General features: G+C 40.9%; 3 protein-coding genes across 6 annotated transcripts; 1 reads left to right on the forward strand and 2 right to left on the reverse strand.

Moving 5' to 3' along the window:
• The first annotated feature begins 1,072 nt into the window (after window positions 1-1,072).
• Window positions 1,073-7,352, forward strand: LOC146646360 (uncharacterized). Of its 2 annotated transcripts, XM_085391915.1 has the most exons (3): window positions 1,073-1,240; window positions 1,333-4,332; window positions 5,873-7,352. In XM_085391915.1, the coding sequence occupies exon 2, from the start codon at window positions 2,592-2,594 to the stop codon at window positions 3,996-3,998; it is 1,407 nt and encodes a 468-aa protein (XP_085248041.1). In that variant the 5' UTR covers window positions 1,073-1,240; window positions 1,333-2,591; the 3' UTR covers window positions 3,999-4,332; window positions 5,873-7,352. The 2 variants fall into 2 exon arrangements, with proteins under 2 accessions (XP_085248041.1, XP_085248040.1); XM_085391914.1 differs by having other exon boundaries at window positions 1,073-4,332.
• A 14,871-nt stretch (window positions 7,353-22,223) lies between these two features.
• LOC146646361 (uncharacterized) lies at window positions 22,224-25,799 on the reverse strand. Of its 3 annotated transcripts, none has more exons than XM_085391614.1 (3): window positions 25,577-25,683; window positions 23,942-24,097; window positions 22,224-23,516 (listed from the first exon to the last, which is right to left on the reverse strand). In XM_085391614.1, exons 2-3 carry the CDS (start codon window positions 24,065-24,067, stop codon window positions 23,283-23,285), a joined length of 360 nt encoding a protein of 119 aa, XP_085247740.1. In that variant the 5' UTR covers window positions 24,068-24,097; window positions 25,577-25,683; the 3' UTR covers window positions 22,224-23,282. The 3 variants fall into 3 exon arrangements, with proteins under 3 accessions (XP_085247740.1, XP_085247739.1, XP_085247738.1); XM_085391613.1 differs by lacking the exon at window positions 25,577-25,683 and adding an exon at window positions 24,780-24,860 and having other exon boundaries at window positions 22,225-23,516; XM_085391612.1 differs by having other exon boundaries at window positions 22,228-23,516; window positions 25,668-25,799.
• Window positions 25,800-47,101: 21,302 nt separating this feature from the next.
• pax1a (paired box 1a) lies at window positions 47,102-51,668 on the reverse strand. Its single transcript, XM_085391176.1, has 5 exons — window positions 51,349-51,668; window positions 50,095-50,724; window positions 48,892-49,025; window positions 48,207-48,420; window positions 47,102-47,724 (listed from the first exon to the last, which is right to left on the reverse strand). The coding sequence occupies exons 1-5, from the start codon at window positions 51,350-51,352 to the stop codon at window positions 47,621-47,623; spliced, it is 1,086 nt and encodes a 361-aa protein (XP_085247302.1). The 5' UTR covers window positions 51,353-51,668; the 3' UTR covers window positions 47,102-47,620.
• Window positions 51,669-72,089: the final 20,421 nt, after the last annotated feature.

Raw genomic sequence — 72,089 nt, forward strand, 5'->3', positions numbered from 1 at the left:
TGCTCGTCTGCCAGGCGAGCTGTTTATGGGGACGAAGAGACCCATGGAGTCAACCACGACACAGGAGTGGGTGAGGAGACATCATGAGCGCTTGAGGCTGGCATACCAGATGGTGGAAAAGAGCAGCCAGAAGGCTGCAGGCCGGATGAAGGACGGGTATGATGTTGGGGCTAGGGCAGCACCATTGCTCCCAGGGGAAAGGGTTCTAGTCCATACGACAAGAAGGGACGGACAGGGTAAACTGGCAGCACACTGGGAGGAAGAGATCCAAATTGTAGTTGGCCAGCCAAACCCTATGAACCCAGTCTACAGAGTTCGGCCAGAAGGTAAAGATGGGCCTGTTAGAGTGGTCCATCGTAATCGCCTGCGCATATGTACTTTCTTGCCTTCCGTCAATGATAAAACAGGAGGTGGCGCCTTAGAACCAGGAACGGCAGCTGCGCATGATATAGCGACAGCCTCAGACCAGTGGTTACTTCTATGGAGTATGGCACAGCAGATGCCAGGGCCAGGTCACTATCCGTCCTCCAACAAGTCCGCCCCTGCAACTCAGGAGGGTTTAAGGAGATCTGCCCGTGAAAATCTCGGGAAGCCCCCACCTCGATATACTTAGTAGAGTGCCCGAGGACGGGCTAGGAAAAAGTTGGGGTGGGTGTTACGGAGTATAGCATGGTGGGAAAGGACGGAGAGAAACCCCCCCCCCTAAGTTTTGTTGGTTTTGTTTTTGAGTTTGTTTTGGATTAATTGCATGTTTTTGTGTTTATTTACGGTTGTTGCACCTGTGTGGGAGGGGAGATTTTACTCTAGCCCAGCTGCCAGTGAGGCGGAGTTGAATACAGGGAGCGGCTGATTGGAGTTCCTCTTTATAAAGGGGAGAGGAAGCAGGAAGTGTTGTTGTTGTTTTTAGTAGGACCTCGGTGAAGCAGGAGAGCCCCGGAGATCCAGGACAAAGTGTGCGCATTTTTAATAGAAAGGATTTTTTTTTAGCCTGGCCTGGTTTTTGCTTTTAACGAAACGGAGGACGTGGAAAGGAGGACGTATTCCTATGGAGCTGTGAGAGGACATGCTGGAAAAGAGAGGACGTGCTGGAAAAAAAGGGACGTGTTGGAAAAGAGGAAAACGAGCACTAGACTGGAGACCTCCTGCGCCCCGATAAGAAGAACTGGACCAGCTCGGGGAAGTTTAACTGCCGGGAGGTAATGTGGAGACCCAGCCTCGAACAAAGTTAAAGCCTGAAAAGGTGGGTGGCAAACCTGTTTTAGGGAGCTGCAGGATTGATACGTGTTGGTTGCGTGTTCGTGCAGTGACCCTCTCTCCCCTGTTTGTAACTAGGCGAAGAACTCGGACCGCGGTGGTCTTTGGGCTTTGGATCCCTGGCCGGGGTTGTCTTCAGCCGGTAGTTTGCCTAGAGGAAGAACAAATAAATTTTGTGTAACCCATTGCAGTGTGTGCGTGGTGGTTTGTTGCTGGTCCCTACTAGAATTCCTATTCTTTTTGCACGGAGGCTCTCTTAACAGACCTCCCGTAACATTTGGCGTTTGTCGACAGGATTTGTGACCAGTATACAAACCTACCTGCCTTAGACTGATTAATATGGCGGATGAGTTATCTGAAACCAGGAATATGGCGTCACCATTTTTTATCGGTGCGCCCTGGGTACCAAAATTTTGTGGGCTTAATACGAATTATGAAGATTGGGAGAGTCAAATTAGCGCAATGCTCCGTGCTCAAAAGTGGTCGATAGAACAGCAATGTGATTTTGTATTGAGTGCATTAGGAGGAGAATCACGACGTGAAATTCTTATTCTGGAACAAGCGGAGCGGGATACGCCAGATAAAATCTTTCTTCAGCTTAAAGAACTGTATGGGGACAAAACAGCCGTGGGTACCCTGCGTGCCATGTTTTATGAATGTAGACAAAGGACAGAAGAGCCTATTAGAAAGTTCACGTTACGCTTAAGGGAGTTGGGCCATCGCCTGCAGACAAAAGAGCCACAAGGGTTTCGGCGGGCTGACCTGCACCTGCGTGATCAGTTTGTCTTGGGTCTTAGGGAGGGTGAGATACAGCGTGATCTGCGGCGTTTATTAAGGCACGATCCTGACCTCTCATTTGAACAGGTGCGTAAAGAGGCTCTGCAATTGGAAGCGGATGCGCTGTATGGCGTACATGAGGACTCCGCTTGTGCTGTAGTAAGAGGGGATTTAAAGTGGCAGGATACTCTGAATTGGAGAGATAAGTTTAAAGTGGAGATCCTTGCAGAAATGAAGGAGCAAATTATGGATCTCAAAAATACTCTTCAGGAGGAGCTGAGGGAATTTGTCCGACCAGCACCAATGCCACGGACGTTTTCAGCTCCTAGAGGTGAGCGAGAAAGGTGGAACCTTAGTTCTCCTCAATATAGGGGAGGTGTTGAAGTGTCCGAGCCACCCCCGGTGACAAAGCAAACCCCACGGTTAGTGGAGCGACCACGGCACAAGTGGGATGAGCATGGGCAGCCTATTTGTAGTAGGTGTGGAGTTAGTGGACACATGGCAAGAGAGTGTCGGGGCACTTCATCTCAGATGGCTTTAAACGAGTAAATCCAGTCGCTATGGGCCAGGTGATTGGAAAGGATGATAGTGGTCCAACTCAGTTAAACCACCCTCAATTTTTAGGGGCATGCCGTCAAGTAGAAGTATTCATTGATGGTAAAGAAGTGACATTTTTGCTGGATACTGGGTCTAATGTAACATTAATGCCACAAGCCTGTTTTAGGAGATTGTTTGGTGAACAGGAGCCGGGGAAAGAGAGTGATCTTAATTGGCTAAAGCTGAAGGCCGCGAATGGATTGGCTATTCCTTACGTGGGCTATGTGTTAGCTGAAGTACAGGTGGGAGACATTACCCTGAAAGATATGGGAATTGTGATTTCAAAGGACGACCCCAATAATTCTAATGCATTACCTATATTAGGTATGAACATCATCGTTCCATGTTGGGATGTGTTTTTTTTGAAACCTCAGACGCAGACCCAGACCTGGCCTGTTGGCTCGACTGTAGACGCTCAACAAGCGTGGGCATCTGCTTTTCAGGACTGTCAAAGAATTCAGGCAGCTGTCCCCGTACCACAAGTAGGGACCCTGCGACCCGCTTACCGCCACCCGGTGAAGATCCCTGAGCACAGTGAGCAGGTGATTTGGGCTAGGGCCCCACAGACACTGAGGAAAGGACAATGTATCTTGGTGGAGCCATTGGAAGGGCCTAGTACAGTTGCCGTTGCTCGATCGCTAGGAACTGTCTATAGAGGCCGGGTCCCCATCAAAGTAAGGAATCTCAATCCTTTTCCTATTACGTTACGACGTTATGAGGCCCTGGCTACATTCTCCACGGAAAATGTCGACATTCAGGAACCTTTTGAAGTCACGTTTGAGCAAACCAGGCCAGGCATCGTTGAAGTGGGCGTATCCCAGGTGAGCTCGGAACCATCTGGTAAAGCTCCTCACATTGAAGTTATGACACAAGGGCGGTCGAATCTATCTATGGAGGAGCAGGAAAAGTTAAATGGTCTCTTGAGGAAGTGGGGCGATGTGTTTGCTGCCGACGAAGAGGATTATGGCCACACAGATGTAATTACGCACTCTATTCCGACAGGTATGGCACCTCCTATTAGAGAGCGGTATAGGCCAATCCCCCCTAAAATGTATCAGGAAGTGCGAGAATTGCTGAATAATATGATTCGATCAGGGGTGGTGCGAGAGAGTACAAGTCCCTGGGCAGCACCCATTGTCCTGGTAAGGAAAAAGAATGGGGAATTGAGATTTTGTGTGGATTACCGCAAGTTGAATGCAGTGACACATAAAGACGCCCATCCATTACCTAGAATTGAAGAGACCTTGACGATGCTGACTAAATCAAAATACTACTCCACCCTTGATCTAGCAAGTGGGTATTGGCAAGTGAAAGTTTCTGAAGCTGACAGGGAAAAAAACTGCATTTTGTACTCCTTTTGGCTTGTATGAGTTTGAAAGAATGCCTTTTGGATTGTGTAATGCTCCAGCAACATTTCAAAGGTTGATGCAGAGTTGTTTGGGAAGTCAAATCACAGAGTCCGCTTTTGTCTATCTGGATGATGTGATAGTATATTCACCGGATTTTGACAGCCACCTAGAACATCTGCAGGCAGTGTTTGCAAGATTGAAGAGCTATGGGCTGAAGTTGCGACCTGATAAATGTGTTCTTTTCCAGCAACAGGTGAAGTTCCTGGGTCACCTGATGAACAGTGAGGGTGTGGCTCCGGACCCTGATAAGATTGCCGCTGTACAGAAGTGGCCGGCCCCGCAGACTATTCATCAGGTGCGTTCCTTCTTGGGCTTTGCCGGTTATTATCGGCGGTTCATTGCAGGGTTTGCGGGTGTTACTAGGCCTCTTAACTCGCTGCTAGTGGGAGTACCGAAGAATAAAAAACAGAATATCCCCATAAATTGGGATGAGGATTGTCAGCAGTCCTTTGATCTTCTGAAGCAGAAATTGCTCGAGGCTCCTATTTTAGCTTTTGCTGATTTCAGATTACCCTTCCGGCTTTATACGGATGCCAGTAAAGTGGGCCTTGGTGCAGTACTGTCTCAAGTACAAGATGGGAAGGAATGTGTGATAGCCTATGCTAGCAGAAGCTTAGCACCCGCCGAAAGGGATGATGCAAACTATAGCTCCTTTAAACTGGAGCTGCTCGCTTTGAAGTGGGCGGTGACTGAGAAATTTAAAGATTATCTATGGGGGTCTCTGTTCACAGTTTATACTGATAATAATCCATTGGTCCATTTATCGACTGCAAAAGTGGGCGCAGTGGAACAACGGTGGGTAGCCCAGCTCGCAAATTATCAATTTGATATTAAGTATCGGCCTGGCCAGGAAAATGTGAATGCTGATGTTCTGTCTAGAATGCCATTGCAGGTGCAACCCCAGGATTTGGTGCCTCCACAGAGGGTGGACGAAAAAGCATGGGTTCAGGCTGTGAACATCGATTGGGATCCAGGATGCTGGCAAGGCTTACAAGAGCAGGACCCCACGCTGCATAGAGTGAGATACTACATGGCCCGAGGAAAGATGCCATCTGGGGAGGAAAGACGCCAGGAGCCTACTGCAGTCTTAAACTACATGAAACAATGGTCACGGCTGGAGTTGTTGGAGGGTGTTCTGGTCCGCAGGGGGGTGGATTCCAACACCTGTGAGGCGTACTACCAAATCCTTGTTCCTTTGGAGGAACAGCAACCAACATGGAAGGCTTTCCATGAAAGGAATGGTCATTTGGGGGTGGCAAAGACACTTTCGATGCTGCGCCGTAGTTTTTATTGGCTTCAAATGGAGAAGAGAGTGCGGGACTGGACAACATCCTGTGAACGGTGTGTACGTCATAAAGGTCGTGGTGACGGTCAGGCCCCACTTAGTCCTGTTCTTACACACGCACCTCTCCAAACCGTGGCAGTTGATTTCCTGACATTAGGTAGACCGGCAGACTCATACCAGTACATTTTGGTCGCCACTGATTTGTTTACAAAGTATGCTTGGGCAATACCTACCAGGGACCAGACCGCTGCAACTACAGCGAAGATGTTGTTGAAACATATTATTCAGCCAATTGGATGCCCAGAACAACTGCACTCGGATCAAGGTGCTAATTTCGAGTCCGCCCTCATAAAGGAGCTCTGTCAGTATTATAATTGTCGGAAAAGTCGAACTACTGCCTATCATCCTCAGGGAAATGGGGCCTGTGAACGTTTCAATCAGACATTAATAAATATGCTGTCCACCCTAGAGGAAGAGAGGCGGACTCGGTGGGTACAATGTTTGCCCGAACTGCTCCAGGCTTATAATAACTCTGTCCATGCGTCTACAGGTTACACCCCCCATTACCTGATGTTTGGATGGAATGCTCGTCTGCCAGGCGAGCTGTTTATGGGGACGAAGAGACCCATGGAGTCAACCACGACACAGGAGTGGGTGAGGAGACATCATGAGCGCTTGAGGCTGGCATACCAGATGGTGGAAAAGAGCAGCCAGAAGGCTGCAGGCCGGATGAAGGACGGGTATGATGTTGGGGCTAGGGCAGCACCATTGCTCCCAGGGGAAAGGGTTCTAGTCCATACGACAAGAAGGGACGGACAGGGTAAACTGGCAGCACACTGGGAGGAAGAGATCCAAATTGTAGTTGGCCAGCCAAACCCTATGAACCCAGTCTACAGAGTTCGGCCAGAAGGTAAAGATGGGCCTGTTAGAGTGGTCCATCGTAATCGCCTGCGCATATGTACTTTCTTGCCTTCCGTCAATGATAAAACAGGAGGTGGCGCCTTAGAACCAGGAACGGCAGCTGCGCATGATATAGCGACAGCCTCAGACCAGTGGTTACTTCTATGGAGTATGGCACAGCAGATGCCAGGGCCAGGTCACTATCCGTCCTCCAACAAGTCCGCCCCTGCAACTCAGGAGGGTTTAAGGAGATCTGCCCGTGAAAATCTCGGGAAGCCCCCACCTCGATATACTTAGTAGAGTGCCCGAGGACAGGCTAGGAAAAAGTTGGGGTGGGTGTTACGGAGTATAGCATGGTGGGAAAGGACGGAGAGAACCCCCCCCCCCCCCCCCCTAAGTTTTGTTGGTTTTGTTTTTGAGTTTGTTTTGGATTAATTGCATGTTTTTGTGTTTATTTACGGTTGTTGCACCTGTGTGGGAGGGGAGATTTTACTCTAGCCCAGCTGCCAGTGAGGCGGAGTTGAATACAGGGAGCGGCTGATTGGAGTTCCTCTTTATAAAGGGGAGAGGAAGCAGGAAGTGTTGTTGTTGTTTTTAGTAGGACCTCGGTGAAGCAGGAGAGCCCCGGAGATCCAGGACAAAGTGTGCGCATTTTTAATAGAAAGGATTTTTTTTTAGCCTGGCCTGGTTTTTGCTTTTAACGAAACGGAGGACGTGGAAAGGAGGACGCATTCCTATGGAGCTGTGAGAGGACGTGCTGGAAAAGAGAGGACGTGCTGGAAAAAAAGGGACGTGTTGGAAAAGAGGAAAACGAGCACTAGACTGGAGACCTCCTGCGCCCCGATAAGAAGAACTGGACCAGCTCGGGGAAGTTTAACTGCCGGGAGGTAATGTGGAGACCCAGCCTCGAACAAAGTTAAAGCCTGAAAAGGTGGGTGGCAAACCTGTTTTAGGGAGCTGCAGGATTGATACGTGTTGGTTGCGTGTTCGTGCAGTGACCCTCTCTCCCCTGTTTGTAACTAGGCGAAGAACTCGGACCGCGGTGGTCTTTGGGCTTTGGATCCCTGGCCGGGGTTGTCTTCAGCCGGTAGTTTGCCTAGAGGAAGAACAAATAAATTTTGTGTAACCCATTGCAGTGTGTGCGTGGTGGTTTGTTGCTGGTCCCTACTAGAATTCCTATTCTTTTTGCACGGAGGCTCTCTTAACAGACCTCCCGTATGCATATGCATATGTATCTTTAGACAAAAAGGTTCTGAATGACAATTTGTTCAGTTGCAGTTCTCCTAAACTGATTATTAAAAGCCAAAAATATAGTGTGCCAAAATGTAATAAAGTTTGGATATTACTGCACTGCTAAATACACACTGTAGTGCAATAAAGCAGCATTCTTGCCAGAGCAAGTCAATTAAACCAAATCAAGCTAAGAATTTCCTGAACTTTAAATATTTATTGGATTATTTGGATCCTGCTCTTCTACCAAATCCTATTTGTGTGTTTGCCTTCAGCAAGCAGGGTCACCCTCAGTTGATCTGACCACGCTGTATAATTCTAACAACAGCTGGCCAAAGTCAGTGGCCCGCAGCCCACCACTCCCTCCCTTTGTGGGTTAGCAATGGCAAGCATACTCCCTGTGGTAGGGCACATATACTGTACATGCACAAATACAATACAGAGTACAGTATATACTACCCCTACAATCAAATACTGCATGGAAAATATGGAACATGGGAATATAATAATTGTATTATTGATGCCTATACACTGAATTATAAATTAGAATCAGACTTATAAGTGGATTATACTGGCAGCTTTAAATTTAACACAAATAACACAGGGTGTTGAGGGACTTTGGCACTGAGCAAACTGCTGAGCTGATGGAATATATTTCCTGATGCTCAAATATACAGTAATTGTGTGTATTTAGCTACAGAGATTGCTGACCTGACGCTGGTGAGGTTATGCACTCAGGTGAAGCCAGGCGCCAGTCGAAGTGACACAGTCTCACCTCTGAAGACGTCTTTTATCGTGGGGAAATGTGGCCATTCATGGCCAGCCGAGCGTTTCAATGAGCCACATTAGCTGTTGCACCATTGTTTTTCAAAAAGGCAGCTCTGAACTTGCTTTGATGGCGGGGTAGCGGGCCCGTGTTTCACTTTGTCATTCTGATGAGTGTCTCGTCATTCGGATCTGCTGAGTCTTGCAACCTTCATGATATTGTAAGATGAACCAGGACAGGATGTGATTACTCAGTTTTAGTGAAGGTGTTTTAATTGGCTTTAGCTGAAGGCTGCTGTAAATGATCTTTAAGCTTATAAGAATCAGTTGCAAAGAAAACACATGATTAATGTATAAAACTGAGTTTTTAAAAACATACTCCAGTGGTAGGGGATGCCAGTGCATGTGCTTTTATCTCCCTTTGAGCAACATTTATACTCCACAAAGAGACTGTTGGACTTCTCTCATGTCCTCCGTCACTCATTCACAGCAAGCCATTTGTAAGTCACACTTTGGCTTTGAAGGGAGTCAGGCACACACCAGAGAGGAATTCCCTCTGAGGGTAAAATCCTCTGGAAGAGACCTGTGATTATATCTATATTAATGGTTCAGCAAGTCTAGAAAGTCTGCTAGAAGCAGCAAATTGTGTTTTTCACAAAGAAGAGGGTCATCTTAAACTGATTAGGTTGCAGAAATATTATGTTCTTCTTGAAAGTTTGTGCTGTGCCTTTGGTCTTGTTGCACAGACCCTGATGCCAGATGCAGTAAATTATTAGTCTAAATCAGAACAGAATGCCAGCTTTACATCAGGATTGTGATCCATGTCAAGGAAAAGAAACGTTATGTTTGAAGCAAAGCAGCGCCCCAGTGTCAGGGTCTATCCCAGCTAAGTCCAAAGCTATTATTCACTATTTTATATCTCACATGGATTTGGGCTGTTCCTGAAAGAGCATTGCACAATTGAGCTTTGTGGGGACTTGTGTGATTTAGCGTGCTTTATGCCTTAGCAAAAACACAGGACTGGCCAAGCAACTCCTGAAATAAATACACTAGTGGTTAATAAATCACACAGTCAAGTGTGCGTGTGTGTGTGTGTGTGCGTGTGTGTGTGTGTGTGCGTGTGTGTGCGCGCGCGTGTGTGTGTGCGTGTGTGTGAAATGGAAAAAAAAAACTGGTAAGCTGCATTGTAAGATGAAAAAACTGAAAAGTCTCAGAAGGAAACATTTAAGTTATTCTCACAAAGATTACAAATAAATGTCACTGTTTGATTATATTATTTGGACAAAGATGAAGCGCTTCACTGCCAAGATATCTTCTATTTACTATAATCATATGGGATTCCAGGACCTTATCTAAAGCCCTGTCATCATCAATACATTGCAGAGCATTTTCCACAGCTGGAGTGGGAAGACCCTTTGTAAGATTCACATTCTGCTTTCCTTACAAAATCTATTAAAACCCTTTGGTTTGCAGTTTTTTTTATTAAGCTTGTACCAGCTGATCAAACCTTTAAAAGCACTCTAAGCCAAATAACGAAATGATTTCATCACAGTGCTAAACCATACTGTGTGTGCATGTACTGTACATTTTGAGACTGACGTGTCTGCTCAATGTGTGTTAATGTGTAATGTGTGTCTAACATTACTGCTACGCCAGCTTGTCTTTGTAACAAAATACAGTCGTGCTGGCTCGTGTCTCGGGCACCACGCCTCTTTCATTACTGAGTCAAACAGCTCATTACAGTTCAGTGACAAGACACCACCACTTCCTTCTCTCGAACCATGAGTGACTAAATAGGAGGCCTATACAAACTCACTTCAAACTGGGTGTCATCTCAACGAGCAGCATGCGAAACACAGCAGCTTAGTGCTTCCTGGATGTACCCATGAGCCCCATGGGAGCTGTCAGAGGTCAGTGAGGACCAGGCAGGGAATATATGAACAAGATTTCCAATAAAATAAGGTAACCCCGACCGGCATTCAAGCTGCAAAATCAAAACCAGGTGGGCTGCCTATGTTCAAAACTATCAAATGAACACCAGATCATGATGTCATTAGGGTGTTTGTCTTCCTCTCGCTGTGCTACTAAAAAGACACAGAAGTGATGGGCTGTATTAAACAAACACCCTGCCTTGTAAGGATATGTGAACATGGGCACAGTGTCCTCTCTCTCAAGCAAAGCAGTGAAAATGCTCAGAGCTACACTTATTATTTATTCTAAAACAATATATCATGTTAAGCTTCTGGCCTTCAGACATTTCTGGACATTTGAGTTGTGCGGGTATCACTTGTCCCTGTCAGGAAAAATGTGATTTGAGTAAAGTGAGGTGAACAGTTTAAGTGATCGTGCATTTGCCATGAAATATGTCCTCATTAAGGATGAAAGATCGGGTTACCATTTTGCGTCGGGAAAATTTCTGCCAGGACTGTAATGCAATTTTCTGCACTCTGAAGGGCACGCTGAGAAACAAGCCTGAAGACATGCAGAAAGGTACACACAGAAAGTCTTTGCTCCCGGTCAGGAAGGAAGTACCTTGCCACTGAAACGTAGGTTTGGAGTAACAGAAAATACAAAAACACTAAAAAGAAATCTATACGTGAGAGAAGCAGGGAACTGTGGGAGGCTCGAACACTGTGACTGTTTTTTATAAACCACGCTTATTTGGAGACAAGGTATTTAAGAAAGTGAAACTATCATCAGTCTGAAGTAATGATGAAATCTTCTAAAGTACTAAGAGAGAAGAAGAAGCTGAAGGAGTAGCGTTCGTGGCAATGGCAGCGGTGCTGACAGCTTTTATTAATCTTGCCAGCTAGAAAATTATTTAGTTAAAGAAAAAAAAAATGCTCAGAGTATCCTGGGAGAGGCAACAACCTCTGCAGCATAAACGGAGGGTTTTATGGAAGGTTATTGTTACGAGTACTCGGCGGCCTAACTTGTGTAAGGAATTATAATTGGTTTATGGTAGGAAGTGGTCTGTGGTGCAAAAAAGAATCAAAAAAGAGATGACTGACAGACTCAAAAGTGGGACACACTTAGCTACTGTGTATCATCACACTTCTAACAAACTCACACTGAATTAGCTCTACTGCAAATTTTAGCCACATCCAGTGAATATTTATAGCCTTGGTTACATGTACTTCACGTTTACTACTCTTTTCAACTTTTTGATTTTCTTTCATTGTACCTTTGTCTTTAAATAGCGAGTACGCTGTAATACTAACAAAACAGACAGTTACTTCTTGCTACGGCTAAAAGAAGAGTAAACATTGGTCCCACAATCATCAGACTCCTCTGTGTGCTATATGTGAAGTACATATATCTCTGTTTGCTTTCACGTGTTTGCTTACTTTGTTTTTTGACATTTCAAAAACAGTTTTTGCTGAACTGTTGATTCGCCGTTGTAAGATTTTATGTAGTAGTTAGTTCTGTTGTTTTTGACATGCTAACACCCTTGTTTACGTTGGAATATAGCCTGTGTAAAGATCACTTACACAATTTACTGACTGATCAAGGCATCACCTAGTGTAACCTAACCTGTGTGTGCATTGTATAGTAGGAATGTATTTGTATATTGAATTGCTTTCTTACAGGATGTAGGAGAGATGCCCTAGAGCAAGGTGAAAAAAGAACAATCAAATTAGGATGTGGTGACATCATCACAAAAACCGCTTTCTCATGGTTATTACCACGCTGAGCGACACAAAGCGTTTGAGTCAAGGACATGAAAGGCCTGCGACAGCATTTTCTCATTTGAAGTAACTTAAGCTAAACTTTCACCTCTCGCTTGTGCTATCGCCTCTTCACAAATACCTGTTGTGAGAAGTCTGGCACGGTCTGTTAGTGTTTAAGTCGGCCATGAGTCCCCCTGAGGCATTTTCATGTATTTCCCTCACACTTCTGTCAAAGTTCATAATATGTGACAGATTATACCTCCAAAGAAGGCCAGGAAGTACAACTGAACCACATGTTGCGGTGTGTATGTGTACTCCCTCCCACCATTATTAGTATCAGTAATGTACAGTTTGTCACTGACCTGGTAAGATCATTGCTGAGAAAGTAGGTTCAAAAATAATAATTAAATGAGTTGATAAATAAATAGAAAATGAAAGCTCCTGCCTGGATTTTTAACACCTTCTCCTTTCCATTCAGACTTTGTTTTAGATTTTTTTAATCAATGACAGTTTCAGATCTTAAAGTATTGGTTAAACTAAACAAATCACTGAAATAAATGACACAATAATTATGTCGACTACTATTAATACTCTGACCCACATGTTGGCTCCAAACTAAAATATGCAAGCAACTGGGTAGTTTATATAAATACAGCTAAATGGCTGATTATCCCAGTAGCAGCAGCAATCCCACTAATTACTGGAGCCCTCAATTAACTTTGCAATAATAATCTTCAGCTTCTGGTTGTCCGAAAAAATTTTTTTTTCCTAGATCTGAAGTATTCCTTTCAAAAGTCGCCTTTTAGGTTCTCTACTTAAGTATGATCGCTGTGTTTAATGTCCTGAAGCTTTTGCCCGCTATTCATAGTCAGGATAACGATTGGATAAAACTTGTGGCAATGGTCAAGCTGTTTGTTTACAAGTCAGAAGATGTTGTGGTTTTTGGTTTGCGTTCTACTTTCAACTAGAAAAAGTTTCCCTTTGCACTTGAAGTCAAAAGACATTAAATTGCAGCAGCTGCTATAGACACTTTAGCATAAATAACGCTGTCGATGAAACCATTCACAGGTGTTCCCAGTGCAAAAAAAAGAGTAAAAACACAGCATGGCTACAACTGACCTGCACACGTAAATTCCCACTTTATCATTTCAGGCAGCTGCTCACCATCGGAATAATAATTAGTCCTATTGAGATAGATCCACCTCAGCATTTTTTGTTGATTTAAGATAGCAAATTGGCTGCAGTGTTTGTTTGCTCCAGTAGTGTCTAACTACTGAAGAAATAGCTGCTGTCCCAGTCCAGCGCAATCAGGGTGTATTCTGTTTGGCATGCTTGAGTGCTCCTGAAGTCCACTGGGTGAAGGGGAACTACACTGGATGTCAGCCCAGCTGGAAAACTGTCCTGTGAACAGCTCTTCAGCTGTGAAATAGACAGCGTGCTTTTGATACAAGAAAACGTACGAGGGTGGTGAAAAATGACGAGACGGTAAAAGAAAATGTGAAGTAAACTTCTAAAACCCTTACAAATGCAGAATAAAGCAACAAAGCTTCGTTCCACTGATAGCGTTTTTGTTTACAGAGTGATCAACTGGTTGCAAGAGTAGAGTCAACTATAAATTATGTGCGAGCACGAGTGCTTACCACTCACACTCAGCTGGTTTTGATGCAGGGATGGGATCATGGGACAACTCTTGGATGGCTGTGAAAGGGCTGTGGACTCTGGCGGTCTGTTGCAATGCGCTGTGGGTGGGAACACATGTCAGTGTCCTCAGCAACCCAAAAGCAGCACTACAGTACTGGAATAAGTAGGCCCGACCCCATGGCCCACAACCCAGTGGGCCAACGGCGCCTGTCGGCCGAGCCCAAAACACCATTTCTACACCAGATGTATCCCTAAGATTTGGTAGTGCAACAACTTCAAAGTCCACTTGATTGTTTTTGATTGTATGATTATTCAATACTCTGGACTTTTTCTTTATTTCTGGGGGGAAAAGATATTATCATTCAACCACACTTATTTAATTGCAGCAATTGGAGCCACTCTAATTGGGCTTTGCCTTTCATCTGTAATGGTAATGATTATGAGATTGTGTTTGTGCTGAGCAGTCCAGTCTGATGAGTAAGAGTGGGATGATATAACATTTTTAGCTGAGAATTCTTGTTTTTTGAATAACGTCTTTTAGCCTCCTGTCCAGTAAACCCTTCTGTGATTTAAGTGATTTCTTTTCCGTGTTTGTAAAAACATGAAACAAATCCTACGTGCTCTCACATTGTTTTTCATCTTGATGTTTGTAGCTGATTTGATCTTTGTAATGGAGGCCTTGAATAAGTAAACAGTGAATGCCTGTTCAAAATGTCAGCATGCTTTGTCAGAGCTACGCAGACATTTAAAGAGCATCTTATCATGTTGATTTAAGCAATTAAACATGAAGTTGCCCTCTGCAAGCTCCTAGTGACTGTATCATCTTAATTATTATCTACAGAACCTCAAAGCATTTTCTTTGGCTTGATAAAGGGGACTTATCACGGTCATTACGTGGTTAAATGTCTGGCTACTCGAAAAAAGTTTGTGGAAATGTGAGGTGCAGTACAACCTAGCCCTTAATGTGTTTAGGTATATAGTGGTTTCGAAATGCTTTCAGGCTGCACGCATGTTAAACAAAGTAATTAATCCTTAAATGATTCCTTGTTCTCGAAAACCTTCGTGTGACAAGCATCCCTCGATTAAAGCGGTGTAAACAGACTTCGCTTTGACCCAGGGAATTGTTAGTAGGGTCTGAAACGCTATTAAATAGGCAGATTACTTTTATCTTTTGGAAACCCGGTCTAGAGTTCACATCAATACACTGCTAACACCAAGTCAGAGGTTAGAAGGTTTCCCGCTTCAGTTTTATTCGTGTGCAATTGGAATATTTGTTTTCAGTCTTAAGACTAAAGAACAGACTCTATGCATTTACTTACTAGTATACATCCCATGTAACTGCATTCTTTTGCTCCTAAGTCAACCACAAACAGATCGTGATCTAATCAAGTGTGACAAAGCTTTGCAGGGAGAGATGGGCAGCGATCTGGACTCTGCCCATGCCAGTATAGGAGATGTTTTGACAAGGATTATCACTTTCATCACCAGGTAATTTATAACAACCCCCAGCTTCCACAGACCTCATATCTCTGGTAAAGAACTGTGCTTACAAATATGAGAGCAATGCTGGTAGCTCGGTTTCTCACCTTCTGCTGAAGTAGGAGAGGGAAAAAACAAAACATTCAAACATCATGTTATCTTTGGCCCATATTGCAGGCTGACTCTTGCACAGAAGCCCTCGCCGTGAGTGTCTTGGCAGAACAATCACCTGCATAGTGATGCAAAAGCCAAGGAATTTATCCAGAAGTCTTCATAAATCATCCACTTTATGTTAAAATAAACATGTGGTGCACTGATAGGAAGCAGATCGATTGTGCGAAATTACACAACCCTGATCTTGTCTAATTGTGTTTGTGGAAGTCAGTTTGTGACATATTCGCAAAATTAGTCACACATCTTTACTGCTGAGTCTTGACAGTGAAATACAGCAGACAGCACTAGCTATTTTAACTGAATAAAGCAGAGTCTTTAAATTTTGTAGTAGAAGCTGAATGATACCGTCTGTGATGGCAGTCACTACAGCTTTTGGCCTCCGTTCATGCAAGAATCAGCATTGTACCAGTGGATTAAAACTAGCTGTAAACCCAGACTTGGATACGAAGCACAAGCACCCGTGATCTGAAAAGCTGAATAGCTTAAAATACATGTTTTACTGAACAAAGAACTCCAAACGTGACTATTTATATCATTTATCCTCTAAAAAGTTGAGTATGCACACATGTCAGTGCATAGATTGAAATTAGATCGTATTAATTGTTGTTTTCTATTTCTTAATAGATGACTAACATTTGTAAGTCCAATGGATCTGTTGTAGGAATGCAAGTTAGCGTGTCATACACCAAAATTAAAGACAGGAAGACAACCAGAGTAACCATCCACAAATGCTCTACCAATCGGTCTGCCTGCTTTGATGAAACATCACTGGAGAGATATTGTGCTCATAAGGGATATCACACATGTTTGTTATGCATCAAATAGAAGTTTGCCACACAGAATTTGCAAAGAGAGAAAGAAAGCAAGAGGAACGAAAGCCAAAAATGTGGCAGCACAACATTTTCCTCATTGCCTTTTTATGAACTATAGTTCCACAGAGCCACCCACACCTCACCACTTTGGGAGAAACTCGTCTCAAATTGGCACCTATTTATGGATTGGCTCCTGCCAGAGAGAAATTCCTCCTACAGTAAAAAAAGGAAAAAAAAGAAATCCCACTGAATGTGTGCTCATCCATCATTCCAAAGCCATTGGCTTTAAAACAGAAGCAGTAAGGCTATGATTTGGTAACACACTGTGCTTTGATTGGTTTCCCCACTTATGCTTTTGACTTCCCTTTTAAGTGTTTTTCTTCAAATAAAATCCTTCCCCACTGCAGTATATGAACATTTTCATTAGGAGAAGCACAGTCTGCATCTCTGCTGCCTCCCTCTATGTCAGAGTTTATGACCTTTAAAAATGTGCAGTATGTGCATGCTGAGGTTCGTCCTATGTTGTGTGCAGTCCTGACTGGTGTGACAGGCTGACGTCATGAACTCCATTTCACCTGCGCTGCCCGCTGCTCGCACAAAGAATAATGTGGCGGGCCCTGCCATACCTGCTTTGATGCCAATTAACTAATCTTCCCACCGGTTTCTTCAAGTATGCAAACACTGTCACACTATCTGTGTGAAAATCAGTACAATAGTCAAAATGACGTCTATTCAGCACGCTCAAAACCAAAACACAAGAAACATTCCTCTCTGTGTCAGTGTGGGCCTTGAATGCCAGTGTGAGATCCATTAATGTTGTTATTAACAACCTATTGAACCAGTCATGGTAGCTAGAGTTGCGCGGTGTGAATAAGCACAGTTTTACTTTGGCAGCTGTGTTGTTGTTATAGTCATTTATCCAATTGCAATCAAACTTGTGCTGCTAAAGTTGTCCTGGAAGCATTTGTTGTTTATTAGAGTCATAAAAAGGATAATGGCAGTCTGAACTGAACACGATTGTTTAAATATAACATCTGTTTTTAAAACAGACCTGCTGGCTGTTGCTCTGAAAAGCATTTCTGTGAAGGGCTGCGTGTCATGTTCTCATTTTTGCTAACGACAACAATGGCTAGGCCTTGATGCAAACCTTAGTGTGCAGGAAATAATGTACACGAATGAAAAGATTTAACACCTGTGGGTTCTGCAAGGGCTCTTTGCATTGTTGTATATCCCAGAGATCACGTCAGTCAAACAAGGTGGCCAGTGTGCTCTCAACTGCAGAGATGGCAAGAGACAAAGCAACTAGTACTTATTCATGTCATAGTGTCTCTGAGAGATAAGGTGCAACAGATGGCGGAGATGCTGCTGATATGGAAACAAAAGAAAGTTGAGCAGAGTTTAGAGCTGAAGGTGCAGCAGTGCACTGTTTGTTCCCATCCATCCATTCGCTTCCGCTTATCCTTTTCAGGGTCGCGGGGGGCGCTGGAGCCTATCCCAGCTGTCATTGGGCGAGAGGCAGGGTACACCCTGGACAGGTCGCCAGTCTGTCGCAGGGCCAACACACAGGGACAGACAACCATTCGCACTCATATTCACACCTAGTGACAATTTGGATTATCCAATTAGCCTATCCCCACAAGCTGCATGTCTTTGGACGGTGGGAGGAAGCCGGAGTACCCGGAGGGAACCCACGCAAACACGGGGAGAACACGCAAACTCCACACAGAAAGACCCCGGCCTGATGGTGGAATTGAACTCAGGACCTTCTTGCTGTGCGGCACCAGTGCTAACCACCATGCCACCGTGCTGCCTGTTCCCAATGCTTTGGAAATAAATTCCCACCTATAGATCACGATGTTGCGAAATTAACAGCAGAAGAAAGTTTGTGCACGTCCTCCAGTGAAAGTATTTTCATGCTTTATGATTTTAGTAGTTGCTTTTTTTTAATAATTCATTTTATATTTTGTCTGCTTGTTATTCAGTTTCTTTTTTGTGCATTGGAAAAACTGCTGTTTTGAATGCTAAAGAAGGTCTTTTTTAACATCTCCCTTAGTGAAATCAGTGAGCTACACCTGCTACACCCGAGAGCTGACAGAACAGATGACATACTGGGAAAGACGGAGGGTGTAATGTCTGGCAGAGCTGAGCACCCAGTAGGTGTGCTGTGTGAATGGGTTATGGTAAGGAGACCACTGGACCTATACAGCGGTTGGTGGTCTGGATTTTGTAAAGTTCCTCCAGTCTTTATCTACCTGCCAAAAATATGAATATATTGTTACTTATGTAGGGCACAGATACTATTTCAAAGGCGCATCTACAAATAAAAGTTACTTGCGGCTGCTGTCTTATTTCCCAAGAGATCATCACGGTGGATGGATCATAATATTTGATTTGGCACATATTTTTACATCATATATCTTTTTTTGGCACAACCCTGCCATCCATCGGGTCTTGAGACCGGCACCATTAGCACACTAGCTTGTCGGGATTTTGTTTGCTCCCTGTCTCAAACTGGGATCTTTCATATTTAAGGCAAATGTGTTAACCACAGTACCATGGGTTTTAAAGCAGTTGTCCTTGTTTTGAGTTGTTTTAGATTTTATATTGTCTTCCTTTCTACTTTATTTGGTAACGTGCAACCTCTAACAGTTGCGCATTTCCAGATAAAAATGCCCTGAAGTGACAGCAGTTACAAAACATTTTTTCCTTATTGTTCTTTACTGGTGCTGTACATTGTTCAGGAAACGGTCAATTTAAAATCAAAATGTGATAGAATACCCACACGCATGACTGACCTGTACAAACATTTATAATATGAAACTGGGTTAAAAAAAATCAATTAGAAGTTGCTGCCTTAATCATCAAGTCTACATCAATACTTATAATGCATGTCTGTACAAAAATCATTATATCTATATATGTCTATATGTACCTACCTTGCATTTTCTGTGTGTGTGTGTGTGTGTGTGTACTTAAATATGTGACGAAATGTGAAATATGGTCACACTCTCCCCTTTTTTTTTTCCTGAGATGTTGAATAATGTACAGAAAGGCACCTGCACAGTGAAGTTGACCTTTGACCTTTTGGATATAAAATATGTCAACACTTTGTTCTAAGTCATTTCTGTGAAATTTAGTCACAACATATGAAGACGCAGGTTATCCTTGAGACCCAGATGTTTGTGCCAGATGTAAGGATGATTCACCGACTCGTCGCTGAAATATTACGTTTACACAAGAACGGGATGAACATAGAAGTCAACGTGCAAGGTCACTTTGTCCTAATCTATTCTTCCTTCAGTCAAATAAACTTTTGTGCCTAATAAAGACCCCTGGCCTTCATCACAGGAACAAAGAGGCAATCAACTCCTGTATCGCAACAGGAAAAAAATGACACAAACGAAACAGTTGGGCATTTAAGATTGAGAAAGCAAGAGTATTATCTGCCAGGGTCAGTAAGCGTGGTGAGGCTGGAGCCTGTTGAAACAGCAGGGTTTCTTTCCTCCAGTTTGCTGCTTTAACAAGTCTGATTTTGAGTGACCTGGGGAAACAGTTTAATGACTGTTTCTTGACTGTGTTTCAACACTGTGTGGGTGGGTGGTCTTGAACGGCCGGGCAGGGACGGTATTCTGATGTACAGTACAGTAAATGGATGTTTCAGCAGAACAACAAACACTTTTCTTTTCACCAGCCCAGGAAAGCGCCAGATTAGGTCCTGTTGTGTATTTATACAATAGTCCTAAATAGTTTGTTTTCTGAAAGCATTTAGTTCGGTGATTTCCCACAGAAAATATTTTGGGTTACGAGACATCTGTGAGATTTTTGATACCTGTATTTTTATGTGGCAGCTTTGAAGTAACAACATTTCTTTCATTTCTGACGATAGTGACCCAGCGATGTAAGGACACCCACTCCGTATTTTGCCAATCTGCAGGATTTCCTCTAAAACGAATGTAAAACCGTCACTGACCTTGTCTTAATAACCACCGCAGACTTTTATAAGAGGCTAGGCGCCACATCCTCTCATCAGCTGTTCCCTTTGAGAACGTTTCCTCGAAGCCCATCGTTCAAGTGTCATTTCTTTCATCTGCAATTAATCAGCCATCATGTTTGTAAGGTTTTACCCTCCTATGCCTCCCCACACAACTCCTGCTAGGTTTATGGTCAACACAGAGCCGACGCCAGGATTTAAGAGTGTTCTGCATGCTTTTCAAGTTTTTATGCCCGTGTAACACTCTATAAATAGATGACTGAGTAAAACAACATGCAATTTTTGTACATTAAGGTTGAGTCAAATTAATTTCCAGTAAATAGTTGCAATCAGTCCATAAATATATATAACATGTACCCATCCATCTATTAAGAAAATAACACTTTTCTTTAGATGTATCATTTTAAAATGTATACCAATCGATGTAAAGTAACAATACTGATACAGTTGTGTAATGTCACTTCTGTAGCGAGTCTTAGCTCCATCTATGGTTTCAGTTTATTTGTCAGTATTTTTGTCACATGACAGAGGGTGGTACAATACCATACAGTCTATTACCATTATATTAAATCCACTATTGGACAGAAATCTGACTCAGAACGCAGAATTTTGACAGCGAAGTTTACGAGTATGTGCTCCACATCCACTTAAATGAATAAAAAATTTGTTGTAGCCCCAAGACACAGTTTAGGTTTCAGGTTTGAGCTTAAAGTACTGATTCTGTAGCTTCACGATCAGCTTCGTGCTTTTTAAGGCATTATGAGCTTTAATCCCCACCTGTTTTTTTTTTTTCCAAGGAGGAAAAAACATGTGTAGTTACACGTCAGCTTCTCAAGTAAAGCCATGTTAATTTATTTTTACTTCCCTAATGGAAAAATATTCCCCTAATTACAGTAAACAGAAAGTTGCTATTTCATATGGAATCATTCATGTTTGATGCCTGGCTCTGATAAGACACTTTTGAAGTTCCATTGTATATGTTGTAAATTGTTTCTTTGAGCTTGCTCAAGTACCAAAATCACCCCTTCTTTACCCATGGGAATTGAGAGCAGAGTGGGTACCACTCCAGCACTTGGAATCTGGGCCAAGAGTTTCCAAACATCTTTTCCTGGTGCCTAAAATTAGCAGCATAATGAGGTAGTGGCTTCCTTTTCTCTGAACTAATACCCCATCCCAGTGGGACAGCATGATCTGGACTAACACTCAAGATCAACAGAAAAATCTCGCACCAACACTTAAGGTCCCAGAACAGAACATTTAAAATTGCAAAGAAAGAATTTAACTGTACCGCCTTTGATTTACAGAGTGCTGTAGTTCAAATTTTATCTGTGCTTCTGTAATTCACGGTCGCAAACAGAATCTAGAGCAGTCAAAATATCCTCTGCAGTCTCCTTTTCCACTGTTTCACTTGTAACCGTTCTTAAAAAGAGCTTTTATTAGGACCCCATGATGGTAGGGGAAAATAGAAAAGACATGCTTAGGTAGACTCCACTGCATTATTAAACCTATAGGTCACATTTAATTGCACTTGCATTAATCTGTTTTATTTCAGCTAATGAGTGCTGCCATAAATTTAACTGAAGGTGAGGAATTTTTAAGACCTTCAGCAAACTTTTGATCAGGGGGAAAAGAGTTGGAAAAAGAGTTACTGTGTACAGTACAGTGTCCAGTTACACACCAGAATGATTTTCAGCTCTCATTAAGAATTCACACTCACACTTAATGATCTCTTTGAGGGTCAGTTTTAGCAGGGACAGGTAATCCGGACAGATTTGTACCAGAATACCTTTATAATGTTCACTAATCAGGCCGAGGTTTGTACGTTTATTTGCACATGCTTGATTTACTGCAAAGATTCGGACATTGAAGGCACCGTGAAGCCCCAAAGAAATAAGAAACACAAGTACAGACTAACATAACAATCTGCTCTTTTTAAATGAATGAGGATTTAATCGAGTAGTCACGTTTTTATATTTATTTTCAGGAAAGCAGAGATGCATTTACGGCGCGTACGTTATTAAAAATGATAGCATCTGTGTCATACCTCATGGGGGCTCATGTACTGTTTGTTTTATTCTTTAGACACTTGGCACGGCTTCTGGTGCAAAAACGTGTACATACATACTGTATGTCTCTGCACTGAAAAAAATAATCAGTGGGATAAACATAAAAAAATTATTGTAAGCGGTTGCACGAAATTAAGTTATGTTTGGTTAACCTTAGTTTTTTATGTTATACCTGCACACATTTTTCTGGTAACACGAACATGACTTTTTTATGTTGTTGTTATGTTTTTCATTCCGGTCAAATATTTATAGAAACCACTTGTTTATCAGACATGAACTTTTTGTGTTAATTGTATTGGACTACTATGTGTTATATTGACAAGATTATTTTATGGTAAGCTTATTTTATTTTATAACAAATTTCTAATATATAATATATAATCTAATATATAATTGAGTGTTCAATAAATAAAACTAAATTAAGGCTGATCTTACTGTATGTACTGTACACTTTCTCTCAATCAAAGAAATAAGCAAAACATTTTTGAACAATGACCTGTATTTTTGAAAATACTACACAGTTGTAAAAATGGACTTTCAATTCAGGCTTCCAAAATATACATGAGTCATATTTGTACAATGCATCTCTTGAAAAACATTCCACAACATTCCTCAAAGTTATCTGCTGGAACCTGAATTCAACATTGTGGGGCCTTGTGACATCGCACTTATGTAAAAAATAGTTTTTTAAATGTAAGAACCATAAGGTAAGGTAATATGGCAACAGGGGTGTAATTATTAAAATGACACAAAGAAGAGACTTAAAACAACATTATAACCCACAGGCACACAACCAAGAGACCTAAACTGATTAGTATTGGCTTGCTTCTATCACTAAACATCACAATCACTAATACTACACGATGCAATCTGTTTGTAGTGGTGCACCTTGGGAAAAAAATTGCAAATTGGTGAAATTGGTGCAAGGCGCCATTTCCATTGAGAAAAATGGACATTCAAAGTTTGAATTTAAAAAAAAAAACAAAACCATGGCTTGAAAAGTGAAAACTGCAGTAATAAAGGCCCCAAGTTGAAAAGTGCCAGAAAAATAAGTTTCACTATGTACTGCAACTTTACCAGTGCTGGCTTAAAAGAAAGGATGGTACATATTCGAAGAGGTAAACATGTTGTTCCCACATCATAACTGGAAAACTGTTCAATCGTACAGTCTGGTCCTGAGAACCTGGGCCTTCTTTGAAAGGCTGTTCCTTTTGAGCTCCATAACCAGTTTCTATAATACCTCGAAGGTATACTTTTCCAGTGGGTAGGTGAGGTTCAAAGTGTACATTAGTCCAAACAGCATTGCAGCTGCTAGGGTATAGTTATCCAAATCCTGCCAGACTCTCTGGCCTTCAAGGACTATCCCGATGTCCTCAGGGCTGCCATTGGCATCTCTTGACTTTATGATGTAAATTCCCATGGTTGTTTCCTTATTAGATCGTTGGATAATGGCTTCATCTGTGGCCTAGAAAATGCAGAATTCCAAAATTTAATTAAACAGAACACTGGTCAAAGAACATTATACCAAATCTTATTTTAATCTGTGTCACTATTCCAAAAAATGTTAACATTAACACATTAGGTGAACAAAAATGGATTCATTACAGCATGTGATTTGAGTCCTCAGAATGCTTAAAAAGGTAATGCATGAAGTGAAATCTCCATGCAAAGAAGCAGAATACTGTCAGAGCATAGAGAGGTGTTCAACTATGAACTCCACACATCGTTCTGATGCAGGTAAAAGAAAAAACAAAAACAAAAAACGCACCCATGGTAAATTGTGAAAATCCCAGGTGATTTTCAACATACTCCTGGCATAGAGTGACAAGCAGCATTTTGTTAAAATTATTATTTTCCCTAAAGTGTATACACAAATTATTTTTTTCTTACCTGGGCCGTGGGCTCCAGAATGTTCTGCAGTCTTCTTCCTATTTGTCCTCCTCGCCTTTTGAAGACCTTTATGAGTTTGTCAGATAGCACATCTATCTGCGAGAGTAATCTGGACTGCAGTGGCATGGTGGTAATGCGCTTAAACTCTGCATTTATCTAAAAAGACAAGTTGTCACATAAAAATGCTGTCAAAATCTCAAATCTCACAAGGTTACATCCACACAAAGTTGTTATTTTTTGTCATGTTACTATTTATTAGCTATGGGTCCCATGTTGCTGAGCAGTTCCATAGTTGCCCTTACTTCCATACCACCCAAAGCCTGTTTGCAATCACAGCAGTTGCCTCCTTCTGGCCATTTTGCAGTTCTGCCAAATGACCCAGAAACTACATCTATTATTGTCATATACACATCAAGGTCTTTCATTAATACTTAGTTAAATTAGTTAATTTGACCTTTCCAGAAAATTTACCTTACAGAATGTGAGATAACATATGCAAATCTTCACCCCCCCCCCCCCAACAGAGCCCACCCCATGGCAAACTAGCTTATTTAACTGTTTAACTAAAACATTTTAGGTACAACCAGTTAACTAAATGGACACGAGTTTGTTAGTCTGTATTCACTGAGAAAAAACAAGCGAATGTGACTGGGCACACACTGAAAAAAAGCTAATGCACATAATATTGTCCTGCAGCTTAAGCTAGCATTATCGTTAGTTAACTTAAGGAATGACTTGTTTTTTCCATTATGTTGCTCAACAGGAATTCATGAGAAAAACTTCCCCATATAATGGATGTTCTCTTCGTTTCCTCTCAAACATGTAGTTTTCAGTTTACCTCGACAAAGTAAAGCTCAGCACCAAACGTAAACGAAGCAACGACAAAAAATGGCGGACCGCCACAGTGAATTTTCCCTCGCAGAACACGCCCGGGGGGGTGGAGTTTCAACAGAAAACACAACTATTTTCTGTTATTTTGATATGACTGGTTTTAAAAGACTGAACATCCTTCTAAAACAAGTGAAAGGCGTGAGACTTAATTATGTTTAGACCAAAAATATAACTGATTCATGTTGGATATATTTACTGTATTTTTACTAATTTAACAACGTCATCATTGCATTAGTCGCTTTATGCTATAGCATTACGCTTACATTAGCTTGAAGCTCAAGGTCGTCATTTTATTTAATTTCTTTTTCTGGGCTTACAAACAGGACACACAACATTTAGATAACCGTTACACTGAATCTTGGGTCTGTGTTGAGTCTTCCAGCTGCTGACTACAGAAGCTAGATTGACCTTTCAGCATGTTTATAGCGGCTGTGGCTATGTGCTGGTAATGTTACCGTGTGTGAGCAGTCACATTGGCAGCAGACATGTTTCAACAAACTAGTCATATCCCGGCCCTACATTAGCTTGTTTAATGGTTAAGACACTGCAGGTACCACCACTTACTACAGACACCGATGCAAGTTTGTAATAGTCTGTTAATTTAGACTGAAAGAATATACAAACAATATTAACTCACATTATATATGTTAATTACTAATTTGCTTATCGCATAATTTCGGTTACCATTAGCTAACTGGAGCCTAACATTGGCCTTTCATGGTTTTCGATAAACAGCCCACATACCTGTAAAATAACAACACCCCAGTAAAAGTCCACATATATAAAGGGTCTACACTCTTTCTCACTGGTGTGTTAGCTTTAAAATCCTATTTACCTTCAAGTGTAAAACTCCAGATGGTAGTAGATTTTCCAAAGCGAGAGACAAAAATGGCGGACAGTGCAGCCGATTTTTCCTTTCCAGGGGGCGGAGCTTGAGGATAAAACACGACTAACTTGTTTCTTTTCAACATGATTTGTTCTAAAAGAATGAATATTCTTAAAGAATATGTGAAAATTAAAAGACAAAAATATGTTTAGATGTGAAATTTAAATTAGTCATGCTGGATATATGAAGTAATTCTATGCAGATTCAACAACCACCCTATTGCATTTTTTTCAGTGTGTGTAAACAGAAGTAAACATTGTTTTTCTGGAAACTGATAAGCATCTTTAAACCTGCACTAACTGGAAATTAACACAACGCTGACACATCAACACCTCACCTTAAAATTATTGTGGAAAATAAGTGAGTAACAAGTTGTTCCACATGTACAGATTAACACTGATTTATTTAAGTATCTGGTGACATGGTGAATGTACCGTAAATCTCCTTTATTCCTCACTTTTAGTTTTCACCAGTTCTTGGGAAGCAAAAATCGGTTCAATCTTGGTGTGGTACTTAAATAATTGATTGCTCCTCTATAAAAGGAGAAGTTTTGGTATTTTGCTGGTCTTGAGCATTCAGGTCATAGTTAACATCGTAGAATTTCCAGCAAGTTCATGCACTCTCGGATCCGTAGTGCTCAAATCCATATCCATAAGTCAGGTTTGCTAAACTGCATCTGAACAAACCACAAGACTTTGGTAGATGTGACCAAATCGAGATGTCTGTCCATAATGCACAGCAGCACATTTGGAGAAAACCAAACCCAGCACATCAGCACAAACACCTCATACCAACTGCCAGCATGGTGGTGGAGGGCTGGTGATTAGGCCTTGTTTTGCAGCTATAGAACTGGGCAACTTGCAGTCGCTGACCTAAACACTGAGTCCTCTCTATAGCAAAGTATTTTAGAGTAAAATGTGAGGCCATCTGTCCAACAGGACAATGATCCCAAGCACAGCAGTAAATGTACAAAAGGCTGAAAAGGAAAAGAATCAAGGTGCTGCAATGATCCAGCCAAAGTCCAGACCTCAGCCCGACTGAAATGCTCTGGTGGAACCATAAGAAAGCTGTAAATAGACAAACACCCCGCAAACCTCACCCTGCAAGCCACAAAGAAGGCTGGGCCAAAATTCCTCCCCAGCGATGTGAAGAACTGATAAAGTCACACAGAAAACGATTACTTCAAGTTACTGCGAATAAAGGTGATTCTACAAGCCACTGAATCATTGGGTGTACTTATTTTTCCACAGAGCTGTGTGAAAACTTTCTTTCCACATGACTGGAAGTCTAATTTGCTGCTGCTGAGGTTGCATCCAATAAATCTGTCAGACATTTTTGGTACAATCAGCCGCTTGTAGCTGCTAGAAGCTGCCACTGTTGAAGTGCACCTAACACATTGTTCATTTAAAAAATACTGTTAAAGCAACTTTAAGCTTTGGATTTAAATCTGCTGTGTTACATAATTCCTGAAGTCTTTCTGTTCCGTGAACTTGTAAACCTAGCTCAGATAAAAGCAGTTGCCTTTGCCATTTACAGACAAGACAAAAATGTCAAGAACAAACAAATAAATGGCAGCAAAAGTACAAATATTTTGCATGTCTGCTACATGAATTTGTCATCCTATCAGCCATGTTACTAACTAATGCCCAGACACACGGGAACCTAGAGTTCCTCCAGCCCGCTGACTCCAGGACACCTTTACAAGAACCAAGCATGTTCTCAAAAACAAACAGAACAACCTGTACAGGAGTCCAGACCCAGACCTAAAGAGCCAGACACTGGGATTGCTTCTGACAGCTGTTTCCTGTTATGTAACTACACACAGCTGCTATTTCTAAGAGAAGGCATCTTGGTGTTGTAGACATTTCCAAGGGTCAGGAGGAAGAAAAATAATGCAGCTTTAATAGTGACCATCAATGGACCACCAAGGTTTCCTCCTTCTGCGTGCAACGTTCTGAGTCACCAGACATGTCAAGCATCTTCCCAAAATACTGGTTTATTTTTATTATTATTATTTTTTTTTATCAGGCTGTGGTTCGTTGTAGTTATGATATGGAAACATGATTTTTCTTTCTTTACATTGTTGAAAAAATTCCTGGTAACTATTCCTACAGCTGCTAAAGCCACAACATGGTTAATTACATCCATATTATTTTCTCTCTTAGATTAAAATTGCATATCTTAGATTTAAAAAAATGATATTTTTAATGTGTAGCAGAAACATTTGATAAATGTTTTCTGTCACTGGGATAAAGGCACAACTATATCGTCTCACACATATGACATTAAAGGCATCATATAGTATTTATACATGGCTCTGCATTCTGGTATGTTAGGCTTTAAAGGAGTTTAACATAATCTTCAGCCTATTCCTATTTATCTTCTTAGCAGTAGCAGTGAAGTGGTATTAACTCTTGCAGAACATCCACGTAACTGTATACATAATGTATGCTCAGAGAGGCCAATGCATCAGGGAAACTATTTTTTAAGTGACTATGTGAACTCCTTAAAAATAATACAGAGAAAATATTATAGTGTCCTTAAGGCTTCAGATGCATTAGTCTTCTTGTCTACGATTTGCTTAAGAGAGTAGAAGATAAATGAGGGAGCAGTAATGTCTGGGAAAAAAGGCAGAATATTTGGCTGCCATTCTCTCTGCAAATATTGGTTCAGTTTGTTTGAGGTCCCTTCGCAAAATAAACATTTTACATATTGAACAGATTATCCTACTTATCCAACCTGGACACTTTACGATAGCATGCGAACATGCATGGCCAACAAAGATGGACCACCCTTAGAAGGAGGGGGGTGGAAGTCACTTAACGTGGAAGTTTGTGTCCTTTGAAATGCACCATTTGTGATTATCAGATGGAGCTCAGTGAACATCGGAATCCATCCTTTATTAAGGATGTCCCATTTACTTTGTCGTACGTGTAGATACCCGATACTTAAATAATTCCTAAGGACCCTAATGTAATAATAATTTAGTGTCATGATTTACCCCAACACTAGAGCAAGTGAGCAAGTTCATGCAAAATCCAGCCTCACGTTGACAGCAGACAAAAGAGCATCATCTGAGTCAGACACCGACATGGAAACGGCACATTTCATAGCAGCAGCCCCACATTCAAAGCCAATGGAAAACTGAAGACGTGTTGCAATAAATCACAAGAGGACATGTAAATCTTGCCTTACAGATGTTTGTGGAAAGATTAGAATGGCAAGGCGATAGGTCATAACTTAGGAGCAGACCTTGTAACAAGAGGCAGATTGTAGCAACTCTCACACAGCTCCCACGGGAGCTGGCAGTGTGTGTAAGCTAAGCTGTTACGGTACCCGGTGAGTTTTTAAAGCATTGTTGTTTCTCCAATGATCTCTCAAATGCAGGCTTTATACATCTATGCTGTAAACCTTTAGGTTTGGTCAGGTGTTGGCCAGCTAGACAAGCCAGTCTAGCATGCTGCAAAAAAGGCCTCCGTCACACGCTGGAATGTCTCCATGGGTCATGGATATTTATTGATGGCATCTGTTCCAGGTTAAAGGGCCACAGAAGGTACAAGTACATATGGAAGTCTCTTTTCTCTTTAGAGAGGCCTTTCCCTCAATCAGTGCGGATGTCCAGAGAATATGTCCCTTCTCCAGCCTTTGACTGTACACATGTAAACTGACAGCCATCCGCTGAGATTTATCAGGACAAGATTTATGTTTTTAGCAGCCAGTTCTCGCTTCTTAGTAGCCGCGCTCACTGCGGGCAGTGTTTTTCTTCCTGCACATTCTTATTAGTTTAGTTTATTACAGCAGCACGTCTGGTGAGGTCATTTATGGCCAACCATGGTGGTAAGACAAACTCATTTATAACGATGAGCCTTCAACACCTTGGATGAGCTCACTTGTACCTTCCTCTCGCTATCCCTTGTTGCCCAGACATCAAGCTCCAGAGCTAATGAAATCATCTGTTTGTCTGTATATTTGTGCCGGGATATGACGGGCTAGGGATCACTGTTGTTGGTGTTGAATTGCTAGCTCGGGGGACATTTCACGTGCTGGTGAATTTCTTCTCCCACAGTTATTAAACACTATTGAGATCATATGATAGAGGCAGCAGGCTGGGGCCACATGCCGCCAGTGCAGTCCTCAAAAAAAACAAGACTGGAAAAAATTTTTTTTTTGAGCTCCTGTACTAAAAATTGATGACACGTGCTTGCATCACATTTTCTTTTTGCTTCATTGTTTTACCTTTGAGCAACAAACTAACAAATGACAGACGTTTTTACTTCAAATTTGTATCACAACAATTTTTCATTTGCATGCAACAGATTTTTTTGTTCATCTCTTATATCTAGAAGTAGAAAAACAATCACATGTGTGTTAGAAGAGGCTGAAAAGATGTTGAAAGACAATTAGCAGCTAAATGCCATGTGTTTGTACTAGCACAGGTTCCCCGCTGGTATTGAACTTATGACCCTGATCCCTGAGGGAGATGTTCGGACAAAGATAGAGGGCAGTAGAGAGATTTAGACATGCTTATGGATCCTGTGTGGTCTCCAGATATGCAATGTGCAGTCCAACACACACATTCAAGCCTTGGCTGAAACTTAGCCTTGATTCATACTGAGTATCCATCTGGTAGAATACCCAGCAGCGTTGTACCCAGCCCTCTGCAGTTCCCATTTCAGAAGAGAAAGCACACTGACAGAAAGAAGCACAAAGGAATAAAGATTAAGATGCCACATTGAAAAGAAAGCGCTTGAACAATAAATGTGTGTATAAATACACTTTCAAAATGAAAAATTACAGTAAAACGGTTGCATTATAAGACTGGATTTTTCTGTTTTTTAGATTATTAGAAATAAATTTGTTCGGCTGAAAATAAAACTCACAGATTGTGTCCCTGTCATATATGTGCAGTAGATAAATATTTGTCATTCATTCAAATTGTTTGTGCTAAAAATATGATAATTGGCTAATTATATTTTTGAAGCTGCCACATTTCCTCTGGAATGAGTTCCCTGTCTCAAAATGCAACACATCATACACGTGTGTTAGAAACAACTTTAATATTTCTTATCAAGAGAGGGATATTACATTGCATTCTGTGCGTGCATTTTGAAGGACACTGAAAATTCTGCTATTGTAAAAGTGGAGATGATGAGTTTTTCCCCAGGAGGACTGCACAGCCAACGCTGCTCTCCTTTGGTCACACAATAACGAGAGTCACATCTGTGGCAACAACTTCTCACAGTGCAGCATGGAGTGCAAGCGACAAAAAGGAAATGTTACTCATCATTTCATAAAGGCAGATCATACCCAGACTCTTAACAGATATTTATGTTTTATGAAAACCAGTCTTGCAATTTCACCAACAGAGTGAGAGCCGGAGCTTCTTTTACCCACTCTGAATGAAGGCAGCTGAAGTGGATTAGGCTAAATGTCCTTGGAAAAAGGGGCTCACCACAAGAGTAAAGGAAAATTTTTACAGCACAACACTGACCGCTCGGTGTGTTCCAACAAATATAAGTACTAAGTCTGTTCATTGCATCCAGCACTACAGAGTGAAAACTTTCTTTATAAGAGTTTGAAGGTGTAAGCAAAGCTGTATAAGTTGATGTTAATTGAAGATAAACTCAGGACGAGTTGCAGTTATACTGTAATTCTGACAATATTGCAGTGTCATAGCAGATTGGTGCCATCTACCTAAAAACACTTTCACTGACTTTATTATGTATAAGCTTGCATGTAATGAGGTATTCTGCAAGTGACTTTCAAAATTGCTCACTTTTTTTTATTTGCAACACGTAGAACTGGTCCAATCATGATTTATCAGGATATGTATCTTAAAAATAATCATTGGATTGAGTAGAGATGATGATATCGGGTAAAGAGATGTGCAAAAAAGCCTCCTCAATCAGCTGTGGCAGCCAGCTGTTAGAATCATACACTTCAGCCTGGTTGCAGGGCAGTGGATGATAACAGACAAACGTTGTGCTTCTCCATGGAGACAGTTGACAAAGACAGTATTAATGTCTAGTTGAGTTCAACTTGGGCAGCAACAGTGCTTGGTAGATTGAAAGAATAAAAGAAAATGTTAAGATACAGCCTTTGAAAACATTAACTGCATCTTAGAATGCAAACTTATCTACTTCATGCTTCCTCTCCATTTTCTTCCTTATCATGTCAACAAGTCCTGCGATGGTGACCACACCGGCAGAGAACATTTGTCTGTGGCTCATGACGTCTTTATCAGAGATTTCTGCTGAAGTCTATCGGCCTACCCTCCATGTTGAAAAATCATGCCAAGGGTGCCCAGTGATGCAGTGGGTCCTGCCTGAGATTCAGTGACAAGTTGGGAGTGAGACCCCCTCCGTCGACTTGTAACTTTACTTTTGTTTGCCTTTAGGCATACAAAGCAAACTTGGATACCATTTCCATCTCTCTTTACCACCCATGTGGATGTCTCCAAGATTAGGATCCCTCCACTGCACACGTTCAATGTGCCCTCATGTAGGACAAACCATGCACGATCAGTTGGACCGCAGCCTATTGTGATTTCTCAAGATAGGAGAAAGCACATTTTGGCAGTTTTTCACTGGCCGAGTAAAAGAACGATGCTGACGGTAATTACGATAAAATGCACGTTTGCTCTTGCATGAGTGCCATTTACCTGCTGCCGTTTTTAATTGGTATGTGAAACACAGCATTCAGTTTTGAACCACGGCATAGAATTGTTGATGGACCTTGAAAAGATTAGAAATCGAAGTGTGATAGCTCTAGTTACACGAATCAACTGAAGAGACTGTGTTGTAAATGTTTCTCAGCAAGTGTGAAGGAATTTTAGAAAATCATCAGCAATCATCTTTGTCTCATCCATCTCAGCCAGTGGAAAATGAATGTGTGAAGACGTGCTGACATGTACAAGTTCACTCTAATTCTAGTATTGGCTCGTGCTCCGCTGCTTTAGCCACAGAGGATCTTCGCGCCCATCTGGCTCACTGTGCAGGACTGAAGTGGAAGCCAGCTCAGTTGGGTCACTGCAGAACTAAATCCACAACATAGTAATTGCTGAATGGATAATATTGGAGTGAAGCCTTTAACTGGATTCTGGGCCCTGACTCGATTCAGCTGTGCGAGGATTTAAATGAAGTTACTGAAATTGTCAAAGCGGTACATATTTTGAAACAACTTCGAGACTGGTTAACATACACAATAAAATATTAAAAACAATCTTAACGTTATTCATGATAAAAGAAAGTACGTTTTTCTCAGTCTCTTATGATTTTTCTGACTCTACCTGAGCAGTGCCATGCGTGTAAGGTTGATCTTCTAATCCCTTGGATCTAAAGGTAAACAGGAGGACTCCTGGATATAAAGAAAGACACTCACAATATTTAGTTAAGAGATTTCAGGCTGGAGTAGGGTTACTTACCTGAGAAACGGGAATGGCTTTTGTGTGGCTGGACAGGTCAACAACATATCCATTTTCACTAGTGGATGGGAATGTGTTTGCTTAGGTTTATCTCCGGTCTCCTGGAAGCCAAAGGTGTTTTATCGTGAATGAATAATCTCTGATTGTATCTTGTATCGCCATTTTAGAGCCATCAGCTTGGAAGGAATCGATTTTTTTCTTTCTCCAGTTAATAAAGTCTCTTTTACATTCATTACTTTATTGCAAATCATTTTATCCGCCCACACTTGCAGAAATTAGGTGTTAAGTTAAGGTGAGAAAACGATTCCTTACCTCTGAGGCACGTCAGCACTTGTCACACCCAGTAAAGCTCTTCCCTCAGCCATGTCTTAACTCTTGCTTCATCTTCTCTTTAATCAGCTATGCCATTCTTATAATCATACACGAGAAACCTAATATTGCTATGATATCTGGTGAGATGAGAAGAAAAGCACTGAGCAATGCTGACATGGAGAGGGAACAGTAATCTATTACCTTCATGTTTCACTTGGCTAGCTAAAAGCGCAGTCTTTGCTTTTTCTTCAGTCCCAGCTAGAAATCCTGATTTTAGAGCAAGTGCTGAAATATCTCCACAACTACTGGGTAAATGGGCATGAAATTTGATACAGATATCCAGGATCCCCAGAGGAGGAATCCTAGTGACCCTGGCGGATGTCTGACTTTTTGTCTGCCCAACAATTATTACAAGGATTTCTGTGAAAGTGGGAAAGGATATACATTAACGTGTAGCTCATTCCGTGTCCTCCCATTCTTCAAGAAACTTGGTGGCCAATATCCAAGGATACACTTTAAAAAAACAGCTAGTAAAAGCTACAAAATGCTCCAAACCTCAGTGCAAGAAACACATAAATAAAAGACTAAATGGCTTGAGTTAAAATTGCCTTTAATCTCAGTCTCACACTCCAGTTTCTAACATATCAGAACGTTTCAAATGTAAGTAAAAACACAGTATCCTCGCAATCTAATCTTTTAATGTTACTTGCTCTGACATCAGCGCAAATATGTGCTCGTAAAATTATAGCAGCTTAAGGCAGATTTGCTGCTAAGATGAATTGCTGTGTTGACAGCATCAGCCATGATTACTATAATAAGTCTCAATTCATTACATCCTTTTTCAGTGTAGGCTGAGGCAGAAATTAGCAAACAGTGTCGTGGGTGTTACAAAACACGGTATTATGGTTGACAGCTTGTCGGCGTGATTGTTGACTAATTACAGTGCTCGTCTACCCTGGGGGACAACGAAAGCACAGAGCGGTGTGCTTGTGCTGTTGGTTGCTTTGACAGGATGAGTAATCCCACGGCTATCAGTCAGCTATGACAGCAGACGCCCACTGACTGATGCCTTCACTCTCTTTTTTTTCCTCTCATATTTTTTTTTCTCTACATGAAAATGTCTCTACTACTAGCTATCAAAGCCAAGAAACCTACAGAACATTATGAAGCTTAACTAGGCTCCAACAGCTATTAAACCTCATTTGCAGTATCAGCATAGTATTTTGCAAATTATACACAGTCTGCCCTGGATCTCGCTCTGGATCTTGCAGGCGATAAGAACGCTCCCTGGAGATTGGGGAAATGGCTCAATTTGGGCCTTTCAGACGCAGGGAACTGTGCTTGTGCCTCCATTCGCCAGGCTTGTCATCCTACCTTTTATTAGGCGCTTAGCTGTGTAGTATCTCCTCCTAAGATCAGAACTCACCAACAAAGAGTCAGCATTCACATCGCCAGATAGATCCTGGAGCTGGGAGGGGGTCTGGGGTGTTCAGACTTGGAATTGTTGAGTTGGGCAAGAATGCCCAGCCCGTTCTCATACCCAGCCAAGTTTTATTTTGGTGTAGGTCTATTGCAAGAGCAATCTCTGAGTGTGTGGCATTATGGAGGACATCCAAATGGTTAAGATGGAATTCCCTGATTGTTATTGAGACCTGAACCCCACCGTTCCTGAAATGATCTCTATCAGCCAGCACTCCTTGAAGCACATAGCTATTCATTAAAGATGGTTATCGCTGAGTCTGAGGTGAGAGCAGGGTTTTCAGGGGCATTCAACAAGGCGAGATCATTGGGTAGCATCTAAGATTAGCCCAACTCGACGTTTTTCTATGTGCTCCTTCACAATTAAGACTACTTCAAAGAGTCTCGCAGGTATCCATTTAGCTCCTTAGATGTTGCAACATGAAATGAAAGCGCTTATGAGTTTGAACTCATAAAGAATACTCACAAGCACATAAAATTGCTTAGTATCCCATAACAAATAAACATGAAATACCTTGCAGATGCAACAAAAGATCAAGGCAGTCATGCTAGGAATAAGCTGTGCTCAGTTCCCTTTGGACTCAGTGTTGCATAAAGCTGCTATTATCGCTTTGAATGTCATATCTAGACCATATATTTTCCATTACTGAGTAGTGCGCCTGTTTTGCAAATGTGGAAGATTTGTACAAATGGTAACCCAAGCAAAAGCATCTTTTTTATATATATGTAGATATATATATGTTCAGGGGTGACTGATTGCATGCTTATGTTAGGAAGCAGGGCCATCTGCTGATAGACCATCATTACTGGTCTGTCAAGCATATGTCTCTTTCTAAAACTTTCACTACTGTTTTATGATGCGATGTGTAAAAACATTGTTTTACAGCAGCTTTTGGCTCTTTTTAATAACACTGCAAATGCCTCTGGTTCAGGCAAAAGCAGTTTGAAGGCAGATTCAGCAGCAGAGGGCTCCCTTTTCCCCACGAGCCTCCCAACTTGAAGCTGCAAAAGGGAAATCTGACAAATCCTCAAACTTTCATTTACCAGGTCTGTTTGCTTGGGTTTTATATAGAGTATATACATATTATCCAGAGAAATGTTGTGTTTTTTGACTTTATTTTTTTCAACCTGAACACTGTACAAATGAGTTACTACTGTGACACAACCTGTTTTTGAAGTCTATTTTTTCCTGTATTTACTCTACGTATTCCCCTGATATTCCTCCTGCAAAGTAAAGCAGCAATTTGCGCTTTAACTCTGCATTTCAGAACTATTACTCAAAGCAAGTTATCTGTTTTGATTGAGCGGGATGTTTGCCAGACAGGAGTTCCCCTGCCATTAATCTTGCTGTGTGTCTGAGTGACAGACTGGATTATCAACTAAAACTTTCAGCCACTTGAGACTGCTACCAATGTTTTGCTTTCAAGAAGAAGAAAGAGTGGGAAGCCATTCTTCTGTTGGAAAAGAACAGAGGCTGGTGTAACTTAAGCAATGTGGAAACCCTCAGGAGTCTGTAGCATTATCTGGACAAACTAATATTTACTCCATGGCAGTGCAAACACACTCATTTACTCTGGCTTTATTCAACACTTTGGCATTGTTGATGGATTAACTCTAATGATGAAATCCAACCCATCTTCTCAGTTTGATCAAAAGGCTTCACTTTGAGAGCGCTTCGCATCGATCGCTTGCAAGTGAAACTACTACGAGAAACGCACAGGGATCAAGATTCCAAGCAAAAACTTACTGGTTACTGGGTAGCTAATATCAAGGAACTGTGATGACATATTTGCTTACAAATTACTGATCAGCTGCTATGCCATCAATGTGCACATTATTAAGGAGCCAGTCTCCCACAAAGATGGAAGTCAAATCAACAACAGTCTGTTTCTTTTTTTCTGCTGTGTTCAGAAGGACTGGAGATTTGCAGCAGTCTGTACATGAAAAAAGGCAAATAATGACTTGGTTTGAAGTCTGACCACAGTGCGGTGAATCTCTGTTTGAGTCAGGTCTGCTTCAAATAAAAACTGATTTGCTTCTCCCCCTAAATTTAGTCTCCAAAATTACACAGTCTTCAGAGCATGGTCGGAATGCACGAAACTTAAAGGTCCTCTTTTCTCACCAGAGCGTAATGAGAAACTGCTTGCAGAGGACGCTGGTCATAAAGGCAAACACCTGCAATGATGACACTGAAGGAATCAATCTTCCTTTATCCCACCCCATCAACAACAAACAGAGAAACTAGATTCCCCTGACCTGTTAGCCTTATGCGATGAAAGCAAAGATGACGGCTTTGCTGTTAGAGCCAGACGGACGGATGGATGTGGGAAGAAGCTTAGACATGAATATCTTATCATAAACATTGGTGATAAATGCATAGTATCACATGCAAAATTCAAGGATGATACAAAGACCTTGACTCAGACGACTGCTTACAGTTTTAGAAAATTTCCTCTAGTCAAATTAATTCAGCTGGATAAAAGTCCATCCATCCATCCATTCGCTTATCCTTTTCAGGGTCGCGGGGGGCGCTGGAGCCTATCCCAGCTGTCATAGGGCGAGCGGCAGGGTACACCCTGGACAGGTCGCCAGTCTGTCGCAGGGCCAACACACAGGGACAGACAACCATTCGCACTCACATTCACACCTAGTGACAATTTGCATTATCCAATTAGCCTATCCCCACAAGCTGCATGTCTTTGGACGGTGGGAGGAAGCCGGAGTACCCGGAGGGAACCCACGCAAACACGGGGAGAACATGCAAACTCCACACAGAAAGACCCCGGCCTGATGGTGGAATTGAACTCAGGACCTTCTTGCTGTGCGGCAACAGTGCTAACCACCATGCCACCGTGCTGCCCTGGATAGAAGTACTTTTATGATTTTATGGATAAAAGTCATAAAATCATAAAAGTACTTCTAGTACTAATAGTCTTGGCTGCTGTTTTATTTATTTATTTTTATTTTCAAAGTCGCCTTTATTTGGCATTCCACTGCTTTCTACTGCAGCTCAGTGATGAGCGCAGTGACCTCATTTTAGTAAGGTCTTGAGCTGGAACCCATGGCAGGACAAAGGACCAGACCCAGAGCTTGTCTTTGGGAATTTTAAGGGTATACTCCCTGGGTGATCCCTAGTTCTGTTTGTTTGACTTCTGTGATCACTGTGTGCCATGCCGGTCTCAGCTAAGCATATTGTGTCCTGGCCTGGTCAAAGAGGTGCCCAGGCTCAGACGAGCTGGACTCAGGCACTGCATACGTGTCGTGTCATTGCTCTGCAAGTGCAAGCTGAGGTCCCCCGGGAGGGGGGACAATAGGGTTTGAGTGTTTAAGTACACTTTAAAGGTTTCCCCATGATTGACCTTGAAAGACGACCTGTCGCTCAGAGGTGTCTCTGCAGTATATCGACTCACTTTTATACTTTGACCTACTTTTACTTAAAATTGGTTAAATTCAATGAACAAATATTCCTGTCTTCATACCTTGCTTGCAAAGATTTGTGAGTAATTCTGGGAATCCTCTTTTTATGATATTGTGAACAATAGATAACGACTCAGCTAATTAAACTCAGCCTCTCCGGTATGTGCTGTTTTTATCCAATCATGTTACCAGTATGTTGCCAAGCTGGCTCTGAGATCTTCAACCATGTTATTTCTTCTATTTCTTCTTACACAAGGTAAAAAAAAAAAGAAAAAAGTTGGACTTTTCTCAAATAATGTGCGTGGGAGTGCGCACGTGTTTGTGTGCCTGTCTGTGCATGCATGCGTGCGTGTGTGTGTGTGTGACATCTGAATGACGCTTTCTGAGAAGCATCGAGGGAATTGTAAGTCAACACGCGGTTTTAATCTTTGTTTTACATGTATTGCATTATATGTACGTAAAAAAATAGTAATAAAAATAATAAAGTAATAAAAAATTTGAAAATTAAATTTCATAAAACTTCAGTGTCAAGTAGCTTGGATGTGAAGAATAATTATGATAAAACTAGTGTAACTTATATAAAATGCTGTTTGGTGCTTTCTGTGCAAGAAAACCTCAACATGCTATTTTTTCTAAAATGATTTTTAATCTGTTTCACTCAAATTGAAATGATAACGTCTGTGGGACTAATTCAACCTGCTGCACAGTGAGAGTAGCCGAGCAGCATGGGGCTCCTTCACCTTACTTTTCTCTGTGTTTTCACTGGGTCAGCCAGCCAGTCTAGCAGAAACAAACTTTTCTTTGGGGGAAATCTAAGCCTTCCTCCAAGAATTCCCCTATTTGCATTTGCAGGTGGACTGAAGATGGCATGATGCCGTATCCATACGGTGTCCTGTTTTTAATGGACAAAGACTCAGCATTCTTTGGCACGTAGTGACCCCTGAGTAGAACCTCGTCAAATTCACATGTGTGTTTATTTGTTTTTTTTTCCACGTGACAGACAGACAGCCTTGGATTTCAATTATAGAATAGCAGAGAACTTGTTAACTCAGTAACAGATAGCCTTAGCATGCACAGGGACACCTTCATCATTCTTGAGTGGTTGAGAGCAGGAAGAGCTGAAGCATTTCCTCTAACACGCTGACACTCACCTTTTGTGTCGGTTAGCTGCATACAGCTGTTTTCATCGCTTTTTCCCATGAAGAAGCTGATAACGGAAGTACTTTTATGCATTATGAGATGTAAATGTGGGATAAACAAAACCACACTGACAAGTGGCACAACCTAAAATACAATATTTAATATATCTAACATCTGTAAATTAACACTATGTGATGTGTAAAAACTCTAATTTCTGATTCTATAGAATCATATTGCAAAAACAATTACTGTTTCTACTTTGACCACCTCTTATTACATTAACAGGGATCCATTATATTCAATTTCCAAAGTAGCAGTCAATGTTAAATTTTGCTTGTATGTTTATTGCTTGGATAAGATTCAGTCAACACAGTTTCACCATAAACAAGTACTATAGCTGCATTCACCCCCGTTTGCCAAAACATACAAGGTTTCCTTAATAAGCTACTAAAACGCTTCTCAACCAGGGAATAAAAAGCGATTGTATTTCTCATTATGGTTTCACACCATGACAGAGAGAGTTTGGGAGCTGAAAGACAGAGGGTTCACCAGACAATTGAATGCAGTTTAAGCATTTCTACAGAGGCCCACCTTGTTATTGTGGCTTGGAAGTGCGACTTGTGGTTGTCTCAGTCTACAATAGAGAGCGATGAATGAGAGGACAGCCCGTAGCCACCCACATAGGTTTGTACCATGTGCTCTGTGGAGTCTACTGTGTGTGTGTGTTTTTAATATATTCTTCTGTAGAAAAATTATATGTACACAGTTTGACATTAAACTTGCACTGCTTTCTGCCTTAATTGCATTTTGCAATTGTATATTCTCTCTAGTATGAGAATATAAATGCTACCTATACTCCTCTGTTTTGGTTATTAAGTATCCTTCAGTATCACTTCACCACATTTCATTGCCAAAACAGAGATATTTTCTAAATGTCTATTTTCTTTCAGTGCACACCATGTCATGTGGGTTATTTCCATATTAGTTTTGTGTCTTTTGGTCTGGCTCGTGGAGCTACTCGCTCTTACTGGTGGAGTGGCTACATCAGACCCCTCTTTCAGTTTAAACCCATGTTTTCGCCATGCCAAATTAACAGCCACCCTTTGGGTCATTGCTGCATGTGAGTGCTGAGATGGGAAAGGCATATCTGAATGAGAAGCACCAATAACAGCAACACGCATGGTTCTCCACAACTGGTTGCACTCCGTGTTCTTCAAAGGGCCCTCTGTCTTTCGCTCTCTCACTTATTGTGCGCCGGTTCAGAGCGGCAGTTGACTGCGTGACACAGAGTTTCCTGAGCCTCGCTGCTCGCAAACACACAAACCGAAATACTGGTTGTTTAAACCTGACGATACTGTCAATATGGGAAAGGTCAGACAGTTATGTATATGTTTTAGTCCTTCCCGGATGTTTCTAAAGTCAATAGGTCAGTGTAAATTTGCATTGATATAGACATGTGCCTGTCTTGGTTATTGGCCAACAAGTTCTGATAGGGGTTGGCAGTTCTTACTGGCGCCTTCGCTGCAAACGCTTCTGGGAGTGGCAGTTGCTAGGCAAGGTCAAAAGTTTGATTAATGACATTCGTTGCTGTTTACCTTTCACCTTTGGTTGCATTATCTCGTGAACTCACGATGTGATGACAGCATTCGTTCCTGGTCCTACGGCACATGTGCAGCATTCAGCAGAACAGATTCTGCATGATTCAGAGCTGCGCTTACAACTTCCTATTATCTCATGAATAATGGGGTGATCAGCATGTGCTGTAGGACAGACATACAGGAAGAAAAGGCAGGTGGGTGACAAAAAAAACAATCCCAGAGTGATATCAAAGAGCAAATTTCATAAAGTACGAGTGTCTTCTTTCACTAATAGTAAAAATATTTTATTAGCTTATTTACACCTAATCTGATAGACTAATTACACAGTCCGTTATCTTTTATTGCCTTTAAATAAAATAGTTGGTGTGCTTTTACGTCTACGTGAAGTCAAATGTCTGCAAACAAGCTATGATTTGACTTTTTGACCTCTAAAGTGAAGAAGTGAACTGTAACCAGAATCCTGATCTTCATGGGGAACATGTACATGTGTAAAAATAAAGGAACTTTAAAAAAGGAACTTTACGTACCTAGACTACACTGATGCCCTAATGTGATTGGAGAGGTTTTTATTCTGAGGGATAAGCCTGGTGCTTTCTGTCTTTTTCCTTGTGTTATCATCTGGTGTCTCGATAATCATATGTAAACATAAAATACTTACATCATCTAAATAATGCCGATTCGATGACATAAATAATATCGTTTTATGACTGTGACAAATGAAAATCTGATATCTTAAAACCCTAGTGACAAAAAATGAAAATGGCCTTTTGATTCTAATGCTACATGTAAAAAAAGTCCATGTCGGACTGGTTTGCACATTTCTTTAACTAGGAACGTGCCCTCTGTAGTTTATTTTGATTCCTCATATACTACTGACATAACCACCAGGGCAAAAAGCATGTATTCATTTGCAGCTGAAAATAGTCCCCAGTCCTTTGTGGAATAGCATTTGCTTAAACACACAGCACAAGACAGTCTGAATTCATCTGAGAGTTCTGTATTCGGCTGTAATGAATGAACTTGGGGACGAGAGCCATGGAGAGGGTCAGAAAGTCACACACTGATAGATTTAAGCTTTTTCTTCTTCTTCTTTTTAAAAATGATTGATGGTAGCAAAGCTCTTATTATTTAAAAAGACAGGAAAAAGCCATATTCTGTAAGAATTCCTTTGAATCACATACAAAGACAGTAATAACGCTGCTTTTGAATCTTCTCTCCAAACACAATAACGCCCATTCACCCGTTTTAAGGATCCATCTGAGTTTCATGCAGGACTTTCCTCCTCAAACCAGCAGACAGTACCGTGGTTTACCACTTGCATTTTTCGGGAGAAGAGTCATCATCTTATTATCACCTAATAAGAATTTGAGCCAAAAATTAAGTATTTTATTTGGTGGTAGCATTTTGCATGTGTGTGGCGTGGTATATGTTTCAGCACACTTTAAATAAGTCACAGATGGGCGTTCTGGTAGAACATTAATTCTATAGTTTCCACAAATTAGAGAGGATTCTCTTCTTCTCATGACTGTCTTTCTCTTTGCCAAGATCTAGAGTAAAATAGACATGCGAAACTGCTGACAAATTTCCATGAAGGTCTGTGTTATGACTTTCCACTAAAGGAGTGGATTTTGCTATAGGCATTGATATTTACAGACAATATGCACAAATTATGACAAATTACAAGCATTCTTCTAGTTTAAAAAAATAGGTCGGCTTTCATGGCATTGTTTTCAAAGAGTGCATTTTAATTGTGTTTGCAAACATAATTTCATGGTCTTTTAGTCATCTGTGTATAATAATCAAATCTGGCCTCTGCAATTTGATGTGATCCTGTGGTTATTCTCTTTATTGCTGTATTGCTGTATCCTCAAAGGCAGCAAAAAACAGCAGCGGAGAGAAAAAGTGAAATGATACGTTTTCATTTAGAAAGCCAAATGTCATCATCATGTCTCTGTCCCTTTTACTTTTAGAGCGTCTGGTTGATGTGGTGAGCTGGCAGAGCAAGTAAGAACATGGGAGGGAGACATTTATCATCCCCTAGACTACAGAGCTGTAACTCTGCCTGCTTGGAAATCCTGTGGACAGTCAGTGGGGGGGAAAAGCCAGTAGTGACTGCATTACAAGAATGATACAAGAATTTTCACAGACCCATTGCTTTGATCTTTACATTCTTGGTGAAAAATGGTTTAATTCTAAATTAATCTAATAATAATATTTAGAATATTGATAACTTTTGGATGTGTTATGAAGGATGTGCATCTTTTTGCATGTATAACTTGCACTGTCTGATCTAATTTAGTCTAATTCTTTCAAGAAAATATTAACATCACGCTGGCGACCATGACAGTTTTAATTCATGAGCGTTTCTCACACGCCTGTCAAAAAATAATGTTCTGCTCGTCAAGGATGAGGATACGCACATGTTCCAGCATTGTACATGCTTGCATGCACCATGTTTCCACGGCAAGGCAATTCATTTGAAATTTCAGACATGACTAGAAGTGCTGACACTGACCTCCTTTCTAAAACTGAAACTTTGCCAACTTGCCACTCTCTTTCTAAAAGGTTTCTCGTGTATCTTTCTTTGCTTTTTCCAAGACCTGCCATGTCGCCTGTCCTGAGATGCTCTCTTGTTGGCTTTGACTTGTGCAAAGGCAGCGGATGAGTGAGTGAGTGACTCCTGGCGAGCCTAGGGTAGTTTTCCCCCTTAAAGCGAAAAGAGGACACAATGTAAAATGCCTCAAACCAAGCAAAGTGTCAAATTCATAAACTGAACTTTGGTCTGTGAAGAACTCTCACTCTCTCTTGTACACATGGCAGACATTGATGGATTGTTACAGTTGAAGACAGGAGCGCCTGTTCTAGCTTTTTAAGGAACCTCTGTCACCGTTTCATTTCTGCTTGGATTATTAATAGTACTTAATATCATATCCATTAGGCTCAAGGAGGCCAAGTTCCTATCCATCTCTCCAAGTATCTGTTTGAGTTTTTGGTATTTGAGAATCCTTTCAAGTCTAAGTTTTAGAGGTAAGACCCTTAAGACCAACAAGCTCGGTGCCCAGAAGTATTAAAGCCTGGGCATCTGCATACTTTTGTGGTATTACTTGCGTTTAAAGTGTATTGCATTACGTGGCAAATGCATTTATCAATTTAAAGCGAGGAATCCAAACCGATAAATGCTCATGTGTATCATTTTACATTACAGTTCAAGTAAAACTAATGCAAGTAGGAATTTCTGTATGCAGCTACTGGATTCATCTGACCCGAGGCAATTACAGTCATCTGCAGAGAGATCAGATTGTAGATCTTTAAAAAATACAAATTCTTTTTGACTGTTGTTTCTTTTCAATAAAAAACAACATCTGAAACTAGCCCACCTGCTGCTCTTTGAGCACAGAGGGTCTGCTGAAGACGCAGTGGGGGGTATCACTTGCTGCCCTGATTGATGACCATAGGTCCCGTAGGAAGTAACCCCACCACCATGAAGGAGTATTTTGCGAACCCCAAGTGGTATCCGGGAAAACATGAACGACTCCAGTCAGGGAGCGTGTGTACTCAAAGGCCATCTTAATGTTTGGATATACTGAGTCACTTGGGATTTTGCTGCAAAAGGGGAAAAGAATCAACAGCTGCAAAATAGAGCTTATGACACCCAGATTCCAGCATGTATACCAAAACCAGCCAGTAAAAGACATTAAAGTGCTTTGTATTAAGAAATCCTGGCCTTTTACAGTCGATCATTGCCAGACATTTAATATTTAACTGCTTTTGTAACGGCCGGCAGACAGTGGCAGGGACAACTGCTGTGTCTACGCTTGATTTTGAGATTGTTGTGATTCAGAAACCGTTTTGAAAGCCCACAACATGATCAAGCTGCATACGCTGTACCCAGCAAAATTCAGCAACACCACTATGGCAATCGAGCTGCATTCCAGTTATGCATGTATGCCCTCGAACTTTACAACAACAACATCAGAATAAAAGAATCATAACTCGATATGAATAACAAAAAGCTAAACTTACTGAAATTCATGATAAGTATTGAACTGATCCTCCCTCCAGTCAACACACTTTGAGTTAATGTGTCTGATTTTGCTCAGTTTTATCACTTTAGAATAAACGGATACAATCAATAATCCCAAAAGGTGACTGTCACCTCAGCTCAGTCAAAACACTGTCAAGTCATTCCTGACCGACCTGAAAAGTTAACAGCTTGGAGCACTGGGAACTATAAAGCCACAGCTATTAATTTTTAAGGCATGCTGACGTCAAAAAGGGGGAAGAAACACATTTAGACTATATGACAACTCTTTCTAGCTGGATGTGCTGTTAAAACCACAGAAATGCTCATTGTTACTCAGCCAAACTAAACTGGGTCTGTCACCGAAACAACAGCAGTGCTCACATTCCCCCTGACCACACGTCCTGCATCAGTTCCACTGGAAGTGATGCAGGTTTTACACGGGAACAACAAAGAAAATTCAAATTGTATTCGTCGTTTTTGTTGTTTGTTTTTTTTAACGAAATGTATTTATTTGCTGATTTATTTTATATTGCAAGTATGTATAAATTTAACATTTAAAAGAATTTTAATTTTTAAAATATTGGTTGCCCAGAAAATAATCGGGGGGGATTTTTTTTAACATTTGTAATTAAATGAAAGTAAAAACAAACAAGTAAGCAAATAAATAAAAACAGTGTTATGCGAGTGTGAATGGTTGTCTGTCCCTATGTGTTAGCCCTGCGACAGACTGGCGACCTGTCCAGGGTGTACCCCGCCTTTCGCCCTATGACAGCTGGGATAGGCTCCAGCGCCCCCCGCGACCCTGAAAAGGATAAGCGGAAGCGAATGGATGGATGGACAGTGTTAATCCACTTTTACTGGTGAAATATGCAAAAGTGCGAAAATATTAACGAAAATATTTATTTCTGACCCAAAGTACAGTTAGACGTTTTGCATTGAGACAAACTAGTGGATTCATACACAACGATAAGTACCATGATAACATGTAAGACCCTGCCTCACATACCAGTGGGCTGGATTTGTTAAAACGCACCATAAATAGGGTCGATTGACCCCCACACATAGAGGCCAAACATATAAGTGAAATCATACATGACAAACGTGGTCACAAAAACCTTCAGTGGCGCACAGTGACGTCTATTAAGCTGTGAGAAGTCTTTTCGTTACGGCTGGTACAGTACAGCCAAACAGGTCACAGGAATAAACAGTTTACACAGAGAGAGCGGGCAGAGCCTATAGGCCTGTATGGGAAAATTCTCGTAATTTCTATGCGGGACAACAGATCCCACAGGCGGCATGTGGGTGGATTGGACTGTCAGCTGCTCTCCTGCACACACCGTTCATTAACGTGTATGATCAGCCCTCAGATTTTTATCACGGTATCAATTACAGGCCCGATAGCATCAGCCGAGGCGCCCAGCCAGTGGGGAGCTCTTTGGAAGTGTAGGCAGGTTATGCCTGTGTAAACACAGTAATTACCTTTCCCGGTAAGTAGTAGTACTAATCATTCTACCAATAAAGAGTATAAATCCAATCAAAACATTTTCTCATAAAAGGCAGGCTTAAACTTAATCTCTTTGTCATCGATTCAAACAGGTTACAGGTCATTAAAAGCCTCAAAAAAGGCCAAACGACGCTTTCACAGCTCTTTATTTCACCACCGCCTGGAAAACGGACAACAGTAATATCTGGCAATATCTTAAAGGCCTGTGCCATCACCAATATAGCCAAAGTTAGATTTCAGGGTCCTAATGGTAGGTTAAATTTCTGGTAATCAAAAGCATAATGATTAAGAAAAACTGGCACGAACTGGGGTGAGCCGACCATGGCACTGTCACGGGCTGAAATTAAAAGAAAACTTTACTTCAGCTTTTTCATCTGATTTCCAAATCATAAACTCATCACCTAGTCCCATAAATTAGGACTGAACCAGCTGGTGTCCTCTCATTGATCAAAAGTGAAATGATATCAGCGGCAACAACATGTGGCATTTAAGAAAAAGGCTTTATTTTTGAATATTTACAATGAAATTATAAAAATATATAATTAAAGCTTTGGCAAATATTTTACATTTAGACAATTTATATAATTTGTTCACATCGTTGAGTCACTGTAGAGTCATGGCCACAAATTAAAGATAAGATAATGATAAAAATGGCGGATTACAGACCAGCTCTGGTTTTAGGAAGAAAACATCCAAGGCGGAGGAGACTTACACAATGTTTTTTGATTTTTTTTTAAATCCTGCAATCTCAATTGGAGAATATACTGTCCAGCAACATGAAGGGTTTCAAATGAAAAACAAAGAAAACTATCAGCCAGTGCGGGGAAACACCGATACATCCATGCAAGCTTACATTCATATGGCCGCAGAGACCGGCACTCATAATGCACGTGATCTGGCCCGTGTTTAGATGCAAACAAGCCGTTAGTGTTCAGACTTACTGTCGCAGTTGTTGAAATGAGTTCATTTAAATGGTTGTGGTGACTAAGGTGTTATAATCCCCGGTTATGATGATGAGGTAGGGAGACTGAGTCCGTGCACACTGTTCAAGTCTTCATGTTGCTGCTGCTGCTGCGGCTTGCTCAGGGGACTGGGCGGTTTTCTGTCTCCTGCAAAAAACAGAAGAAATATACAGTGTGCAAATTCCCATCAGGTGATTATTTGCTTCTGTAGAATGGGTCTAAAGAGAACTGTTTTACTTAAGTTTAAAATCCACTTGCTTTCCTCAAACTAGGAACATTTTCAGACGTATTTCCTTAAAAAGTAAGTTTCCAAAGGCTAAAATGGTCTCGGGCAACTTGGCTGGCATGAAGTTGTCCAAGTCTGAAAGGTCAATATTTGATCATTGTCATACAGTTAGACTTTCTCTGGGATTGGGTGTTTACATCCGTTACGGTCATTGCTTATTGCAAAGTGTGGGTGCGTGACAAGAGAAAGGCAGGGAGAGAACCGCGTGGCCTTGTGCGGCCACCAGCTGAATACATTTCAAAAAGTAAAAAATAAAACAAAAACACAACAACAACAACATTTAATAAAAAAATTACAAGTAATAATAATAATGATAATAATAATATGCCTGCCTGTCCTGTACCTTCTCGGGCCTGGTGTTTAAAGGTCATCGGGGAGTGGATTTCTCCTGCGTGCATGCTCATCCCGCTGCTTGGGTGGGACAGAGCCGGGCTCTGCGTCTGCCAGTGGTGGTGGCCCGGGGCCACGTATCCGCCTGCTGGCCCACTGTACACCCCGTACTGATTGGTTGGGGAGTAAGCACACGCCGGTACATAACTAGACAATGTCGAGGAAGGCTGTGGACAGGCAGATAAGACATGCGGAAAATAAGCACAAACACACAAAATTGACAGAACTTCTAATTGCAGGCTGTGTGACAGCGGCATGTGGCCTTCGGCAGTGGTTCTGAGAAACGGTGCTTGGTGTTTGAGTGGTTTCGAATACATGTGTTTCACTATAATTTAATTTACCATGAATACGCTAAACTAGAATATATACGCGCTACTAGATTTCCTCCATCGACCATCCACTTCAAAACTCAAAAGACTCGTTTACCCAATAAAATCCCGCCTGAACGCAAAAAGAACTCTGTGGATGAGCCCTTTTTACAGTTTTGCCACAGGCCTTTGTAGCACGAGCATCTGGCATTAAGCACTTTGGACTGTTTCTTTTACAGAAAATAAATTAAAGCAATGCAAGGTGTGCATACGTGTGCAGTTTGAGTGTAGAAAGGTCACGGGCCGTGCAGTGTACCCACAGATTTTTACCTGAGCATATTTTATGTCGGCGTCAATGGCTGACTTGTCAATCCCGTTGACTGTGTGCGCGGCTGGGAAAGCTGCTCTGTTGACACTACCCCACTCCTCCATTTTTGGTGGGTATCCCTCTGTCCCAGCAATTGCTGATTTAGAGACAGTAACTTTACGTTAAAAGTGTGTAAAAATTAAAAATTCTCAGGTTTCAGAAAATCAAAAGAAAAAACAAAGGAAAGGTAAAGAAAGGAAAATGACAGGGCAGTTTCATTTAACGTCATAATTATAAAAGTAGAAGACAGGTAAACAATTTCCTCACTAACTTTTCTTGAGTATCAAACAGATTTAATTTTCAATACTGAAAAATAGTTTTCAAGACAGGATAAATATAATATTTAATACTATAATAATTATAATTACTCCAGCGCGCAGCTTAATAATGAGTAATAAATAAATAAATAAATACAACTGTCTTAAAAAATAAACAGAAAAAAGCTGTTCGGTTAGAAGGCAACAGCAGCTCATTATAAACATTTCTCTCCGTTTTAATGATTTTTTTTAGGTTTTATTACATAATAAAGTCCTACATGTTATTTTTTATGCGTATGAAAGACAGAGAAAATATAATTGCATAAGGTTTTGAGGAATTTGATCGAGAAAGTATATCTTTAAATAAATAAATATATATATATATATATATATATATATATATATATATATATATATATATATATATATATATATATATATATATATACATATATATAATTTTATTTTTTAGTTCTACATATGTTTTGAATAAATTCAGTTGGAACACAACCGTAGCTGTGAGACCCAACAGTAGATGAGTAAATGAGTAAAATGAGTAAAACACCAGCAAGGCAGAGGGAAAAAAATATAAGGAGTGCTTGAATTATTAGGTTGGATGTAGCAGGTGGGCAAGGTGTTTGTAAATGTATCATCCCATGAAAAGGCCCATTGAGCGTGGCCTTACTACGTTCTGGCTGAATGGTGAAATGGAGGCCTGTGCACATTTTAATGGGCACATTGTCCCGTCTGTTGCCATAGCTGCTTGTACGCAGAGGTATGGAAACTAGTCGTGTGGAAGTGCACAATAACCAGCTGTTCAAGTTTATTAAGCTCTTATTTGTGAGAGATAAAGTGTCGTGCATTTTGAAGCCTGTGATTTTAAGGATTATAAAGTGTCGTTTTCCTCACCTGTAGGATCCATGAAGGCTCGTATTCCGAGGATGTTACTGACGGTGTGCGCAGAAGGCCAGGCCCTGGAAATGCTCACATGTCCAGCCGTCACTGGTACTCCAGGAGGGCTGCCCATTTTAGTGCTAGTGGGTGACATAGTGTTGGGGTAGGAATAAGGGTATATGTGGTTGTAGGGGAGGCCTGCCTGCGCGGAGGCTTGCTTGGTGCTTTCATACTGGTTAGGCTGGGAGAGATTTCCAATCTTGTTGCGTAAAATCCTGCTGATCGAGCTAACCGACGGGACATTGTACTTGTCACAAACACCATCAGCCAAAAGCCTGTCCCGGATCTCCCAAGCAAAGATCCCGGGGTCATTTTGTTTGTAGTCCCTGATGTTTTTCACCACGTTCGGCGTCGTGACTCGGGGTTTGCTTCCACCGATGGCACCGGGTAGTATGGAGCCAGTCTCGTTGTACCTCGCTAAAATCTTGCTCACGCAGCCGTGGGAGACTCGGAGTTGCCTGCTTATATCACAGGGTCTAATCCCGAGCTGAGCCAGCTCTACAATTCTTAACCGTATGGCGTTAGGTAGAGGTCGGCCGTTGACGAACACACCGCCCAGTTGGTTCACCTCTCCATAGGTTTGCTCTGCAGGAAAAGAGAAAGATACGAGTTACGTGTTGTTACTCTTTGAGTTGAGTCCACTAATGTGATCAAAGAAAATATTACAGCGTGTTTTTTCATTGCATTTATTCTGACACATATTCAATTAAGCGAAAAAAAAAAATAGTGAGAGGCAAAAGCATTTTAAAATGCTCAGCTGAGACCGTTTGATGCAGTTCAGTTGTAATCCACGCCATAAACCGAGTTCATAAAGCTGATAGCTGGTTAACCTTTACTTTGCAACTATACAAAGTATATAAAGTGTTTGGCTGGGATTAGCCTCCAACACAACAAAAACATAAAAAATGGCGAGCTCGAAGAATACAAACAAGAGCGCTTCAAAGAAACGCGTCTCACTGGATAATTGGTTCTGTGGTTAAGTTTACGATTTAAAGCTTTAAACAGGCTGTCATTCCTGCTCAGCAGTGCTGGAAAAAATCCCCCAAAGAATAAACTTGTTCTCCAAAAGGTTTTTTTTTTTATTTGCACATTATCTGAACTTGGAGAAGGGGAAAAGTTCCTTAATTCTCTTTTTACGCAGGCGTGCTGAGTTTGGATACGCTTCCATAAGCTACATGTCACTGAAGCATGCAGACGGTAAAGGCTTACCCATTTGCCTATATGTTTTGAGATGCTTGGAAATATAGGTGTCCTTTCAAATGGCTGAATGCGCCGAGCGAGATCAGAGAAGAAAAGGGAACGGGAGGAATGAGCCCCAGAAGAGAAAACGTAGACCTTTTTAAAATCCTCCGAAAGCAGCGTGCCCGCTTCTTTTTGGAAGCAAGTGCCTGCAAGGTACAATAGCGCCAAAGTGATCTTCATCCGATATATGCAATTTAGAGTTATCCCGGGAAGTCCGGAGCCTGCTGGAATTAATTTGGAGCGTCCTTCAACCCTCGCTGTTATACGCCGAGTCTCTGCTTTGGTTTCATTGGTCGTCCTGTGCTGGAAATGCTCTCAGCCAATACAAACCCCATCCGGTTTAAAGCTGCGCAGCCTCCTGACAGTTTTGCATAGAGGGAAGTGGAGACAGGGAAGCGTTTCATCCACCGTTTCTGGTAAGGACTTGTAATATGGGAGATGTAATAAGCGGGATGACAGTAGAGGTGTAACCTTGCTGAACTCGTTCCAAGTAATTTCAGGTCTAAAATAAAATGGAGCCATTTTTAAGACATGTATTAATATCGATAACGCACGTAGTTCAGTTTGACGGTCATTTTTAATAAATGAATCTCACTCTCTTGAACGTTACAGTGTAATTGTATTCATTTAACTGAAATTGCATCAAATTTGAATGTATGAAACCAGTGACGCGTGTTTATAACAGGGAATGTGTTTGTTTTGTTTTTCTAAATTACCCCCAAAATCTCAAAATATTCTTTTAGAAGATCAGATCTGACACGTTTACAGTTTGTAGAGACTTTTTCTAACTTTTGAGATAAAACAGTTTTGCTTACTTACGCCAACAAATCTTTTTCCTCTTTTTTTATATTGTATATAATAAATAGGCTGACTGAGCAACTCTGGAGTATTTAAAGGTATTATCCCGCAGAAGCGACTCTCTTAGCCACCAGAGCGGGAGGAAACTTGCACACTTCCAGCCTGAGTCTTTTTATAAGCCAGTGTTAAGGCATCAAACATGGGAAGGGCCTCATGTAATCGATACCTCTGTAGATCGCGGAGCTCCCAGACTATGGCTTATCGACTGGATTCCACAGACATACATTATCACAGCATGTTTTCGGAGTTTCCTGAGCAAGTTTAGAAGGTATCGTTTATAAGCTCGCAAAATGTTACTTGTAAAACTTAACAGTCGACCCAATGGTAACAAGGTGTAGTGTCCCCCACACACACACACACACACAGACACACACACACCAATCCTCACACACAAGGACGCACGCACGCACGCACATAACCGGCCCAACCCCTCTCCTCTCTGTCTCCTGACTACGTCTCCATCCAAAGCTGAAAGCAGGACACATGGAAAGCATCACGTTAGGTCAGAGGAATAGAGTCAGGGGGGCTGGAGAAGATCGCCTGAAAGCTTCATACCTGCCACGGACACGTTTGGTTTTACTGTGGACTTTGTCTGGAGACCAAGCGACCAGATATCACAAGTCCACATGCTGCATTTCTGCATTTGCAGGTTGCAGAGCGGTGATACTGGACAAACATGAGGAAGCATCAGTTGTGTTCGTTGTTGAGTATAAATTCTATTTAAACATTATTATTATTATTATTATTATTATTATTATTATTATTATTATTATTATTATTATTATTATTATTATTATTATCCCTTCTCCGCCAGTGCCCGGCTGGCATTTCTCCCCTCATCTGGACATTGTAGGAACTGCACCGGTTCCCTCAGCACCGCCTCAGCCTCCGTATTTGAATTGGTTTCTGAATGTTGCATGGAAACAAAATATCCAAATAAGCGGCATCGATCAAAACCTTACATTTGCATTTTAGAAAAATGCTACACTGATGAGTCAGCTTTATTATTGGATACATTTACGCAGACGTTATAACACTTTTTGCGGTTTTTTCTCCTCGGCTGACGTTGGACAGCGCTTCAGGTTTTAGTTTCCTGAACTTGAAATTGTCATAATTGCATCACGTGCATCAGTAATTATTTGGAAATACTGATAAATGATACCTTCATTTTGAAAAGTAAAAAAAACAAAACAACTTTGAATACCGGAATATGAATATATGCTGTATCACATGCACATCTTCCACTGGACTGCATTTTTATTATCTAGCGTTTGTCTCTGTGAAATATATTTATTTTCCAGTCTTGGAAATCTGAATTTCTTGGCTTCCGAGCTTCTCGTTTCTCAAATTCAGATGTTTAAAATGATACTGAAGTCAGAAATATGCACGGGAGCGACCTGATTTTCTGCCGCGTAAATCCAGGATGGGTCAGTTAGATAAGAGGCTTCTAGGTCGAGGTCGGTGGTGTGGCTGTATTACAGGAATAAACGAGATTTGACTAAATTGTTTGAATTATTTGTATCCTGTGTTAATGTGTTAGACTGTTGGAACATTTTCTCTCCATGAAAGTAAACCGCAGCTGCTGCAGGTCTACATTTTGCACGCATGTCAGGTGTACGTTGAACCGTCTGACTTTGTCAAGTGTGACAAAACAAAGCAACCTTGAACCGCCCCCACGTTTTTTTTCAGGAGTCACATTGTATCATGTATATTCATAAAATACATGCCCACATAAACATAAATAAATAAACCCAAAAAAGTGCTGTTCAATATCCAATATTTAATTTTAGATCTGAATTTTTTACTCAATGTATTTTGAGGAGCAGTTTGCCCGTGACTACTGTGACAGGTGCGTGGATATTTTCAGATGTTTTCATTTAGCATGAGCATTGATAATGGGGATAATTTGAAGAACAGCAATAAAATTCACGTTATTAAATTCTGTGCAAAAGCAGCTTTTAGTGTGTGTTTACCTTAATTTTTATTCTAGTTGCAGTGCGTAAGACGAAACTGCAACGTGCAGCATTATTGCGCATTAATGCGTCTAAAGCAGGCTTTTACTGTGAAGAGAAACAAGTGTGATCCGTAGATTAGATATCTTTCCACGGGGAAATCATTAAATGTATTTAGTCTGTATTAAATCCTGCTGAAAAAAGTCAGCCTCTGTTCAGTCTCTTTTTATGCCACCCGTACGTGATGACTTGGGTGTGAGAAAACTTAATTTCATTTAGACCTGCCTTTCGTTTAAACAGGCCTCATTGCATTATTGTAAATGTTCTAAAATTTAACTTGAGAACATGATTTATCATAAATATTTGATTACCTGCGAGCATATATAAAATAAAACGAAGCAAAAAGAAACAAAAAGAAAGTACAAAGGTCTCCAGGGTGTATATTTTCCCTCCAAATCGCTTTTAGATCAAACGCAAGTTATCTCATCCAACTGACACCTGACACCCGTAAGGTGCAGCGACCCCGGTCGGTAAATATTGATGCTGGTTTTAAGTGGCATCAAAGGATTCGCTTCCTCGGGTGTGCTTTGTCTTTAAAGTTTTAAGGTGAATTTAAAGTTATATTTTTCGTTGTCTTAGAGGGGCCTAAAATGTTGGAGTATGGTTTTCGTGTGTGTGCGTTGGAATTTAGTGATCTGTTGGAAGCTGTTGTACAATTGTACTCCTTTGTAAATGGGGGAGAAAGCTGAAATTAATGAAGAATACCTAGCATTTTCGTGTGCATGCACAGTAATGCCTCTGTGCAAGTCTAACGCAACCCAGGCCTCCTACTGGCTTCTTAGAGTGAACAAAAAATGCAAACACATTTACGTGATGAGTACGTGATGTTTACATTCACCCTAAAAAGTGTGCAACTGTCTCATCTCTCACCAGGTACCAGGACCCCCTATCGTGCCACCTATAGACACCCCTGTCTTTCCCATTTCAACAAAATCAGTCGGCTATATTTTTTGACATGGTTTCAATTTTCTTTCCACAACCGAGCGAGCCATATTGTTTTATTGAAGAGCTTTTTGTGTGTGTCTACGGTTTTGATTTAGTGTTTGTGAGTTTAGTGATCTCAGCCCTAAATATGGAAATTATTAGTCAGGGTCCAGCCTGCTCGCTTTGAGCACACCAGGAAGAAGACTGCAAGTTTAAAGCAAAGTGTCAGAGAAAGTCCTGAACAGAAAAAAATAAATACGCACCATTTGTTTTTTAAATTAATTAACTTATCTTGTTTATATTTGTGCCTGTTGTTGTTGTTGTTTGTTCTGGTTCCATAAAAGTTTTGACTCAACATTTGCCTCTTTTTCAAAATATCACTTGTGCGTGATTTAGAATATTTTTAGCCTTTCACGGGTTCTGTGTGGTAAGAAGCCCTTTTTGCTCATTATAGGAAAAGGGGAGAAATCAATGTTTTTCTGTTGAAAGCCAACCAAGCTCAACCTGTAAAGAAACACAGATTCCTTGGTAAACTATCCCCCTCCTTTACAAAATAAAGTTTGTCCATTCCTATCTGATCTAGAGGCGGTGATGTGTAGTTTCTTTGTGCTCCTGCTGGTGAAGTTCTGCTAAAAGGAGGCTGGGAAGGCAGCAAGCTCAGTTCTTTTATAGCCGCAAGACCCACTCTGAGCTGCAGAAGACGCCTAATGAGGGTGTGCAGCAGTGCCATGTGAGACATGCCAGCTTTTACCAGGCTGGATAATTGCTCGTGACCTTCACTAAACATGTCTCAAGTGTCTGTGTGTTCTGAACGTACTTCTAATTGTTACATTGAGGGCAACGTCTTAGGATTACACACTCATTGTGAGTGTTTTTGGATGGAAGCCCAGGAAAGTCAAATGTTTTAATTCTGTTTACAATGGGGAGGTGCATTTGTAGCTTGATCTGATGGCATTTATGCTTGAATTAAATGAGCTATGGATGCTTTCTGCTTGTAGTTTACACATCTCAGTGACTATAAAGACTACCAAAACTTTTCAATTAGTACGTCTTAACGAGCTATTTTGTTTTTCTTACTTACTCCACAAGTATGTCATTTTCCTATGGAAAGAGTTCCTTCTGAAATAGGTGGGCTGAATTTGTTTTCATGCCACTGCTTGTCCTCAGTAACTCGTACCAACCCCTAACAGCCCTGCTGCATGTCAGGGACAAACTTGGTTTTCATTAAACTGGAAATTATAAGAAACAACAAAAAATACAAAGAAACTAGTGAAAGTATTAAAAGAAATCACATATTTTACAAACTAACTTATTTGAGCTCTCAGTGCAGGTTTATTTAAAAAATTATTTACTCAAAATTACACCACAGGTAAACGTGTTACCTTTTTAATATGACCCACCACTTAGCATCAGTAGCAGTCAATACGGCACAGGACACAAAATAAAAACTATACCTGGGTCTTCATTACACTGGGACAGAGCTCAAGTTACTGGAGCTGTCTCTAAGAAATCTGTTTTTTATTTATACTGTCTTATTAAGTTAAAAGAAGTTAAAATTGTTAAGCTAACAGAGACAATGTAGCATTACTATTTGATTTGTGTTTAAATTTGGCAACTTAAAATCATCTTGGCTCGAGTATCAAGCAAAAACGAATCTTTATGGAAAGCGACGCTTTAAGCAAAAAGAAATGCTGACAGTGTTTCTAAACAGCCTCTTTAGATGCCACAGCGGCATTCATACGTAATGGAGAATTTATATTTAGGTAAGATTAAACTGTAAGCCGTCGACTTCCTTTTTGTAGCAGCTGCATTTTCTGGAAGACTATAATTTGAATGCAGAATAGTAATTTCTCTGGATATGAAAAGGTGCCTGTGTTTATTGTGGTGTTTTTAATTAAGATAGAGCACATTACTTCTAAATTAGAAGCCATAAGATGACAATCTGCTCAGCAAAAGATAACTTTGCTCAACAGCATATCCATGCTAAGCATCTGCTAACAAACTAATGAAGATGTGACCGAATTGCTTTATCAGATATGGCTTCAAATTACTTACAGAAAGATCAAGAGGTCAAACTTTGAGTGTGTCACACTAATGCCAGAAATGATTGTGCAGACAATACGTGCCATAACTATAATACTATAATATAGTCTGCTGTTTATTTTTGCATCTGTTTCTGTCTCTTTGGGAACCATTCAGCTGTATTTTCTTTTGGAGCAGAAATATTTGGTGAGACTTTAGATTGTGCAGAGTCATTAGAGGCCACAGTCTCACTCCTATGTTTCATCTCACATGGCTATACAATAATAAAGCAGAGTGAAGGGCTCCCTCTGTGCATAAGCAAAGTAGTGATGATTGTTGAAGAAGTGAAACTCTCTTGCGTGTACAGTTTGATGCTCCTGTGTCCACTCACTTATGCCCTGTTGTTCTTTTTTGGTGATTCAAACGGTCTGAAACACCCGCAGGAACCAAATTCAAACTGCTAAATAAACAATATAGTCAAATATTTAAAAAATGGCAAAATCTTTTTAACGGGATTTGTTTTCTGACATATTTCCAAAAGCGCTCATTTGAATTGTTACTACATCATTAACACTCACGCTCACAGTCTGTCCAGTCTGTTCTGCCATAAAACTTTTCTAGGCATTGTTTTATGCACCTTGTACTGCCATGTATGGTTTTTGTTTGCAAGTGGGGCTTTGCTTGGCTGGATCTGTTGTCAATTAAGGAGGAGCCTTAATTACTTTTGGAGCACTTGAGACTGTATCCATGGCTGCTGCTGATTCATGCCTGCCCTACTTGGAAATCAGCCCAGGGAGTCAAAAACACTGGGTCACATGTGGAAACTGACATTAACCTTGTATGTTGAATCCACAGTACTGCTGTAATGTTTTTGATTAGCGTTTAACCTTTTTATTTTGTTCTTTGTGTTCTCAGATGAAAGCTTTGCTCGGCTAGAGCATTAGGATATCTGTAATTAAAGCAATGATAATTATCACCTCAAAATGAGCCTCTCTTGAGCTGTAAATCCAGTCAATTGTTGGGATTGCAGCTGCGCCAAAAATCTGTGCTTCTAAGTTTAAGAATGCCAGATCTATAATGGAAAATTCTGAAAAGGGACATTCAAGGTCTTCTATCGAATGCAGTGTGATGTTGTTTTCTGCCAAACCAGAAATCAAGGCCTTGGATGGGCCTTTTTTATGTCAGGGATAGGGGTACTGTATAATTTCTGACAGTTGCTCCTTTTAAGATTAATGGGCTTATGAGAACCATGTGTCTTCTTCCAAAAGCCAAGCTCAGTGTCAGTCAATGTTACCAGCATGGTCATGTTGTCCTGACAAAAAGAAATCCCAAAGAGATTCAATATTGGTGTCACAACACTGGGCAATCAGAATCTGCCTTTTGAAGGTTGCAGGAACACACAGGCTGGTAGTTACAAGGTCTTATTTTATAATTGTCACAAAAACTAAAGTCATTAATTTACTAATATGTGAATCCTAAGTGACACAGGTCTTCTTCCCTTCAAAATAGTTTATAGAGGTGCAGGGATCTCTCCTTGTACTCTATCAGTTCACTGACCTCACTGAACCACAGCCAGATGCTTATAAATACGTTCCCTTATTTCTACTCTTGCGTAGATGCCAGTTGGGCCGGGAAGCGGGTTTGTTTTGGGAGTTCTCAGTATTTTTCAGCCAGGGCATGCTTTCACGTTTCTAATAAGAGAACTGTGCTGACTTCCTGAAATGCATATGCATTCCTACTTGTGGTCGTCTGTCATGGTGGTGATCTGTTGAAAGCTACCAAACCCGAGTCCAGTGTCCGTATAATGAGGACTTGTTTGTCCCAGCACTTGAGGATTAATCAGTGGACGTCTCTCCTCTACGAATTGTGGTGCCGTACTGCAGGAGTCGACATTCAGCAGAGAAAATGTGAAAACTGACTCCAGTCTGGGTAGGTGAGGAGTTAAGTCTGCGTCAAACCATGTCAGAAACTCAACCCACATGATTGTTTTTTGGTCACATCTGGACACATTGCTTGTAGAAAATGCATGTGTAGCTTTTAGTATGCAGGGATCCCTTATGTCCCTTACTAATTTTCCATATTCTAAAGCTAATTATGTGGCATTAACATGTTAATCATGCTGAGTAAAAAACACTTTAAAAAAAGAAGATCAGGCTTATGAGCGGAGATCACTTCAACCTAAAAGGAGTGAGTGAACTTAGCTCACTCATGCTGGTGGTGAAATGTCTGACATGTTTGTACTGAGTAGGGACAGACAGGCCTGCAACCAAGCCTGGACTTGCTGGCCAAGAAAAAGCCCCTCATTGCTCCCCCATTTTCCTCAACATGCCCCTTCCTGAATGAATGTGCTGCGTAGCTTTGCCTATTTAGTCACTGCATGCACAATAATGAGCAAGCGTGCAAAAATCTGCACATAAGAGTGCATATAAACTATGATGCATGTGCAATTCTGTGTTTGTAAAGCAGTAATGCAGTAAAGACATAACGCTGTGTGATTTGTACATAGCACACTGCATACAAATATACTATATTTGATTGAAAATAGGTTTGGAAATATATTTTAAAATATGCACTGACTTTTAATGTGTTACTAACAAACATGTGTCATAAATAAATGCTTTTAAAAAGCCATCTCACCACTCACCACCATTTATTTCGCAAAAAGACCACCTGAGCCTGTCTGATGTAAAGTTGGGAAAGTTGTGCCAGAAGTTTTTAAGAAATCTCTGTATGCAAGGTGCAAGGTTAAAAAGCACACAAACATAATCGTGTAGTGGAAAATAGTATGTTGTTTTGCAGCTAAACTGTGTTCAGCATGTCTAAGCAAGAGGAATGTCCAGTGATTGAAATCAAGCTGACATGCAACTGAACATTTGTGTCAACAAGAAAGCATTATGCTCACTTAAATAAAAATAAGAATAATTCTTCTCTGTTCTTATAAACTTACAAAGTGTAGCAAAAAACAAAGCAAAAACAGAGAAATGATCCGATGAATTGGGAATGTTTCGTCATTATTGAAATGTGTTGAGCCCTGGTGCCCTGTGCCTTTCACCCAAAGACAGCTGGGATAAGCTTCAGCTCCCCTGCAACCCTGAATTTAAAGAAAATGGTTAAGAAAATGAATGGATGGATGATGGAACTAAATGTGTTGGAAGAAAAAATATTGGTAAAAAGATTTTCTTTATCCCAAAAAGTGCAATTTTTTAAAGTAATTATATAAGGCCACTGAGACAGCTGAAAGGATAAACAGTGTAGCTGAATTACTACGGTAATCATTTGTGGCAACAGCCACGAGCAAGATCATGATTTGTGTCAATATACCGTCGAGATCAGCTGTAATAATGATTGTATGTGTGGCAGAGCCCACATGTGATGATGTTATTTGTTGGAACAACTTTGGAAAATGGAAAATGTAAAACCGCGATTGCTCAATGCAGTGTTGATGTAACCATATTTGAACTGTGTACACCCATATCCAGCTAATTATGGGCTTGGTCAGAGATCACATTGAGCTTCCTAGAAGACTCACGGTGTTACGAGATGTCAAGGAGAACTTCATCCAGTCTAATTAGAGGACATTTAGCCTCCACAGAAATTTGCTACATACGGAAATTATCGGTGCCATTATCGTGCAAACACTCTGGTATTTTGATCCACTAAAGACAATTTATTCAAGATGATGAATTAAGTTTCATGCTGTGTAGTGTTATTTTAAACGGTTTTAGTTGTCACAGAACAATTGTCAATGGATATTCTGAAAGAGTGGAAACTTGTTGTCAACAACTGTGTTGATAAATCAAAGCCTCTCTGGTCTGATACGTGATACAATTATCTAAACTGAGAGGTTTATGAGGAGATTTTAAAGTGAGCCCATATGCTGCAGACCACAACCTGCTGCCACATCTCCAAAACATTCAGCTCCATGCTCAAGTGCTTCCTCCCCTGAAAAAAAGAAAAGAAAAAAAAGCTCCAGACCTCCCGTCCGAGATAGAGAAACAATTACAACATCAAACGAAAAGTGCACAGCACACTTCGCAGATGAGAGGGTTGAGTCTTTCCCTGGCAGTGCAAAGTGTTACTGGCTGAAAGCCCCCTTTACTTAAATAGATGTCAAGGATTTCCCCATGACGCAGTGCACAGGATACTTAGCCAAAGGCAAGAGGATAAAACAAAGCTTAGGCATTATTGTTCTTTGTCACTCTAATGACGAAGAACATACAAAGTCTATTTTTTATGGATGAAATATGACTACACAAAATCCAGGAAATAATACTCCAGCTTTACTTTTGAGTTATTATATTTTTTGCTTGTCATTTTACACTTTAGTCTCTATTGACTTACCCAGATTGCTTTAATCACAAACCTAACATGCTTACAACCGCCTACCCATCTCACCTTAATGGTGTGATATGTGGATGAATACATACATTTACTGGCTGCTGTATTAGGGACTCCTCTTAACCTGCCCATTAACACAAATTTTATTTAAGCAATCACATGGCAGCAGCTCGGTGTGTTGAGGCATGTAGACGTGGTCAGGATGACCTGCTGGAGTTCAGAATGAAGCTGCTGAAAAAAAGAAAAGTGATTTAAGTGACTTTGAACTTGGCGTAGTTACTGACCAACCCCAGAAGGGCTGGACTGACTGTTTGAAAAACTGCTGATCTACTGGGATTTTCCCACAAAACCATCTCTATGGTACACAGAGAATAATCTGAGAAGAGAAATTTCCAGTGAGCAGGAATTCACTGAGCAAAAAAGCCTGTTGATGCCAGACGTCAGAGGAGAAGGTACAGGTATCTTCGACTTAAATAACCACTCGTTATTGCCATGGTATGCAGAAGAGCATCTCTGAAAACACAGGATGTCAAACCCTGAAGCAGTAGAAGGGTGGCATCCCTGGCATATGTCGCTAGAAAACAGAGGCTACAATTCACACAGTCTCTCCAAAATTGGACAACAGATGACTGGAAAAACATTGGCTGGTCTGATGAGTGGTTCAGACTGCTGCTGGTGGGGGTATTTTCATGGCCCACCACAGCTTACCTGACATTCTGACCATCCCTTTGTGATCACAGACCTTCTGATGGTTGCTTCCAGATTATTATATGCACACGATTCCTTGAAATTATGTTGGAATTACTGTATCTCATATTTTTTTAATCAATTATTCAAATGGGATACATATTCCATTTATTGGGAACCGCTTTCTGTCGTGGACTGATACACATTTGCTGTTCTAGTGTTCCCCAAGAGAGCAGGGATTGGACCAAATTACCGTAACAGTGATTTATATAATGAAGAAACATGGTAACAGCCCTGTGGCACAGAAGGATATATCAGGTGACACTACAGAGGGAGTACTGGCCCTGGTTTATCGTTCAATTATCGTCTGCATAGATTCACTGATCAGTTTTTGTCTGTATTTAAAGATGCAACTCTATCATGCAAATCTATGAGCAGCACATCAGGCGTCTGTGCTTCAGCTCTACTGAAGAACTGTCCTGTGGTCTGATGACTGTGGACAGTGTGACCAACCAGCTTGTTTTCAGCACACAGTTCAAAAGCATGACTGCAGTAAACTGGAGCACGTGGCACATGTATACAAATTTTACAGAAGCAGCTTATGCTGCCATCCAAAGACTCTCTTTCTCTCAAGATATTGCTTATTTGAGCAAAGCAATATAAAAATTACATGCATACACTTTAGAGTCATGGCTTTTTAGCAAATGAGCGTGGGTGCTAAACCTGTGTGCCTGCAGTCCAGACTTGTCTCCTTGGTGAATACATTTTTGTGTATTACAAAAAAGTACAGGAGGCCTGGAAGTGTTACACAGCTGAAAAGGAGTGGAAAATATTTTGTTTTCAAAAATACATCAACTGGTCCCCAGAGTTTCTAAATACTTACAAAGTGGTGATAATAAGGGATGTTATAATTCTGTCAACCCCGCTTTTCACCCAACGACAGCCGGGACTGGCTCCAGCCCCCCGTGACTATGAATTCTAAAAGAAAATAGACAACATGTTTTGTCATGTTTTAACATGACAATATTTTTTCCATTTCATTTATATTTTTATGTCCACATTTAGTGTATTTAAAACATGATAAAATAGGAACGACACTTGACCCAAGAGCAGAATCCAGAAAGATGGCAGTTTGGAGGCAAGAGTTTGGCTCTCCGGGTTAAACTGATCACGAAATGAAAGTATGAAAAGCTGGTAGGAGAAGACTATCCGGCAACGAGGGGAACGATGCGTGAGCAGAGAGCAGACAGGCGAGTCAATCCTGGCAGAGTCGGTGCTGAAGAGCTGGATAAAGTCAGACAGACACAACAGACAGGAGAAAGAACTGAACGTAAACCAGTGGAGATAAGGGGGTTACAAGGAATTCAGCAATAACAAGAAAAACTGGACTTGTGCTCATCAGTGAGCGTACGTGTCAGTATCACCATGCTGGTGAACTGAACAATAGAGACTGACACCCACAACTGGTGTTTATAAACTGCAGGATCCCCGACGAGTCTCAGGTGTGAGAATCTCAGGTGTGCAGGATGCATGGCCAGATAATTACACATGCCACGCACAAACAAACACACAAAGTTTGTTAGTAAGTGCTTCAGTGACTCCACATTTGAACCTCTTCTTCAGCACTATTATATGTGTATACACAAGGAAGTATTTTCACTTACTTTCTTTACTCTGTGACCCCATAAACAAAGTAAATAATAACCTTTCTTCTTTTTGTTAAGGAAAAGCATTACTCTACAAACAAAACATCTCACTGAGCAGCTCACCAATAACAGCCACAAGATATTTCCATTTCCATTATGGCTGAAAATGTCATTCGCATTCAAAGGTGCTAGCACCACCTGATCTGATTTTGTGGCACACCTACACACCACCTTCAGCTTTTGACTATCATAACACATAATACAGGAAAGATAAGTCATTGTCTGGTATTTCTTTAGCAGTGTTGTGACCTGTGAGCCGTCTGAAAGTGATACTCGCTCTTCAGACACTGTTTGACTAAACCAAGCGAGATGTTATTAGCACTCTGCTGTTAAAATGTTTGAGTTTAAGCTAAAAATGGATTTATCACTGTCTGCCTGTCTTCAAATGATTCATACCGAGCCATTCTCTGTCCTCTTTTGCTTTTTTCTGAACTGGAGCCAAGACAAGTGCAAGCAAGTTCTGGAGGACAGGTTTGATTGGCTACTGTTAATAGTTTTCTTTCTCTGCATACAGCGCTCGGGGCAGACACCAGGTTTTTCCATGTGAATGGAGCACAAATCTGAGCATAAACCTTTTTAAAGCTAAAGCAACATCATTTGTTACAAAGGGATGTTTTGCAAGCTCGTTAGCAGTTGCTTCTAAAAATGTGAGTTTACTCTCAGTGATTAGATGCACAGTGAAATAAGTCTGTCTTGACAGAGGCCGCACACCTTTAACCACCCTGCCCTACAACTAATTGGGTGGCTACGCAATGTGGGAGAACCAGCTGGTGTTAGAACTTTCCCCATAATTCTGATATGTAAAGACATTCATACCACATTTCTCTTTACTTCATAGCACTCTGGGTCATATCAAGTTCCATGGAGAGAATGCAAATAACTGCGATAACATCGACAAGATGGTGCAAAGTGATGACACGTTTGCAGAATCAGCCTGTCTAACGAGGCCTGGGTCACGGGTGGCTGAGAAAGCGTAGTTGGGTCGTTCGTGTCATCATCTTTAAGCACCGACGAGAAAGACTCGGCTACACATTTTTCTGGTGAAAAGGCTGCCGAAAGCAGATGGTTCTGCTGGGGGGAGAGCTGCATCGTAACTTGTGCAAATCTCAATAACTGGAGCTAAAGAGCCACAAATATCCTGTCAATGATAGGTTCAAGCTGAGTGCAAATGTAAATTTCAAAGAATTAATTTTCAATGAACTCCATATAAACTAAAAATGAAAGTATTAACGACATGTCAGTTGGCCTTCCTGACCTTTTAACTAATAATAAGCCAAAGAGCCGTGAGCTAATAACTGGAGCAGCAAAATTATGACTGTCGGGCTGAAGACAACTCCATTCTTCTCTCCATTTAGTCTGCAATGACATCAAACTGAAACACTGCAAACACTGATTTGATGCTTCTTTTTTTTTTACAGTTTGTTAGGTAAGTTTGTTTCCACGGTGAAAGACGTATTTGTTTCTAGAAAATATCACAGTCGCATTCCTATTATCTCTTTTGTCAGATGTCAAATACCCATAGCAATATGCTTTAATTTTTCCAGAGTTTTCCTTCATCTTTGCATGACACACACTGATAGATGGTGAAGTATTAAGAAGGGCAGAGAGAGAGATGGGGGGCCAAAGAGGGCGGAAAGAGAGCATGGCTGAGCTTTATTGCCAGAGCGACAGAACAGAGACCTTGGTGTGAACTCTCTTTTGGGGGGTTTACATATAAACACGTTCAACATGCAGGTGGAAATATGGGTCTGTAGGGGTAAATAAATAGTCTTGGTTTGGAGTTTGGGACATTTTGCAAACAATGGAATTTTTCACGTAAACTTGGACTTGAAAGCTCCTTAGAAATGAAACTACTTCTTACAATCTGTTCATTACATGGATAAAACACCTGGGGCCTCAAACATCTGCAAATTAACTTTAAAAACTTTTTTCCTAAAAACTGATTTAAACTAGAACCAAAAAAGTGAAATCGTGAAGAATTCACCCAGGTGAGTTTTTTCTTCTGTGATCCAGTATATTTGTAAATTTCAAAATTGCTCTACAACCCTTCTGTCGCAGACTTGAGTGCAACCTGGTACAAACACGCCACCACCTGGCCTAAACTGGAAGTTGCTCACTCGATTATTCACCTGCAAGACGCAATCTTGATCTTATGTTTTCTTCTGAACTTACTCAGAAAGCCTTTTCTGTGAAAGAAAGACATTGTGACCTCAATCACTTCCACCTCAGCCATGCACTGCCGCTCATATCTTTCATCGTTTCAGTTTATCATCCAGTAGATGGCAGCATAGGCTCATATAAAAGTATATTTCGGGTCCTTGTCCTGTGAAAGCAAGATTTCCTCAGTGTATATTCTTCCCATTTTTACTTTTTCTGACTTTAAAATTTTGCATCTCATTCTGTAGTAACCTGTTTGCGCAGCTCTTTGTCTCTGTCTTGGTATAAAAACTGCATTAAAATGTCTTCAAAATAAAAGCAGAACATGTAGAGGGGATCTAAATTGAAGAGATTACCAGATGGTGGCAGTCTTTACCCATTTTCCGACCAGGTTTTTTATCGCCTTCTCTTTATGTGTGCAGAGTGAAGAAAACAGAATAACTCAAATTAAAACTCAACTGTAGTTTTGTAGTTTCACTTAAAAAAAACATGACAGATATATTCCTGAGAATGATGCGTGTCTCAGCTGTGCCACATATGTACAGTCCATAGCTAAATAAGTGCAGGCATATTTGTATCATTAGAAAACGGTAATGGCATGTTACAGATCCTGCTGTTTAATTTCAAAGTCTTTTAGGTTGCACAAAAATTTTGGTAGCTGATATAATTTGGTACAGCCGCAAAAGGAGTTCACGTTGCCAAGGACTTCTCTGGATTAGAATATGATACAAGTGCTGAAAAATTTGACCCCGCATTGTCATTGTTAATCACTGAATCTCCTTTCATGAAAGCATCTCAGCTGCGGGACAAAAGGATACAGAGACCACACATTTAGTTCGGAGAATGTAATATCTCCAAATGTCTCAGCAGAACCGCAGCGAGAAGTTGAAAAGACACCTGTGATTGATGTGACACTGTATGAAAAAAATATTGACAGCTAAGCCCACATTCCTCATCGGGTTCGGCGGTGTCAGCTTCCTTTTCTCGCCATCCTTCATCTGCTCAACCCTCGTCCCCTCCACGATGAAAGTCGAACAAATCTGCTGACATTGATCCTGTCTCCTCGGCTGGCCTAATTTCATTTCAGCCTGAGAGAGACGGCTATCTCCAAAGATCTTGACAGACAATTGTATTTACTATTTTCTTTTCACAAGCCAATAAAGGGGGAGCAGTTATTGCATCAGATTATATGAAAAACCGTTTAATGATTCCAATTTATAACTCTAGACTGAATAATGATACAGTTAAGAGCTGACAGGCCATGATAAATGAAGGCTCATATAAAACATATTTAGTGTGAAGAATGGCTGGAGATGAATTGCGCAGTGATACAAACTCATGATAAAGAACAGTAAGAGCCACTAGAAGACTCAATAATGTGCTATTCATTTTGAAGTGATTTTGCTGGTTAATAAAATAGCACAAATTAAAAATATATTTATTGTGGAAAGATGTCTGGGAATATTGCCCCCATGTCTCCATACACATCTACCCGCACCCACTGTAATCGGCGCCTATCTCTTTAGACTGAACCCATCAAGTCCTCTGCGTCTCTTTGCATCACCGCTGACTCTCGGTGCACTTCACTGTCACTGAGTTGCTTGATTTAGTGCACACATGCTATATGATTTCTTCCCCAGTATATATTATCAGCTTGTTCCAGGAGCGACTAGCGACATCGTTCGCGACACTGTTTGGACTAGACTGTTAAAATTTAAACCCATAAGACTGACAGATAGATCAAAGCTAAATTATCAATGGGGCTTATTGTACAACAAGTAAACGATTATGCAAATGGATACGTTTGCGGTGTCAGACATCCTTGAATTGCAGAGGCAAAAATATACATTCATCATTCACAGGAAAGGACTAACATGCATTCACGGTTGCTGAATGTTGTGAAAAACCATGGTCAAGTGGTGAACCTTTTAAAATCATGGTCAAGGACCAGAGTCTATAGACAATGGTGGTGGGCCAGTGAATTTGTAATATCTTTTCACACAGAGATAGATGTTGAACCTACCAGATACAATGTCCACCCCTCTTCCTATGCATCAAGATCCTATTCTGGTGTCAAAGGTGCTTTGATAGAAAAGGCTCTAAAAGTGCCTTTGTGTTCTAGCTATGGAGAGCAGAGTTACACTCATTTTTTTTTGTATTATTATTTTGTGAAGAACAGCAAACGTGATGTATCAAAAGGCCTTGATAGAAAAGCAACCACTTTAAAAAATGGAAGAGGAAACAATGACTCTCTCCATCTTCAGGTGGCTGTCCAGACATACATACGCTGTCCTCATTGTTGCAGGGTAATTTGTGGACAGCAAGGATGAAAACACGACTTCTGTACAGAGCTGATGATCACATGTAAATGAGACTAAGGTGTACATAACATTTGTTGAACACGAAACGAGAAAATAAGTCAATTATCCCAGGATCGTGCTGACACTGAACACCTGAGACAGATGCAGCAGACCCTGGTCTAGTCTGCTGTACTCCATCAAAGGCTGGTGATGATACGGGCTGCACACATCAAATGACTGTTACATGAAGTCATATTTAAGATGGTATCGGGTTTGGCGTACTGTATACTGTACAAATCTGATTAATTTTGTTTTTTCCTTGTAACGCTAACGATTAGCCAGGATGTTGTGTTTAGACTTTGCTGCAATAAAATCAAATTTTCAGAGAAATTCGATGCGATGAGATCTCTAGAAATCCAGTCCAGAGAAGAAACTCATTTTGGCTTTGGAATGGAGTAACACCAGACTTCCCTGCTCATTCAATCACTTTGTTTTTTGATGAAGTCTTGATAATCATTGACTGCATGGCCTATGAAAAAAAAAAATCCCGATGACTTTGGTGACCCTTTGATTTGCCCAAGTGTTACCAGAAGGTGAACATTTTCAGGTTTTCTATGAAATATTTCGACAGATGCAGCACTGGCAGGCTTCAATTTATTAATTCTGTCCAAAACCTTCTAAAGCGGTGACATTCTCAACAGAGTTAAACTTGTCTGTGAATATTAGCAGTCTAACAAGGTAAATTGCTACGGGCCATATTGTTCTCATGTAAAAACACTACTTAGCATGTTTATTTTTCACTAACTGAGCAGACTAAGACTTACATACAAAAATATATTATTGTACCTTGCTGGAGCATTTTAGTACCACAACCATTCTATGCACAAAGTTTCCAATTTTTAGTTTTCTAGGATTTTTTCTACGTGGTGTGATCGTTTACTGATTAATGTGTGCAGATGTTGACACCAAAATGTTAGCTTAATCCTCTCATAAAGCATAAATTCTCTCTTGTTAGGTAAAATTTTGGAAACACGTACATATGATTAAGGTGTACCTATCTTTGATACAGCAATCAAAGAATTAATCTAACTGTAGTTGGTTGTATCCAGCCCGTAGCTCATAAAAATGAGAGACGTGGACATCCGTGAGACATAGATGCAATCACCTGACTGTTCCAGAGTCCGGCTGAGCTCTTTGACCTCTCAGAGCCATCTTAGCAACTCCCTGAGTCCTCATCGCTCCGGACACCCACACTCTCCTTTTTTGCCACCTCTTTTAGGCCTCCCACCCAGACCCTCACTACTTGGAGAAGACCCCAATCCAAGGATCTCCTGAAAGGGCTCTGAACTGGCCTTTGTCTGGACCTACTGCAGTGTCCCTTTATTTACACAGTCTTTAAAGCTATATGTTCTCTTGTCTCTTAATTGCATTGGCCTTTGCTGCCCCTTGGTCAGTCAATACCATCTCTCCGATGACATCAGCAGTTCTATTCAGCAAGGCATTTCGAGGTGATGGGTGTTTTGTGGGAGAGCTGGTGGGAATGAGTTGTGCAAATTTGGACCTGCAGCTTTTTGTCATTGTTAACCTTTTTCATGGTTAGATTTTATATTGCATTGGTGTGGTACATGTTTGTAAACCTTCAACATACATAGCTATCTATCCATGTCCTTGCATTTGTTAATGAACATCACAAAAGCAGTTTAGGAGAAAAGGGTGTTTTCTTCTGCTGCATGCCAGCTGGCCTTACATATAGACTCCAGCACTCCAGCAATCCAGGTTTATAATGTGCAGTGAGCTCACCTATGGACATAGGTGAGCTCACTGCACATTATAAACCTAGCAGCAATCAGTGCCATCCAAACAATTTTGCTGACCCTTAACTCAGGAGGAGAGCAGGAAAGAGAAGAAATTGACATGCCTTTACCACTCCTGAGTGTGTGTGACCAAGCACATTAATCATAAGAGGTCTAACCCTCTCCTGTGTCCAATTCAGCGATGATTCTCTAGTGCAGCACCATGGAAATGTTTAGACAGAGCCGGACATAATTATCTTTTTGTGTACTTTAATAAGGAGACATCCGAGTGCTCCGATGATAGGGGCACACGCGCCACAAAACTACCGTACAGTGATATTATCCCCTTCATTCGGTGTAATTAAAACATAAATAATTAAATGCCACTAACTAACATAACTGGTATGCAAATTTGATGATTTAGTGAGTTGAAGAACACAGGGATTTTTTTTTTGCCAAATGGGGACCATTTAAAGTTGACCTTTGGAAATGTTATTTTGAATGCAATGTGATGGTGCTGTTTAATTTGAAGAGGTACTTATCTCAAAGTCAACATCTTACTTCTGTTTTCCTGACGCACACTCAGTCACCATATATTAGGCAGTAGCCTGGCAACCACAAGAGTAGAGCTGTACCAAATGGACATGTTTGCAATATGACAGGCCCAGTGTGCTCCTTACCGCTGACCCTGCCTGCCATTTTGTTTCTGTCCTGCGAAGGTGTCAGTGATAAACGTTACCTTGTCTCAGCAGGTGTGCCTGGATGGAGGACCCTGCCGCACGGAGGGGGTCACCAACCCCACAGTGTTTCCCCCATTTATTTGAATAATGGCCCATTAGGACGGCTGGATATCCGATGTTAAAGTAGCTGTATGTGTCTCCCAGATAAAAGACATAATTACCTGAGAGAGGGAGGATGTGTTGTGCAGTGCACACTTTTCCTCAGCTGGGCTTCAGAGTTCAGAATTAACACACACTCCTGCCATTAGGTGGCGACAGAGAGGGACAGCAAACAGAGAGACACAGCGAGAGAGAGAGAGGGGGGACTGGGGGGGTTATGGGTGTGAAGACCCAGGTCATGGCTCACACATACATTACCACAACCTGAGTATAAAGAAAAACTGTTAGTGGAAAGCCAAACCGAGTCACAAAGTATGTTTCTGAAAAGGAAACCTTGACACTTTAAACTCTACAGCGCATTGTTTTTCCAGCGAGACCACCATATTTTATCCTTTGTGAATCAGGATGCACTTATTTATGTTTTAATACAAATTCATTCAAATTGGTAACAACAAATTAATCCAGTTTTCAGAATGAAGGTCTCCAGAACTACAGTTTGCATCTTTTAATCTCTTTTAAAGCAATTACTGTTCTCGTTGAATTGTATAGTATCATGATGAACACAGAGTGGGCAATTTGCAAACCTTTGGCTTGCTGAGAGACACAGTTGTCCTTTTTGGGTGGCATTGTGGCTCCTTTTGCCTTTCATATTTCTAGTTCAAGAGAGACTTACCATTACTGTCAATGAAAATGTGGGTACAACATTTGGAGTGGTATTTATATAAGCCCAAAAGATTGCCAATTAATGATGAGTTCTTTATCATTTATTTGCCCTTGGGTTTTTATTCCTCAATTGCTATCACCTTATAAAAGCATCCTTTTAGCACAAAGAATAGAAGCCCATTTTCATGACCTCCTCTAATGCATTTCCCTCCATCTTCACTGCCTCGAAAAAAGTTTCCACCTCTTCACAAAACATGTTAATTGCCATCGTGAGCCCAGTATAAAGAAAATATCTACACGTTAATTATCCAAATATGTTGGCAACCCATCTGCAGAAAGCCATTGAAAATACTAAATTGTGTTTTCTCCTTTTCAGCTTTTATTTTGGACACATTGTTAATCAAAAGGC

Source organism: Rhamphochromis longiceps, linkage group LG19 (assembly GCF_057381845.1).
Source record: "Rhamphochromis longiceps isolate RC_006_pf linkage group LG19, R_longiceps_female_GT1.1, whole genome shotgun sequence".
Lineage (NCBI taxonomy): Eukaryota > Metazoa > Chordata > Actinopteri > Cichliformes > Cichlidae > Rhamphochromis > Rhamphochromis longiceps.

Excerpts from the sequence above, each read along its gene's own strand:
- LOC146646360 (XM_085391914.1), top strand. The coding sequence starts at position 2,592 with ATGGGCCAGGTGATTGGAAAGGATGATAGTGGTCCAACTCAGTTAAAC.
- LOC146646361 (XM_085391614.1), bottom strand. The coding sequence starts at position 24,067 with ATGCCACTGCAGTCCAGATTACTCTCGCAGATAGATGTGCTATCTGAC. Across the intron at positions 23,517-23,941 it reads TTCTGGAGCCCACGGCCCAG|GCCACAGATGAAGCCATTAT; the intron begins GTAAGAAAAAAA and ends TGCATTTTCTAG.
- pax1a (XM_085391176.1), bottom strand. Across the intron at positions 49,026-50,094 it reads AGCCTTCATGGATCCTACAG|CAATTGCTGGGACAGAGGGA; the intron begins GTGAGGAAAACG and ends TCTCTAAATCAG. Across the intron at positions 47,725-48,206 it reads TAAACACCAGGCCCGAGAAG|GAGACAGAAAACCGCCCAGT; the intron begins GTACAGGACAGG and ends TGTTTTTTGCAG.